The sequence below is a fragment of the Cryptomeria japonica genome, chromosome 7, assembly GCF_030272615.1.
Source record: "Cryptomeria japonica chromosome 7, Sugi_1.0, whole genome shotgun sequence".
In the NCBI taxonomy this organism is placed as follows: Eukaryota; Viridiplantae; Streptophyta; class Pinopsida; order Cupressales; family Cupressaceae; genus Cryptomeria; species Cryptomeria japonica.
In genome coordinates, this window is record NC_081411.1 from 455,334,376 (window position 1) to 455,406,464 (window position 72,089).

Consider the following 72,089-nt stretch of genomic DNA (forward strand, 5'->3'; position numbering starts at 1 on the left):
CAATATTTTCAATTTCATATTCATCTTGATCAACCATACTCTCATCATCATTAGAATAGAACACAATGGAAGAAAATGAAGGATGACCAAAATCATCATAATAAACTTGTAACATGATGATTAATTGATGAGTTGGATAGAGATGAAAGATGGAAAATGATGATAGACTAAAGCTAAGAATAGGATGAATGACAAGCTCGGACTAGGATAGGGACTGACTTTGAGAAAGTTGGAAAGAGGATGAAATTTGATGTTTGATTTTGTATGTTTGATGTTCGATCTCTAACTCAGGAAGAAGGCAATGATGACATGAATTAGGGAATGAGAGATGATGATGGATGATAGTGATGATGCAAGATTGAAAGGATGACCAAGATCTAATTAGTGACTGTGAGGATCAAATGCAATGAGATAAACCATGCACTAGATAGATGATAATAATGACATTAGATTTAAAATGATTACAACTAGGTTATGACTAGAAACTAAGATGATAAAAGTGACCATACAAGTCAAGACCTTGGGAATAAGGCAAGCCCACTAGACTATGAAGCAAAATCACTGGACAAATTTTGGTAGCATAACCAGATAATAAGGATCAAACTCATTTAAGGAAGAGGAAAACCCACCATAATAAGGATCAAACCTGCTATAGTATCCAAGATTAAAATGACAGGTGAGACTGACAGCGAACCCGTTGGATTAGGGTGCAAACCCGCTAGACCTAGGTATGAACCTGCTAGAGTACCAAATACTGAGAGAACTGGCAAAAGTGATAGTGAACCCGCCAGAGCAAAGAGTGAACTTGTGAGATATCAAAGGAAACCCATGAGAGTTTGAATGACAGTGACTATGCTAAGTATGCCAATCTAGCTCAAAACATAGGCATTCTCGCTATACCAGGAAGCAAACTCACTACAGGATAGCAACAACTAGGACTGAGTGAAATGCACTTTGTTTGATGACTTAGACTAATTTCAACATAACATTGTTGTGACATAAACATAGCAAGCACATGAATATGATAAAGCATTAACAATCATGTAATTCCTAGGATAGTCAAATTATAGTACTTATTGAATCCCCTAGCCTAGAATACCACATTAAACCGGATAGATAGGAGCTTGATAGTGCTGACTCCACCCTCAGCACACACGTCTTCTGTATGCCAAGCTTCAAATTTTTAAAGATCCTAAGATCTCAAGAATTTTTCTAACTCAAATTGAGGGGTACATGAGGGGTATCTTCGATAGGGGCATATCACAACACCTGAGTCAACAAGTAGAAGGTTTTTGGCAACTATGACCATTGGTTCATAGTAATTTTCCAACGGGTCCAGTCCACCGTACGTGTGCACAAGCATGCCAAAAATAGAAAACATGGTGTTCTTTGACTTGAAGAAATTGAAGTGTGCCTAAATTAATTAGAAGAAACAAATGTAAAAATGAAAAGCAATAAAGGAAATATGTTTTCGTGAAACCCCTCTTTAGTGGTCCTGCAATAAATTGTTAGTGTTTTAAAAGCATCGGGTCTTCAATTGCATGATTAGTTTCACAAACGTTAGTAAAAAATCAATCAAACAACCAAAATTAGTGAGTTAGCAATGATTTGATGAAATAAATATTTGGGAAAATGATTGTTGAAACATAGAGACCACAAACTCGCAGAAACATGATGCATCCCAACAGTTTTTAGTGCATTCTCGCAGCTTTTTATTGCATTCCCACAACTTTTTAGTGCATTCCCATGGTTTCTCAATGCATTCCTGCAACTTATTTACCAGTACAAACCCACAGGAGTTGACCACAAACCCAATAGAGTTGACCACGAACTCACTATTTCTCTTTTAAACTGCACAAAAAACACAAAAAAATCCGTTAGTAAAAATTTGGAGATTTACCTTCAGTATGGTAGTTTGAATGCATTCCCTCTATTTCAGGTAGCGTCCCCACTTCTTTTGAAAGTGAACTCGCTAACTGGTTTTAAAACCCAAAATTTTTTTAGAGAAATCTCAAGAGAAAAAGTGTTAAATTTTATCATCCATATGATTGCAAGAATGCAAACCCGCTATTTCAGGTAGCGAACCCGTTGCTTCTAAAAGAGAACCCATCATTTTTAAAAATGATGAAATCGATAAAATGACCTCCATCGAGGCGGAAATCTGTGTGTATTCCCACATTTTTGCCTACAAGTACTCAAAATCTCTAAAAAACACACTCAAACAACAATACAATGTGAGAAATGACTTGTGAAATGGGTCCCACTAGGCATGCCCAAAAATGTGTGATGAAATATGTGTGCAAAATAAAAAGGGACAAAAAGCTAGCTAATTAACCAAACATACACGAAAAATCATACACCTCAAGATTAGAATGATAAAATCAAAATGCAACTAAAATAACAATGCAATGCAAAATAGTATGCCCGCTTCGATTTGATTATTCCTCAATATTATGTGTGCTTGATGACATCTTTTGATCCTTGAAATTACTCCATGATTATTATTGAAAATGATAATGGATGATGATGAAATGGGAGTGAGTAATGATTCCTGTAGAGTAACAATATTTTTGGATGAAGGTGGATGAAATGAATAGGAAAAGAGGGGTTAAATAGGAGATGAGAGGAGGAATAGGGGGCGAGAGAGTGCAACACTTGTCCTTGAGGAGGACAAGTGGCACTCCAAAGGGAGCCATGTGGAAGAAGGTTCCACACTAGTCCTCAAAGAGGACAAGTAGCTCAAGGGGAAGAGACAAGTGTCCCAAAGGAGGGACACATGTCTTGGGAAGAGATGACATGTCCCCAAGGACACGTCTTTTTGGGGAATAAACACCCAAAAAAAGGATATTTTCTAATATTTAGAAAATATGGAGGAATGTGCACACATGGAGGTTAGGAGGGAGGGTTGGTTTGAAAGGATAGGTTTGGCTAGAACCCAAGGGTAAGGATAGGGGTTAGGTTAGATGGGGGTTAAGCTAGGTTGGGTTAGGTAGTTAAAAGTTAGGAGCCATGTGCCCTAAATAGGATATTTGAATTTAAATAATTCAAATGAGAAGGGAAGAGGAGGAAATTAATTAATTAAAGGGATTGGAAAGGGGTTAATTAATTAATTGAATTAATTAATAAAAGGGATTGAAAAGGGGAGATTAATTAATCGGCTAATGGGGCATGGCTTCATTAAATTAATTTAGCCTAAAAGGGCTACTTGATCCTGATTGATAACATAAATTATTCAACTAATAAAAGGGACTTAGGAGATTCAATCTGATTAAATTAATCTGCCAAATTAAGTGTCTACACTAATGTAAACAAGTGTTCTTGTCTAGTTGACAGGGATGGGAATCTGACAAACCCCACAAAAGTCAACTTGCAAGAACCTACCCAAGTTCAACATGAAGAAAGAAACACACTACCTTATATGATTATTCAAAATTTTCCCTTTTGTTTGATAATGAGATCTTGGAAAAAATTATTGAATGACTCTAGAGTGAGAAATAAATGGCCAGTTGAAAATAAGAAAATATCAGACCCTTCTTCTACATCTAAACCAATTGTTCATTGTGACATGCTAGAGGAGCATGATCATACAACACCTTCCAATGAGAAAGAAGTGGAGGAAGACGGGAACCTACAAGTGTGTCCCACTTCCCACTTCCTTATTTCTAACTTTAAGGGGCAAGAAGTGAAAGTTCCCATAGAAGCATCATGCACTAGTGGTGATAGTGACATGTAAACTTCTAAATTTTGAAACCATGTACAAAGAGAAATAGTACAAAATGATGATGTATAAAGCTACAATGTATATGTTTTAGAATACATTATAATGAAATAGTCTATTTTTTTCTAATATGTGAATTATCTCGTTAAATATTTTAATTTAAGTTTGATTTGGAAAACAAATTAAATATAGAGGCTAATTGTAGAATCGTAAATTGTACACCTTTAATTGGGGTGTCTAATTTCACACTCTCTTAGCAATCATTTTAGTGTGCCTCATTATAATATGCATTTCAATACCTTTCTATGCATTTAATTGATGATTAATTAAAGAATATGAGTCGTCTCTTAAATCAAGTCATATCACACTCTTATTCGGGTTCTTAATATTAGGTGTGCCATTTATATTTCATCATTTAAATTCAATATGAGTCCTACCCTATTTCAAATTTCTAAACAAATTTCCCCCCAACTTAAAATTTATAAATTTTTATATATGGTATAGTTCTAGAATTAGGATCCTATAATCGTGCAACCGTAAAAAGTTGGGCCTAAACTATTAGGATGATTTTGGTTAGGCCAACATTGTTTGATGTTTTTGGGCTAGAATTTTGGGAGATTAAAGAGTCGGACTTACCATTTCCAAAACTATTGTCAATGCAAAAAATGATAATCCTATGTTGGACTTATATCCATCCAAAGATAATTTCATATATAAGCAAGTCATTATCCTTATTTGTAATAAACATCAATCAAGAAAAGGTGTTATCCTTATGATGCAAAATTACTCTTATGCGAAGTTCCAAATATAAAAATTCAAAGATAAATAAAAATATATCAAGTATTCATTCAAATTCATTCACCATGATGGAAGCTTCAAGAGATGTTGGAGGATGATAGGGAATCACCGACTATTGATTGGCTTGTATCTCTCCCTAAAGGATTGGGTATGATTTCATGTTATTCTCTTATTTTTGCAATTAAGATTCAGATCTAAGCTTTATCATGTCAAGTTATTTGAATCATGCATTCTTGAACTACTTTACAATTTACATTTTATCATATCATTTAGGGTCTTTCTCTACAACATTTGAGTAAGAATCTAGTTTACGTTTATGCATTTTAGCTCATAGCAATCTTAGACACACTTAAGATTCAAGAGAACATACATTATTTCAATTTCAATATCGGCTATTCATGGAGGTAGCAAATCAACAAAATAGGGGGTTGGCTAAGGTAAACCCCTATATAACCATAACTACACCTTCCTTATATTTTGCAGACTTGGCTACATGTTACATGTAGAGACAAAATATTTAAAAGCACTCAAAATCTAGAGACAAGATACCCCTACAAAACTCATTAGAACACACTTGGAGAAGGGTGTTTGGGGCACCATTATCTTGGAAAAGGCTGTTCTAGGTGCCATTGTCCCCTCGAATTATTCTAAAATTTGACAGAGTGTTAGTGCAATGTATCAAAGGCCCAGATCCATATGAGTATTCATAAATTCATTAGAAGGATAAGGGCAATCTGGGCGAAACTGTCCATCTAGTTTTAATTTAGCTTTTAGACATAGGTGCACTTCTAAGTTCCCATTCCATTTTCATACATTTGTTTAAAATTTTGTTTTTGTATTAGATAGTTTTAGTAGTTCAATTGTTCATTTATGCATGTTTAGATCCTAGTTATTTTGTATTTCAAATCAATCAAATCATTTTTTAGAGAAGAAAAGGAATAAAAGCCCTAAGAGATTGATTAACTCTCTTAGATAAGATTTTAGTCAAGAAAATTTCTCCTTCAGTAGCTTTGTATTTCAATGTTTATCTGAAAGAGGGTTTTGCTCTTAGTCTTTCCCATTCCCTTTTTTCACTACTAAATTTTTTAATGAACTCAACATTCTTGGATTGCATTTTTTCTTTGTATGTTCATTTTATTTCAAAGTGATAAAAAAGAAAAAAACCATTCTTTTTCATGCATAGTTATACATTATATTGTGTGTATTTAGACTACATTTACATTTAGCTTGCTTTGTTACATTAGATTGTTTCATTTCATTGCAATAGTTAGATGAAGTATTTATTTACATAAATTAGAAAGAAAAAACAAAAACCAATCCCTCTCTTGGAGAAAGTGATTCAACTATGTCGGATATCTTTTTACAAGACTTTCATGCCTTCAATGAGTCATTTAGTAGTGATTACTTTGATATGTTGGATGAAGCCATTGATGACTTCATCTCTATTAACTCTTTCTCTACAAGTCCTAAAACATCCTTTACCCAAAAATTGCGTAACATGATTGGTGTAATTGGTTTTAACCATGAACTTGAGAAGCCTAAGATTGTTGTGCATCTTCATTCTAATATTTCTCAAACTCTTAAAAAACCAATTATTTTTGTTAAAAGTGGTAGTAGTCCTAAAGTTCCTTTGTATTTTTCAAAACAAATCACTCAAGAAAATTACAACGTAGTTGTTCACACATACAACACAAAAAATAATAGACAGCCCACTCCAGCGCCAATTGTTCCTTATTCTATTCCTATTTTTCAACATCTTCCTCTTGCACCTCATATTCCTCAACATCTTGGAAAGGAACATGACCATGTTGAAAAACTCCATGCTACTTTTGCCAAGATACCCCTTTGGGAACTAGTTAAAACTTCATCTACATACCATGGAATGCTAAAAGAATCTTTAAAGAAGATAGATTTCAACCTTCTATGAGAACTAATGATGTGAGTAATTTATTAGAATGTTGTGTGGGGGAAAAAGTGACACTAAGCAAACATGCCCTAATCTCACTTTCAATCACACACTTGTGGAATACGAAAGAGCTTAGAGGTATCACACAATTGGCTACTTCTTTCTGTGGAAGAGAGAGCCATGGGTTACCTATTAGGATTTCTATTCCTTTGTTGCAAATGATAGATAAAATGATGCAAGTTCAACTACTAGCCCTAGAGTGCAAGTATGAACTAGTAACAAGATTGCAAGATTGAGATTAAGTGATGAAAAGTTGTAAACACAAGGATAAAAGGAGAATGCAGATGTGTACCTAGGGTTAAAATCTAAGTGGAAATGTTCAGGACGGGGGCGCGGGCGCCACTGTCCTGATTCTGCACCTGAAACTATTGTTTTGCAACCTAGAAAACTGTCAAAAATGCTGAAAACTGCTGTCTGTCAGGAGGACCAGGGCGCCCAGTGCCCCTGTCCCAGGGACCAGGGTGCCCCACGCCCCTGTCCTGGTCTTTTGCTCTGAAATTTGGTGTGAAGTTCAGTCTCCGTCTGCTTCTGTCGGATCTGCAACTTGCGGCGTCATCTGAATCCCGAAATCTGCACTTATATCTGAAAAGGTGTTTTGGGCGGCTATATAGGGTTTTGCCTTAGTCAAACCCCCGCTTTGGTGATTTCCACCTCCACGAATAGCCAAGTTGTATTGTAAAAGTAGTGTGTGTGCAGACCTTGTGTGTGTGCAAGATCCTAAAATGCAAGTAAGCAATCTAGAGCAACCTAGAAAGTAAACCCTAATTGCTTGTAAATGATAATGTAAATGCTCCAAATCAAGATGTAAAGAGATCTAAATTATGAATACAAGTGATATAATGAGGCTTATGTAAAGACATGAAAACAACACGAAATCATACCCAACCCCAAGGGAGGGGTACAAGCCAATCTTCAGTCGGTGATCCCCTATTGCTCTTCAATGTCTTCAAAGCCTTAAATGGATGAATGAAATTGATGAATGCTTGATGGATGGATGTTGAATGTTGTTGAAGTCTTCAAAGATCTGCTCTTTCGCTACATAGCAAGCCCTTGAAACCAAAAATCTGGATCCTTTCAAATGAAGAAAGAGAGCTCTTATATATGAAACCCTAGGTCTTAATTTCAACTTTTGGCCGACCTAGAGATTGAATCTCCTACCAATTTCTTGGGGTTAAGATTTATTTTATGATTGGATCATGCTCCTAAAATTTTGAGAAAAATGTCCAGGACCATGTGCACTTCGGGCGACATGGTCCCGACAACTTTTCACCAAATTTTCAGGGCTGTCGGATATGATGATTTTAGAGAGAATCCCGAAGTTACAGCTGATTTCGAGATGTTTTGACCCCCGAAATCAAGCCCCCAAGTTCAAAATAGGACCTAATTAGGGTTTTTGATTAAATGATGTATTGGAGGAATAAAATGAAAGGGGCACACTTTAATGAAAGGGCCCAACTTTATAATGTGGAAGATGATAAAATAGATCCTTAGACCTAATTAATTTAATTAATTAAGTGCTAAAGGGGAAATGCAATGCAAAATGCAAAATGCACGAAGGCGGGTGCTAAACTAGGTGTGAAATTGTACCACCCTAGCAAGTGCGTACAATTTATGATGCTACATTTAGCCCCCACTTTAGCGGTCATATGAACACTGCGTGCATATGCAAGCTAAAGTACAGAAAAGTAAACATTATTTGAAAAAGGATATATCCATAAGTCTGTCGAACGAAGCCCCCAGCGGTATCTACAGTACATAGTTAGGAACCGCACCCTACAAAACACATGTTAGATCACAAAATCACCTAATTCTTACTAAGGAAGGTGATGAAAATTCAAGGGTAGATATATGCCCCCCCTGTTTCGGCTTGCTAATTTTAGTGAGTTGAAACAGGGTATCATGTTTACCACTTCGAATTGTTAAAGAATATTGATGACAAATGCTCACAAGAAGATTTGATATGAGATCAAAAACTAATGGAGAATCATTTGGTAAGAAAGAGGACTAAATCTCAATTCCAACACAACAAAGAGTGTGAGGATTTGAGAGTTCTCTAACACAAGATGAAGGATGTAAATGGAAACGAAATGCAAAGAGAAGAAAAGAAAGGAAAAGAGCATGAATACACACATTGGTGATCCATGAGAAGAATAGTGAGAGAGAAAACATGGACTTCTTGCCCCTAGATCTTGTCTAGGTGATCCATGGGAAAAAGGACATGGAAAACTAGCCCCTAGAGTCTGTCTAGGTGATCCATGTAAGGGAGAAGAGTGAGAAAGTCTAGCCTTATGCTGCTAGTTCCACTCAACCTCATACATGTGTGTGTAAGGGAGGTTAGGAGCACCTCATAGGAGTCTATGCCCGAGTATGCTACAACTTGTATATGTATAGTACAAAAGCGTGACATCTCGCTCTAAGAGTCTGTGCTCTGGTTCTGAGAATAATCACCTTGTATAAAAGAAAAATGGAGACATCTCGCTCTAAGAGTCTGTGCTCTGGTTCCGAGAATGACCCATTGCTCAAAAAGTGTAATGTTTATGTCATAAGCAGAATAGCACAAGGATACCTACCTTCATCACAAAAGAAGATACCCCAAAAATGCAACAATGCCGTAGATCCAAGCAAGAGAGTTTTGCACTCTTTAAGCAAGGATAAGATAATTGAAAAGGGATATCTTGTAGTATGTGTAAAGGAGATCCTTAGAGGAGAAGAGATCTTTATACAAAAGACACCTATCCTTGAGAGGAATTGTCTTAGACAAATATAACATCTTCTAGAATAAGACAAAGAAGAGAATAAGAATGCAATACTTCCTTCTTTTGCGAGGTGAAAGTGATTCTTAATGAAGGATGATGCTCTTTTTAACCCAATTGAGAGAGTGAATTCATTATGGATGTATTTTACCAAGTGCAAAAGAGGTTGTAGTCAAGGACTTACACCTCTTGTAAGAGAGAATCCTTGAACAAGCAACAACAAATGCATACAAGGAATAACATCAAGTAATAAAGTTCACACCATCCACGAAATAGGAAAAAGTGGATCCTTAGATAAAAATAAGGAAAGATCATTGCCTCCCAAGGATAAGGACAATGAGAAGGACTTACACAATCTTCTAGGGAGAGATTTAGACATAAGCAAAATGTACTACATACTCACATGAGTTCATGCAAGCAAGACATTAGTGTATGTAAAATTCTCCTCACAAGAAGTGGGAAGGATAAGAAAGGGAATACACATCTTCTCCCATATCTAGGAAAAGAGGATTCTAAAGCAAAGATGATCAATATTTCCAAACTATTACCCCATAGGAACAAGAGATAACATAGAAAAATTAGGCTATTATGTTGCTTCAAAAATATGATTGCACTTGAAATTGTACCATCATGAATGACAATGAGCCCCCAGTAAATGAGCTACCAATGTCACATAATGATGAGCAACATAATAGCCATTAATGTTATTTAAAGACATTATAGATTGAATGAGGTATTTGAATATGACATGCTAAATGCTCAACTATAAGTGAGATCAAAAACATGTATAAAATGATAAAAATTGAAGAAGGAAAGTTACGAGAAATCTTAGAAGAGAGATGAGTGTAATTTATTAGAGCCTTATCCCTAGAAGAAAGGACTTTATGATGAATAGGAGATAAAGATTCATAAGTGGATTTAGAAATTTGAGGGGATTCATAAAGAGATTTGTTCATCACCAATATTTCCTTATCAGGGGAATGAGAGTTGATAGAAGTAGAAGATGATTTAGTTGAAGTGAGATCATCATCACTACTAAATATAGCATTCACATTGAGAGATGGTCTTTTAGATACTTTGGTGGGCTTAGAAAGATTATATCCAAGTCCAAATGAATATTCATGCATGTTATGTTCTAAAGGAACTTTAATTCCTTGTTCATTTGCACCACAACCATTTCCACTATAGCCACTCTTAGCCAAAATATGGAAACCACGACCATAACGATTAGCCATTTCAGAAAGAAAAGGTGGTTTTTCATAAGACAAAGAATCAAATTCTTCAGAATTAGAGGTGTGAGGAGAAGAAGTTTGAGAAGAAGCCACAAAATTATTGCTCATAGGTTCAGGTAAGATTGATTGATCTCTAGTTTCTTCCTTCTTTTTAACTTTAAGCTCTCTAGGAGGAACCCTATACTCACCTACAAAGGTGGGATTAAAATCAAGAGATCCCCAATCGTCTTCTGCGAGAACATTCTCAAGATCAAAAGCCTTTTCATGTGTAGATTCAAGTTGAGAAGAATCTTCTTCAGGAACTTCAGACTCATCCAAATAATTTTGATTATCAGAGGGTGATGATTCATCCATAGGTATCTTGTTTAATGACTCATCACTAGAAGAGGAAGGCTTAGAAGAACTCCCTTTGGAAGTAGATGTTTGCAAACAAGCTTGAAAATTAGTATCACCTATCAAGGTATATGTCTTATTATTATGAATAAATTTAACTTGTCTATGCAATGTAGAGGGGACAGCTTGCATACTGTGAATCCAAGGTCTCCCTAATAACAAGTTGTATGTTAGATTTCCCGACATAACATGAATAGGAGTAGGCAAAGTAACAGGTCCCACTGTGATGGGTAAGGTGATAATACCTAATGAAGTCTTAGCCACATTATCAAAGCCTCGAATGGGATGAGAGTCAGGCTCAATAAGGGATGTATCCACATTCATCTTATGCAATAGATTAATGCTACACACATTAAGGCCAGAACCATTATCTACCAGTGTTCGTCTTATAGCAGTGTCATTTATGATAACCACAATCATCAAGGGATCATATTGATGTTGAATTTCACTAGTTGGCAATTCATCTTGAGTAAACACAATTTGAGCTTTAGGATTCATCACAGAGTTAACCAAAGACACTATATTACTAGATGTATTAGGTGGAGGAACATTCAAATCTTTCAAGGCATCTTGTAACATTCCATGATGAGCGGAAGAAGTTTGGATCAAATCCCAAAGGGATATCTTAGCAGGGGTAGCTTTAAGTTGTTCTATGAGATCATAGTCCTTACTAAGCATTTGTGAAATACGAGGAGCTTGAGGAAGAATAGGTTGGGAAGGAGGAAGTGAAGTTGGGATAACTGGAGGAGGATTAGGTTGCCTATTATTTCTTGTGTTATAGGTATGAGCAACCGCATGATAACTCTCTCTAGTTAGTTGCTTAGCATACTCATAAGGGCTCTTAGTAGAATAACCTCCTTGCACAGTAATAATAGGTTTCTTAGGGGTGCAAAAAGAATCATTAGCATAACCACCTTGAACCACTAAGATAGGCTTATTTAAAGGTTGAGAATTTTGAGAAGGACAAGCACCTTGGACAGTGAAGAGAGGTTTGTTAGGTGTTTCATTCACATGTATCAAATTGATTGAGGATGGCCTAGATGAATGAACAAAAGTGTTGGAAGAATTATTGATAGTCTTCTCTTGCACTAAAATCTTATCATGGATTAAATCAATTTTAGGAGAGAAACAAGGGGTAGGCATTGATGTTCTAGTAGGAAGAGTAATACTAGGAAAGGTCATATCATCCTCTATCATCAAAGGATCTACATGGGGAATAAACTCTCTAGGAGAAGGATCAACATTACTCTCTAAAGTCTCACTTTTGAGAGGGAGATCTTTGAAAGAGATGTTAACCATCTTGCTTTGAACTAGGGTTTCCTTATGAGTAGAACCAAGTTGAGGAGAGGGAGAATAATTGAGATTCAAGGAAGGTGAGAAACTATCAAGGGAGTTTTCAATCTTGATTTCATCCCCTTTGGCTAGGGTTCTCTCATGGGGTAGAGAATAATCTACACCTTCTTCTAATGGTTCATCCCAAATAGAGAAGTTGTTAAAAGGAATGTTTGAAGTATTGTCAATTTCGGGAGAGGGGATAACATTGTTTATTAATTCCTCATCCTTAGGAGGGAGAGCATCGATAGATGTGTTAAACTCATCTTCTTTCCTCAAAATATGTTCAATATGATCTTTAGGGGAGAGAGAATTAAGGAAATTGCTTATTATTTCATCTTCTTTCTCTAAGGGATGCTTATGGGTAAGACAAACTTTAGGAGAAGGGTAAGCATTTATCATTAATTCATCATCTCTAGTGGGAATTTTGTTGGAAAAGGAAATGCCATCACTAGGAAATGTAGGGATAATATCATCTTCTTGCACAAAAGGATCCTCATGAAGGGAGTATTTTTTAGGAGGAACATGAACATATTTCTCCAAAGATTCATGCTTAGGAAGGAGATCTTTGAAAGAAGTGTTCATAACCTCTTGTTGCACTAACATGCCCCCATTGGAAGGACCAACTTTAGGAGAAAATAAGTCAATGTCCATCAATACCTTTTCACTTAGAGAGGCATCATGTAGGGAAGGTGAAGTAACATTAAGAAAGGTGTTTATGATATCATTCTCTTCCTCTAGGATAGCTAAATAGGAAGGGCACATTTTAGGAGAATTGTCAAGATCACTCTTAAAGTCTTCATCCTTAGAGCATGGGAGAGTCTCAAAGGGATTGGTAACAACTCTTTTAGGCACTAAAATGTCATTATAGATGGGGGGAGGTTCTTTAGGAGAAGGAAAAATTGAAACAAGGGAAGCTAACCCATTATCACATCTATGAAATGAATGCATCATGACAAAAATTTTCCTCTTTCAAATGATAACACATGCAAAATAGAAGGAAATATTTAATTTTAACCAATGCAAGCACTTAGAATGTAGATTTAGAAAATGAAATTTATGATTCGAATGAGTTCCTAAATCAGATTTGAAATTATTGATCCCAATTAAGCTATCCACAAGTTCAACTTTGAATTGAAAAAAATTAGGGTTTTAGCAAAAATTTCCTCTTCACGTCGGGTTCACCAAAATGTGTGGGGGAAAAAGTGACACTAAGAAAACATGCCCTAATCTCACTTTCAATCACACACTTGTGGAATACGAAAGAGCCTAGAGGTATCACACAATTGGCTACTTCTTTCTGTGGAAGAGAGAGCCACGAGATACCTATTAGGATTTCTATTCCTTTGTTGCAAATGATAGATAAAATGATGCAAGTTCAACTACTAGCCCTAGAGTGCAAGTATGAACTAGTAACAAGATTGCAAGATTGAGATTAAGTGATGAAAAGCTATAAACACAAGGATAAAAGGAGAATGTAGATGTGTACCTGGGGTTAAAATCTGAGTGGAAATGTTCAGGACGGGGGCGTGGGCGCCACTGTCCTGATTCTGCACCTGAAACTGTTGTTTTGCAACCTAGAAAACTGTCAAAAATGTTGAAAACTGCTGTCTGTCAGGAGGACCAGGGCGCCCAGGACCCCTGCCCCAGGGACCAGGGTGCCCAGTGCCCCTGTCCCAGGGACCAGGGTGCCCAGCGCCCCTATCCTGGCAGGACCAAGGTGCCCCATGCCCCTGTCCTGGTCTTTTGCTCTGAAATTTGGTGTGAAGTTCAGTCTCTGTCTGCTTCCATTGGATCTGCAACTTGCGGCGTCATCTGAATCCCGAAATCTGCACTTATATCTGAAAAGGTGTTTTGGGCGGCTATATAGGGTTTTGCCTTAGTCAAACCCCCGCTTTGGTGATTTCCACCTCCACGACTAGCCAAGTTGTATTGTAAAAGTAGTGTGTGTGCAGACCTTGTGTGTGTGCAAGATCTTAAAATGCAAGTAAGCAATCTAGAGCAACCTAGAAAGTAAACCCTAATTGCTTGTAAATGATAATTTAAATGCTCCAAATCAAGATGTAAAGAGATCTAAAGCATGAATACAAGTGATATAATGAGGCTTATGCAAAGACATGAAAACAACATGAAATCATACCCAACCCCAAGGGAGGGGTACAAGCCAATCTTCAGTCGATGATCCCCTATTGCTCTTCAATGTCTTCAAAGCCCTAAATGGATGAATGAAATTGATGAATGCTTGATGGATGGATGTTGAATGTTGTTGAAGTCTTCAAAGATCTGCTCTTTTGCTGCATAGCAAGATCTTGAAACCAAAAATCTGGATCCTTTCAAATGAAGAAAGAGAGCTCTTATATATGAAACCCTAGGTCTTAATTTCAACTTTTGGCTGACCTAGAGATTGAATCTCCCGCCAATTTCTTGGGGTTAAGATTTATTTTATGATTGGATCGTGCTCCTAAAATTTTGGGAAAAATGTCCGGGACCATGTGCACTCCAGGTGCCATGGTCCCGACAACTTTTCACCAAATTTTTAGGGTCGTCGAATATGATGATTTTAGAGAGAATCCCGAAGTTACAGCTGATTTCGAGATGTTTTGACCCCCGAAATCAAGCCCCCAAGTTCAAAATAGGACCTAATTAGGGTTTTTGATTAAATGATGTATTGGAGGAATAAAATGAAAGGGGCACACTTTAATGAAAGGGCCCAACTTTATAATGTGGAAGATGATAAAATAGAACCTTAGACCTAATTAATTTAATTAATTAAATGCTAAAGGGGAAATGCAATGCAAAATGCAAAATGCGCCAAGGCGGGTGCTAAACTAGGTGTGAAATTGTACCACCCTAGCAAGTGCGTACAATTTACGACGCTACAAATGTATGCATGCAACTAAAATTGATATTGTGTTTTCTCAAAATGAGTTGCCTCTTATAGAAGTTCAAAATTAATATGATCCTATTATGATTATCATCCTCATTAATGGTAAATTTATAAGCCAAAATTTAGTGGACAATGGTTTGGTCTTAAATTTTGTAGCATTAACTTGTGTAAAAAAAAATGATATTTAACTTATTCAACTTGGTTCTCTCTCTATTCATGGATTTGACAATGTTTCTAGGGAATCGCTAGGTACTATAACCTTCCCTATTAAGTTGGTTCCGATTATTTTATCTATGCATATTCATGTCATTCTTGATACACTTACTTTAACCTACTTTTAGGAAAACCTTGGATTCAATCTATGCAAGTGGTCCCTTCAAACCTTCATCACAAAATTAAATTTATTTATGAAAATGAAATGTATACTTTGGAAGCCAACACAAAATTACAAATTCATTTGAAAATTGAACTTGGACCTCAATCCCCTCTAAATTCTTCAATTTAAATAAAAGACCAATCTCCTCCTAAATATACCCCTTCTCCCAAAGAGGTACTATTATAAAATGATTGGGGGTCATTAGATTTTACACCTTCCTTTATGGGAGAGTATAAAATCCCTTCAATAGAGCCTAAGTCCAAAGAGGATGCCATGATGGAACATACAAAAGATTCTAAGCTACCTAATACTAATTTTGTGGTTGCTTCAACCTATTGGCAATATGTGTTGTCATTGATGTTAACCTGATGTCTACCAACATGTGTTTTTTTTATTGTGTTGTCATTGATAATATGGTGATTGAGGTAGTGATGATGAAGCTATGTGTTCTCAGATTATGAGATTGTTGGCAACTAATTTTCACTTGTTATCATAAAGATAGGGAACAAATGGATATTGGTTGTAGATACTATGTGTTGTGTATGTCCATCTTCTTAGTGTCTAATGTCTACACTTAATATGATGTATTGATATAGATGATGGTGTTGATAATAATCTTGATGGAAAATATGGCATGATGATGATATTAAGATGAGGATTAGATGCAAAAAATAGATGTTATTGCATTTGTATATACTATGAAATATTTTTATATTTCTTGATTGATCCCAAATGATAAAATGATGTTTCTCAGACATTATAGTCCTTGGAAGATTGATGAAGTGAGTTGTTGCTAAAATATAGGTTGATTACAGTCTAGAAGAATGCTCCACATTCCTCTCCACTTGTTGATGTGGTCTTACAGACTTGAAATTTATGTTTATGCTTTGTGGAAATAGCAATCCTATCTTTTTAGTTCCTTAGTGTTGTAACTGACGTGGTTGGTGATTACAACTTTTGATGGTTGTTTGTCAAAATTGGTCTATAAAATGCTCCAAATTTCTCTATATTATTTCAAGGGTTGTAGCTTAGAGTGCATGTTCATAATATTTGTGACGTGTCTTACTTCAAGTTTCGGGTCCTGGTGTTGTCTACAAGAGTTGATAATGGTGTTGTATTTATGACTAATCTTCATGGCTCTTTCAAATGAAGTACTTTTTATTGAGAATTTTGTGACAAGGGAGAAAGAAGTATTTGGGAATATTATTAGATGTTCAAAGAATTGCCTTGAATTGTCCACATGATGCTAGAAAATTTTCTTGTTACTGCATCAGTTCTAATGTTTGTGTTTCAAGGGAGTTCCTTTGTTTTCTCCAACAACATTCATTCTTTTTCTTATGGTTGATCTGCAAGAACCATTGCTTTCATTAAAGGTTGTGTTATACTACAATTGGGTCCTTCTTTGGCATGTGGGGATCTGCATTAAGTTAATTCATTTAGAGGATATGTTTTTCGGCAAACTACTTGTGTGCTACATGGTTCATCTACACATTACCCTATTTTTTACTTTTTTAGATGTGTGATAGCAAGTGAATTTGTTGAGATAGTTTATAAAGAAGTGATATGATACCTTAAGGTTGTCTCTATCTCATGGAATGGACCACTTTCACCACAATTATGTTTTTGTGGATGACTTCATAGGACCTATTTTTTCCTTTTCTCTAGCTGACCTAATTGATGTTTGCAATGAAGAAGATAGTATATATTGAAGATAAAATTAGTGTTGATTGAGTGGATGAGTGTGTGGACCAAAATGTGTGTTGCACTTGCATGATTGTATTAGTTGCAAAGTCAATGATGGGAAGTTGAGGCAGAAAAAGTGTTTGGTAACTTCTTTGAAGTTGGTTTCTTGAGACAAAGGTTCAAGGATGGCTTCATACTTGGATATTTCTAAAGGCGATATTTCTAAAGGCCTATTCATCTTTATTCAAATATTCATGTACATTTCTCAGAGCTAGTCAATCTCCTCTACAAATTTTGCATCTTGCCTTAAAAGCAATGCATCTCAACCTATAAGTCCCTTGTATCTTGTGCTAGGGTAGTGCACCTCAGCCTACAAGTCCTTTAGGGAGTAGTGCAATTCCTTCCTAGTGAGCCTAAAACAATATTGAAAAATTATTCATATATTGTAAGTTGACACTCACAATGGTTTTTCCCTATTTGGGTTTTCCACATAAATCTAGTTTTCTCTTGTGCATGGTTTTTATTTTTGTATCTTTCATTACTGGTGATAAGATTAAGGTTAAGTTGGTGTTGACTTGTGCTATAAAGTTCAAGTGTTCAATCAAGACCAATTCACCTCTCCCTATCATTCTTGGGGTATATTCAACAATTTATATCAGATCCAAGTTTCTCTAGAAGAAGCTTAAAAAATTGCGGAAGGTATGGGATGGAACAAGATGGCCCTACAAGATTCTCAACTTTGATATTACAAACTGATCCTTCTGAAAAGTAAGGATAGGATCATATTTGATTTCTATGAGGTTGGTTTATGGAACTCTGTTGTAGATGGTTATACTTCCCCTTCTACTCCTCCAACTACTTCGGTTGAGATTAGAATATGTGCTATGCTCAAATTCATCATTGCTAAATAGGAAATAAGGAAAATCGTGAATTCCTTAACTATCTAAGCAATTCAAACATAAAACCAATGAAATAGATGCAAAATGGAATTAAATTAAACAATATGAAACTCCCTTTTGTGCATCATGGCTTCCATTGTTCTTCTCTTCTCTATGGTATGATGGCTTTTAGATATTGCGTTGGCAACCTGCAATTGACACAAAGATTTAAAGTTCATGATTGTTGAAAATGAAGATTGAATGCTCAATTTATAGATTTTTGGAGAAGATTGATTGAAAGGTGGAACAGATTGATCAAGAGGTGGAACTCAGGTGAGCTCACATGAAAATTGATCGCTGAACTGTTGAAGGTGAAACAGAATATATTGAAAAGATTAAAGGAGTTAACTGATTTAGAAATAGCTAACTGAAAGAAGAAAAAGAATGATTGGAGGAAATAAAGAGGATGACAAAGAAAGCTTTATTTAGAAAAAGCTAACTAGAAAATAGAAATACATATTGGAGAGATAATTGAATTAATTAATTAATTGACTGAATTAATTAATTTAGCATGTCCTTGCACTTGAACTTAGATTTTCAATTTAATCTTTGCTTGAGATTTTAATTCAAATAATTGAATTTATTCAATTCAATTTAGTATTTGAATATATTTAGAACTTGACTTTGATTTTCAATTTGGTTTTTGAAATCATGCACATGTATTTGAAATTAGAAGAATTTGGAAGAATTAATGAAATTAGATTAAATTAGAAGAATTAATAAAAATAAATGAAATTAGAATATGGGGATTTGAAATTTGAATTAGAAGAATAAATTAGTTAATTAAATAATTTAAAGAAACTATTTAATTATTTAGAAATGAACCTTAATTGAATAATAAAGATTATTAAATTAAAGGAATTAAAATCACAATTAATTAAATAATAAATATTTAATTAATATTTAGAAAAGGGTTAATGATTAAAATGACTAGAGATAGAAATTGAGAATAGAATTTATTTAAATAATAAAGATTATTTAAATTGAGGAATTAAAAAGAATTAATTAAATAATAAATATTTAATTAATATTTAGAAAATGGTTAAAATGATTAAATGATGAAAGAATGGGAAATAGAAATAATTGGTAAGATGATGAGGAAATATGAAATAAGAAGAATAAGATTAATTAAATAATTAAAAAATTATTTAATCAATTAGAGGAATAATTAGTACATGATCTATGAGACAATTTTGAAATGATATTGTTTCAAAGAAAATGAAAATTTTTGCCCTAGTCTGCCTTAGTACCACTGTATAGTGTAAATATGCCCCCTCAGAAAAGGTGGTCAAAAAGTTAAAAAATTGAGACCATGTTTTCGATACCAGTATAATAAGCAATCGTGTGAAGTTTCATGCGATTTCGAGATTGTTTGAGTAAGCTACAAGTTGTTTGAAGCTGGTGGGGACCACGGGCGTCGAGGTGTCAAAAAACCCTAATTTTGAGCTATAAATAGAGATTTTAGGTTTTCATTGCCTCATTTGGTATTTGGTAAGTTCTTTGTTTTCTCTGCAAATCTTGTGCTTTCTTGCGAGTATTTGATCTTCATGGCTAGTTATAGAGATCGATTGCACCTGTCTGACCGAGTATGTTCATATCAGAGACTTCCTGGGACTAGCGGCATGGTATTTATCTAATATTTTCTTGATTTTTTGCCTGTTTTTTGCTATTTTTCAAAAAAAATTCCAGTGTTCATTTTTCCTTTTCATCCCGCAATAGCTTGTCAGTTTTTACGCATTCATGCTTAATATTACACAAACGCTCATAATGTTACGCATTATTTCTAATCATACCACATTCGTTAATTTCTTTACGCAATAGTGTTTAATGTTACGCATGTGCTCATTTCATTACGCATTCGCTATAAACATCACGCATAAGCATAATTGTACCACATTAGTGGTAATTGTACTGCATTAGTAGTAAATGTCACGCATTCCTTGTATGTGATTTTTTTTGTCATGCATCTGATATTTTTTTATGTTCTCGTAATCTGATATCTAATATTTTGAACTTTTTCTCTTTGCAGGAGAACATTGGAGTGCTATACTATGAACAAAGCAGACCCAGTGGACTTGATCTTTGTGCTGATTTACTTGATGAGGAGATTGAGCATATCTGACAGCTTGGTTTGTACTATGTGCTACACTTTCCAGAGGTTACGGCCAACAGGGCCATGATTACAACTTTGATAGAGCGGTGGCACTCTGAGACATGTTCATTCCATCTACCTATTGGTGAGGCATTGTGGGGTTGTGTGCCCTTTTCGAGTGTAAGATTCAAGATTTACAGATTAGTGGTCGATATGACATCCCTTGGGCTCATCTTGATTATGATGACATGACTATTGTACTATGCAATATTGTTGGCGATTTCTTGATACCTGACAGATGAGGTCATAGATTTCTAGTGGGATGAGGCTGAGTGGTCCATGATATGATTGTTCATCGACGAGTATATGCTTGGGGTCCATGTCTTCTTGCCATGTTGTATTATCAGATGCATGGGATTGTATATCTTGGGTATCGGTCTATCAGTTGTGGTGTGACACTGCTCCAGACTTGGGCATGGGAGCACATTTCCATTTTGAGGCTTGTTATTCATATTGATTTGTATCCTAGTGAGCCTTATGATTTTAGGTACATGGCAGGTATCAGACACAGGGCTTCAGGTAACACCTTGTATTGGAGGAATCAGGTGGACATACTTCAGCATTTTATTTGGAGACCTTACTTAGATTGCCCCAGTTGGGTGGATGGCATAGTATACTTGCCTTTCTACCAACAATAGAGGTATCTGATCGGTAGGACTTTTTAGACGCAGTGGATTATGGATATGTATATCCCAAGTTGGTTATTGAGACAGTTTGGAGAGGTACAGGTGACACTAGTTGGTACTACTTACTTTGCTCATGTATCTCAGGAGGTATCTAATTGGGGCGTGTGCATACAGCTGCATGTTGCTTTTACTGAGTTTGATGCTCTTCAGTCATTCCTCTGGGGTTGGGGTAGAGGTGCACCAGATCTAGGGACTACATCGGAGTATGATGCATGGATTGCCAGACATAGGCCTATTCCTCTGACTGATCCTAATGTTCCTATTACAGCACAATAGATTTGCCATCCTAGGCTAAGATTGAGGCTAGAGTTGGGGGAAAGAGTCAGAGGAGGAGCTGAGGGTGGAGCTGAGGGAGGAGCTAAGGGAGATGATGAGGGAGGATATGAGGGAGGTGGAGGTGAGGATGTAGACATTGAAGGAGACATCGAGTCTATCAGCAGTGGGGATAGTGATGATTCATCAGAGTCATCAAGCAGTGATGATGGTGACGATGATAATGATATGTCGAAGCTGGAGGACATGCCTACTGTAGAGAGTGGGGGAGGACAGGTGGGCAATAGGGATGAGGATGATCCACAAATTCTTAGAGCATGGATTCAGAGTTTGGAGGAGGAAGTTGCTAGACGAGATGTCGATCGAGAGGCCTATTGTGCAGACTACGGTGCTTTAGAGGCTGAGAGAGATCGTCTCTAGAGGGAGAGAGATGAGGGAAGTCAAATGGTCGTAGATGATTTAGGTTGCATATGACCAACACTTTTTTCCGGGTACTGATGCATGGAGTCATTTTGATAGACTTTACTACATTGCACAGGAGGATTTTTACTACTAACATCTTTATCATGACATTGTTCCTAAGGGATAGAGAGCTCCTAGTTTTAGTGTTGTTAGAGGTCATTTCAGTTCTAGTAGGACTTCCACACGGAGGACCAACAATGGTGGTGTTATGGGACCACCTTGACATCCTGGGACAGAACCTAGTGGACATGATCCACCCACTGACAGAGGTAGTGTTGGTTGAGACATTTTGATCATGTTATCTAAGCCTTCGGGCCTGTTTATTGTATTCATACACATTATCATTTTTTATTTATCTATATATATATATGATATGCAGTTTTTGATAGTGATCTATTTATGCTTTGTTTTACATGTATACTTATATGATGCTATGAGTTATATGATGTATATCTATTTGATTCTATATGATTCATGAATGTAATGATTACTACAGGTATGCATGAATGATGTTTATGAATGCAATGGTATCTATAATGTTTGTGAATGCAATTTGTACATGTATGCATATTAAATTGATGTTTATGAATGCAATGGTATCTATATGAATGCATATATTTTTTTGTATGATAATGCCAGAATAAATTTTTAACTCAAATGTACCTTGAAGAAATGTTAGTAAGATGATAGAGAGAAGAGATTGATGCAAGAATTAATGTTAGAAAGAATATGCTTTAAAGAGAACATGGGAAATCAACAGAATATCAAGAAACATATGAGATGAGAATGAAATTGAAAGAATCATGAACCTATGTCACATATTTTATTGTGCAATATATATTCATCATTGATCCTTATTATTGAACAATGAATCTTAGCACATCAGGGTATAAGGAACCAAAATGTAAAGATATCTCATTGTAGAAACAAACACGTAGCAGACAAGGAGTGAACCCCTCTGGTGCAGGAGCACCTTCACAATTTTGGCTTGTTTGATCCTAATGGGATCAAGAATTGAATAAAGGACTATTTTAAGAGTCCAAGTGTGTTTTTTAGGTTTAATTATAGTTTAGGTTTATCTTAGAGTGGTTTAGATAATGTTACTCAAGTTTTCTTTCCAGTTTTGGCCCATAGTGCCTTGTAAGCCAAAAATGGCATTATAGTGAAAATGTGTTAAAAAACTTGTAACATGCTTAGAAAGGAATTGGAGTAGGTCTATTTAATGATTTGACACCATATCAAATGTTTAGGTGGAAGATATTTGTCTTGTAGGTTAAAAATGCACTAAGAGTCAAAAATTGTCAATGTTGTCAAACAACATTTTGACAAAAAGTGAGAAAAGTTGTAAAATCACTCTACAAGGTAGTTATGGATGCCATAAGGGTTGAAATGGTTTTAGTGTGACTATATAAGGACACTTAAAACATTTTAAATAGGTTCGCTTGGTATTAACAAGAAGAAGTTAATGAAATATGACTATTTTTCATGCTTTTTGAGCAAAAATTGTTCTAATAGCCCGTACAGAGCACTATTTCTGTATTTTTCTTTCATGGTAGTTTGTGTCATGGTTATATGAATGTTTTTCATTCTTTGTGTTGGGGTTTTTACTGTGTTTTGGTTTATCAAAAAAAATCTTTTAGTTTTTGCCTACTTGCTGCCCTGGCAAGGGTTTGAAGCTCTAAAATATCACCACTTGACTAATCCAGGTCTGGGAACCCACATAATGGATTTATTCAAGTTTTAAATCATGTATATACTATACATATTCTCTATTGTGTGCCAAAAGTGTGGTTGGAAGAAAAACTTGAGCGAATACTAGGCAAGCATTGGTTATTTGGCTAGTAGCATGAACAAAAACTCAAGATTTGCACCAAAAAGTAATTTGGAGTGAACAAATGAATGAGGCAGAGGTCTGGACATGTGACCAAGAGTGTGAATCATCATCTTTATGTGTTAAAATGGCTTGTTCCATTTAATCTTTCTCACTTTGTAAACAAAACAGTGAGTTCACTGTTTTTCTGAAATTTGTTGTAAATTTGCTTATGGAATACTTCAAAAGCATCATCCAAGCCTTGTAACTGAGAAGGCATTGTAATGGGAGATATATCTATGTTTGAAGACCTCATTGAGGTGTTTTTACAACTAAAAACTCTTCTTTTTGTAGGTCCCAAACTATAATGTTTGCTAACTGGTAAAGGGGCAGTGATTTGACTGTCATAGTGACAGTTTTACTTATTTTTGAATTGATTGCCAAGTGTTTGGTATAGTTCTGGTCCAACAAAGTCATGGGAAGCTCTAATTTTCTATGGAAGAGGTCTCCAAGAAGTATGGGATTATGAAACAATTTTTATGGAGAGAATCTATGGTGGAAGCACCCAAACCCTCATGAAACCCTATGTTTAAGCCTAAAATGGTGGACAGTCATTAAACCACTTTGAAGGAGTCCAAAACCAAACAAATATCTTTTATTAGACCTAATACACACTAACCAAATCATCCTCCATGGTCAATAATCCCATCATTGGGTAGGGTAGTAAAAAAAGTGTCAATTAGGCCTCCATGGGCTAGTAGCCCTGTTGGTTGCATAACACACAAATGGCAGTTTTTGAAAGAATGCTCCAACCCGGTTGTAAGGAGGAGTTGGGGGCTTGTGAAACCTTAGGAGAACAATCCTAAATAGTGTGATAAGAGTCAGTTGGAACCTTGGATAGTTCATAGCCTAAGTTGGAGGTTTTGTTCCTTTGGTGGTGCATTTGAGCAACCAAATGACTATGAGCCTAAAACCAAGTTTGACTTGCAACCCTTGAACAAAAATTTCCTGCCCCCACATGTTCATGTTGGATTTGCTATTATACATTGGAAACAGCAAGTTGGATGCCAAGAGCAAGGGTTGAGAATGAGTAGTTGGGTGGAGTGAGTGATTTGAGTTGTTTTAGCATGGGTGAGAGTCATCACCTAGAAGGAAGCTTATAGGCAAGTGAACCATGGAGTACTTGGCCTTATTACCACAAGACTAATTGTGTAAACATATACAGTAGAATCAACAAGTCTTTGGGTAATGAATTGAACCTTTTGAGCAAATCAGTCTCTTGAACTCTTTCCTAGTAATCTCCCTATCACCCTCCATTTTGGGAAATACACTAGGGGTCGAGGTATGTGTGGCATTCAATAGCTGAATGCTCCTATCACAGACACCCACTAGAGAAATTTCCCTAGAACTTCATCGGTTCACACCACAAACAACAAACAAAAAAAAAGATAATGCCCATCATGGCTCCTCTAGTCACTTGTGGACATCCTTGAGTAGCATAGGAACAATATCTTTCGCCAAATGATAAAAGATAAAGACTCACCCGGACAAAATTCAGCAGCTATACTGACCTTCTGCCTTCGTTCTTAGTTGCTTGATGTGATGGTTGATAATGTCTGATCTCATAAAGTTGTGGACCTCATTTTAAGACTGACATATTTGATTTCAAGTGTATCATCTTTTGTTTAAGACAAGATAATGATCACTTGATATGGATATGATATGATTGATAAGACAATTCAATCAGTTGATTGCAGATGTTTGACTGGATAGTCGTATCCTTTGTTAACTTTGTGTGAAACATTTGCTAGATATCTGCTAGGGTATTTGTTTCTCGCAAGACATTTTATTGCAAGTTTTTTCATTGATTGATTTTTTATTTTTAGTTCTTTTCCAAGGGCTTTTTCGATGTTTTTGAATTATGTGGATTGATATTTGAATGTTTTTGGATTTTTTCAAGACTTTTTATGATTTTTAGGATTTTTTCAGGACTTATGTGGATGTTTTTGGATTTTTCACTACTCTTTCCGAATGTTTTGAATTTTTTCAAGACTTTTTATGATTTTTAGGATTTTTTCAGTTATGCCCCTAGTGTGCAAACCTGTATGACATAATGATTTGCAAAATGCATGAGGAGACAATGAATTTTTGACATGACCTATGTTAATGCAAGATGCATGATGAAGATGTATTTCCTATTCGAACAAGGTTGATTGTGTTTGTTTATCCTTTTTGTAATACACCAATTGAATTGGAGGTGCAAAACATTTCATAGATAAGTGGTCAATCGATTCTTAAGGTCCCTTGGAACATCCAAAATAACACACTTAGTGACTAGGATTTACAAATGGAGACGTGGAAAACTTCCCCATTGATTCTTGAAACTTTGATCTTCTTTTTCCCATGTGTGTGTAGATGAGTTAATTCCTTCTCTTTTGTTCACTAAAGATCCTTAGCATCCTACATGACTAGCTACATGGATTATCCTAACTTCAAAAGCATCCCGAGTAGAGCCTCACTGCCAGCAAGCTTTTAGTGCTCCGACAAGGTTATAGACTGTGATTTCTCAAATATTGCTCCATTTCCAGTAGGCGTTCATAGCCCTGATGGAGTTACTCGCATGTTCCCATATTCAAGCTTTTTGTCGCACTTGCATGCATGATATTTCAGTTATATAACATTTCTCTTTTTCCTTGAGATGAATTTGGCATAGCTCTTTTTCTTTTTATTTTCTTGCCTTGACTTGTAAGTAATGAAACCTACTTGGGTGTGACAATTACAGTGGCGCTGAAGTAGAATTTTAGATTTTTCACTAGTCATATAATCAACCAGGTGTCTAGAATTAATTAGAGATCTTCTTAATATGCTTGAGATATAGCAATTGATAGATTTTGGGTTAACAAGTCTCAAATAGTGAAATCACTACCCAACCATAAGTAAAGCGTCGTCACAAGGTAATGTTGAAAATGAATGACCTTAGGATCTCAAAGACTTCATGTCCGAATATCTAAGAAAGGAGATGACCCTTATTTCTCTTAAATGCAAATAGATGATAAACTTGGACAGCTGCCTTGTTTTATTGGTGCTGCTATATGAAAAATGCAAAAACTTTACGAATGTGACTTTTGAATATGTTGTGCCTAGAAAGAAACTATATGCATTGCAGTGCTTTGAATAATATGATATGCAATGCGTAAAGTAAAACTTAAACTAACCCAGCCCTTAGGTATAATATCGTTTAAGGTGCATGTTGTTCATAGGGTCAAAGAATGGATCTCCCTCCATGGTAGCTAGATTGTATTCTCCATTGCCTATAACCCTTGTTATGATGAAAGGACCTAGCCAATTAGGTTCAAATTTCCCTGGATTTTCTCGTTCCACTAGATTATTTTGGTTCTCTTTGAGCACTAGATCTCCTACTTCAAAATTTCTTGGGCGAACTCGTTTATTATAACTCCATCTTGGTCTGTTGTGATAACCTTGCAGATGATTGAACGTTGTTTGTCTCTTTTCATCAAGTGTTTCTAGCTCTTGTAATATTGTCACCCGATAATCTTCCTCTGATATGACGTTTTATAAGGAGACTCTTAGAGACGGTAGTTCTATTTCAATAGGGAGTATTTCTTTTGTACTATAGACCACGGAATATGGTGTTGCTCCTATAGGGGTGCATACTCTTGTTCTGTAAGCCCAAAGAGCAAGATTTAATTGGAGATGCCAGTCCCGCATTGTGTCGGTGACAAATTTCTTAAGGATATTCAATATTGTCTTATTGGTTCCCTCTGCTTGTCCATTGCTTTGTGGATAATATGGCATTGCAAATCTCTATTATATCTGAAATTTGTCACATAATTCTTTCACTTCTTGATTTTTAAATGGATGCCCATTATCTGTTATGAAGCACATTGGAATCCCGTATCTACAGATAATGTAGTTGAGCATGAATTTTTCCAATTGCTTTCTAGTAGTGTATGTAAGAGGAATTGCCTCAACCCATTTGGTAAAGTACTCAATAGTTGTTAAGAATAACTTGTGCCCATTGGAAGAACTCGGGTTGATTTTACCTACTAGATCTAATCCCCATTGTGAAAATGGCCATGGTGATGTAATGGGTTGAAGATATTGTGGTGGTGCATGAATGAGATCTCCATGCATTTGGCATTTCTTGCAATTTTTCATATATTTATAAGCATCATTTTCCATAGTTGGCTAGTAATAACCTATTCTTAAAAATTTATTTGGAAATGGTGGACCACTTTAGTGCACCCCACAAATTTCATCATGGACTTCCTTTAGAGAAATTTGTGCTTCATTTTTATCAAGACATCGGAGAAGAGTTCCATCGAAGCCCTTTCTATACAATGTATCAACTATAATGGTGTGTCTAGATGTCTGACGAATAAGAGCCTTCTTTTGATTTCTAGATAGATCCAGTGACATGTACTGAGTGTGTAAATATGCATATATTTCATTGTACCATGGGGATTGTGGACCCACAATTGCATATACAGATTCTATTGAGGGAGTCTCATATGCTGGTATCATCAACTGTTCTATAATAAACTCAAACTGAGTTTCATTAGCAGACATATTTAGAACAGATCCTATGGTAGCCATGGCATTTGTTGCCTTGTTCTATATACTTGGAACCTGTTGGAAAGTGATTTTTCTAAAGTGCTCCTTGTTATCTTCTACCATTTTCTTAGAAGGCATGGGTTTGTCATCTTTCGTGTTGTAGTCATCATTGACCTGGTTTACAATCAATTATGAATCACCATATACCTGTAATTCTTTTATTCTCCACTGTATAGTTGTACAAAGCCCTATGATGAGAGCTTCATATTCAACTATATTGTTTGTGCATGGAAAATTTATCCTAAATGACAAGTATAGAATCCCCTCGAGGGGTGATGAAAATAATCCCTGCTCTAGATCCATGACTTATATATGACCCATCAAAATATAATTTCCACATTATAGATGTAGTCAATGTAAACACTGATTTGTTTGGAAAGACTATCAGCAATGGGTGATTGTCTTGTAAAGGAGCCTCTTCTAACTGATCTACTATAATTTGTCCTTTGATGACCTTTCTATCTATGTACTCTATATTAAACTCACTCAAGATAATGACCCACTTAGCCAATCTCCTGATCAATGTTGTTCTGCTCAATAGGTACCTGAGTGGATCAAAGTGTGCAATGAGTTGCACTTTATGACTTAGCATGTAATGTCTAAGCTTTTGAGATGCAAAGATTACTGCTAAGCATGCTCTCTCTATAGGAGTATAATTAAGCTCATAACCGATCAAAGTTCTACTTATATAATAAATGGCTCTTTCTTTTCCTTGTTCATCATGTTGTGCCAACAGAGCCTCTAGAGCTGAGTTTGTTGCTAATATATATAGTAACAGAGGTTTTCCTGGAGTAGGTGATACTAACACTGGTGTGTTTAGAAGATAATCTTTCAAAGCTTGGAATGTGTCTTGGCATTGTTTTGTCAATTTAAAAGTAACTCCTTTCTCGATTAAATGCTAGAACAAGTGACACTCATCTGCCAACTATGTTATGAATCTCCTTATGGATTGCAATCTTCCTTATAACCCTCTTAGTTGTTTACATGTTGATGGAGGTTTCATATCTATGATTGCCTTGACCTTGGTAGGGTCTACTTCAATTCCTCTATTGGACACAATAAACCCTAACAGTTTACCTATTGTTACACCGAACACACACTTCTTCGGGTTTAGTCTGACATTATACTACTCCAACCGATCAATATTTGTGCAAGGACCATAAGGTGACCTTCTCTTGTTTGTGATTTAGCCAATAATTCATCCACATAATCTTCCATTATGTTGTGGATCATGTCATGAAATAGTATTGTCATGGCTCTTTGGTATGTTGCTCCGGCTTTTTTGAGACCAAATGGCATCACATTCCAGCAGTATGTTCCCCATGGGCAGGTAAAGGTCATTTTATGTTGATCTGGTTGTATCCTAAAAAACCATCCATTAATGATAGCATTTCATTTCCAGCTATTAAATCAACTATCATATCAATATTGGGTATGGCAAATCATCCTTAGGACAAGCTTTATTTAAATCCTAAAAATCAGTACAGATTCTTATGCCTCCTATGGACTTAGTCATAGGTACCAGGTTGGATATCAATTCTGCATAGTTGATAGGTCAAATGAAACCTACATCCAGCAGCTTTTGGAGTTCTATTTTAACTAGTAATGCAATTTGTGGATGCATTTTTCTTAATTTTTGCTTGTAAGGTTTAGCTCCTGGTAGCAAAGGTAAATGATGTAACACCAACTTAGGATCTAAGCCTGGCATATCTGCATAGGACCAAGAAAATTTGATAGGTCGCTGCTTGAAAAAATGAATGAACCTTTCTTTTTCTTCTTTGTTTAATGATTTTGCCAGGTTTTTGTTATGTACAACCTCTCCTTCTGCTATGTTTACCTCTTTAGTTTCTTCTATAAGCAATGCTGAATTTTCTCTTTCAATGGGGAGGTTACCTAACTCTCTCTTTCCCTTATGGTTATTTTGATCTATATCTTCTATTGTAGAGGTACTTGCCTCTCCAAAGTATGTTTTCCTATCTAGGTCTACAACAAATCCTACTTTTTGGTCACCTTGTGGAAATCCCTCTCTGACTCTGAGGAATTCTGCAATGGATTCAACATTTTCAAACCAATCTAGAGTTGGTTTTCCTTCTTTCCCCCAATCAATCAAGTGTGAGTGTATAAGGGGTAAGTCATTACTCCCTTCTATACTAGATTCTGATAACATGAGGACTTGATTGTTTGATTGACTTGGTGTATTTGCATCTTGTATAGGCTTTATTTGATACCTTGGCATGACACTTGTTCGCGGGCTAGAATCATGGAGTGATAAGAACTCATAGTCGTGAGATTTTGTCTCAATTTCAATGTATGCTTCATCATCTGAGGTGTTATCACTTATATCCTCTTGTTCCTACCTCTGATTTTGTTGTAGATTGACTGGTCTTCTTTGGACAGTAGTTACCCTTCTTAAGCCTGGTATAAGCTATTGTAATCTTTCTTCATCTGATTCATTAGGTTGAGCTTGAGTAGTTTCCCATGGAAAGAGTATTGATAATAACCATGGATTTGTTTCATCTGCTGGTAGTGATCTTGTGTCTGTTGCAAAATTAGCTTGTACTATTGTGTCAACAACTGTATCATTTTGTGATTCAGTGCTAGGCTCTTGCAAGAGTTGTCTCATGTCTTCCCCATTTGATTTGGCGCTAGGCGATGTTGGTACTTGATTTCTTGTTTGAGATGAAGAGGGAAACACTAGTGTGGACAACTCCCTTTGAGATATGTAGTCTGATGGTATCCTTGGTTTGTTCAATACATCTAGTGTGTGTTGTCTTGCTTCTGTGATTTGTGGTACATGCTTATACCCTAAACCTTGATTCCCTAGATTGTCGTTAGGAACAATAGATTCTAATCTTCCTTGTTTCTATAACCCTAGGCCCATGGTACCATCATATCCATGTCTGTGGAGCATTTTGAATCCATTACCATACTAATCTAGGGGTATCCAAGGTATTATCATATGATCCTCTTCTCTATATATCCAATGGTTGATATCTTCATTCAGGGATTCTTCTTGTAAATCACCCCATCTAATGAAAGAGCAAGAGTTTGTGTATCTGATAATTTCTTTTCCTTTGTCTTGTTTTTGTACTGCATTTTTAGGCTTCCCAAAGGACTTAGGAGATAGAGACAATTGTTTTCCACTTGAAGTATTTGCAATAGAGTACTCTCCACAACCAAATCTTGTATCTGTAAAGAAGATGTTGTAGGCATATCCTTCTTTGTTTCTATGATTGTTAATGTATCTAGTTGTGTAGTGAGAGGTGTTTCTTGATTAATAGGTAACTAATTATCCATACTTTCTTTCAAGTTATTGCAGTGTTGGAAGGGATTTGGATCACCTTTTATAGTGATTTCAATTCTGTTATACGGGAATTTGACACACTGATGAAATGTCGATGGTACTGCTTGCATGGTGTGAATCCATGGGTGGCCCAATAACATGTTATATCCTAGTTCTATGTCCAAAAATTGAAAAGCGACCTCTATTGTTATGGGTCATATTTGTTGGCATTACATTAAGTTTGTTGATATTGAGAAGGTTGTTGGAGATTGATGATATAATTGATAAACGATGATTACTGTCTTAATAATATTATTTTGTCATTGATGTCAAGCAATTGATTTTCTGATTCAGTATGATGTTGCCATATCTTAAAGAGTATGTTTTGATGATAATGAAGATATCGATAAGTGACATAGAAAGAATGTGAAAATGAAGGGGAGTAATAAGTTATTCAATGGGCAACTATTACCGAATTAGACAGTGATGAGATTATGTTATTTTGATTGTTTTGATATCCTATATATGTGTATTCAAAGACTGAATATGAAGGAGAAAAGATTTCATGCATCAAAATGAGTAAAGGTTTGATATTGTTCTATTTTACCGAGCAAGGAGCTAGTCGGTAAACACCAAGGTTATATGTGTCAGTTAAAGAAGGAAGAAGTTACCAAGTAAAGTTTAGTATTTACCGAGTATCAATCGAGTAGTAATAGAATGCATTGGATGAATAAATACATTATTAAATGAAGGATGCCAATGAGCTAGAGATTTATAGAAGACTGGAATGTCATGCAAGAAGTTTGTTAAGGATCAAAGACAATGAAAATTTAAGAGTTGGATCTACAACACAAATTGAATGGTCATAACCGAGCACAAGTACCAAGGAAGGGATACAAGTTTCAAGGCAAGATAAAAACATTTTTCAATTCGAAGGATCAATGAACCTAGTCAAGTTTGAAGATCTGATGGCTAAGATTAATCATGGGAAATGTGATTAAGGAGACTAAGCGGTTTGGAATTGCTTATAAATAAGGAAAGGTTGATAAACACAGAATGCGGGCAAATAGAAGAATAGTGATGTTACTGAAGTGATTACCGAGTACAAAATATTGAAGTTCAGATTGAAGAACAGATTGAGAAGCCCAGCAAGGAGGAAGATAAGTCTTATGACAAGTTTATTTTGAGCACATAGAGTCTACTTTAACATTTCAGATGTGAAGTTGCAGATATATTTTATTACTGTTATTTATTTTTGTAAGTGACAGGAAATCTCTTGACCGAGTGCACCTAACAGTCTTATTTGTAAATCCTCTAGCAAGGTAACATTCTGAATGAGTGTTTGAAATCCTTTGACAAGGTCACTTCTAACAAAGTGCAAGATTCTGATAGATCTGAGGGAAATCCCTTGACCGGGTCACATCTAGCAATGTGTTCATGTAATCTTTAACAGGATTGGCTTTTAACCGAGCATACTCTAGAAGAGCATATTTTCTTAGTGGGTCCAAAATCCCACAGTGGTTTTCCCTATTTGGGTTTCCACGTTAAATCTGGTGTTATATGTGTTTTGTTGTTTCAATTTTATCAGTTTATGAGTTTGAATGATTTACAGTCATAGTTGCATATCAAGTAAGTTCTACCGAGGTTGAATCTGGATAGATCATTGTATTGTGAGTTTATCTGATTCACCCCCCCCCCCCTCCCTCTCATCTAACTAACAATTGGTATCAGAGCTATAACTCTAAAAGAAAAGTTTAAAGGAACTTGAGGCAAGATCTGAAGATGTATAAAAGGGATGCACCAAAGTTGAACAAGTCAAGTTTCTCCACATGGCAGAAAAGGATGAAGCTGCACTTATCAGGAATTGGAGAATGATTACACTGCACCTAGCACCTACCTAATGACAATGGAAGAGATAAAGGCAAAGAAATAACATATTCAAGCAATGATTGAAATAACATCAGCATTGATCGACTCAGAGTTTAATGATCTAGAAGGTTTTAATGATGCCAAAGCTATGTGGAATAAGCTTATATCTGTGTATGGTGGTGATGAACATGTTCAATGAAAAAAAGTAGACAGTCTAAGAGGAAAACTTGAATCCATGAGAATGAATGAAGGTGAGAACATAATCCAATATAGTACAAGGTTAAAGGAAACTATCAATCAAATCAAAGGAGCAGGAGGAACTATTGAAGAAAAGGATGTAACAAATAAGTTGTTGAGAACACTTCTACCTGCTTATGCCATTCGAGTCTCTACAATTAATGAATTAAGGTCTATACCAAACATGCCAATCTCATTGGATGATACTATCGGTAAGCTATGTGCTTTTGAGTTGAGTAATTTTGATAACAGTGGGTCTTCGGTAAACAAAGTTGAATTTGCATTCAGTTCTTTTCATCTTGATGAATCTAATGATTACAATGATGGAATGTATAAGTATGCTGAAGGAAATCATAGTGGAGCAAGTGAGAGATTTCACAAAACATGGAAGAAGTACATAAACTATATGAGGAAATCAGAAAGCAAGAAGAGTTTGAAGCATTATTGGCCAGAAGGTTACCGAGAGGCAAAGGTAAGTATAAAGGAAAGTTACCTTTGAAATGTTTTAACTGTGATAAAATTGAACATATGGCTTCAAACTGTCTTGACAAAGAATCTAGTGAAAAGAGAGAATATCGAGATGACAGACAAAAATACTACCAATACAGAGGGCACCGAGACTTCAGAAGGAGAGATAGAAAGACATGCCTAGTAGATGATGAGGAATCCAATGATGATAAATTTGATGGGACAAAGACAGAGGAAGTTGTATATGTGGCTATTAAAGATAGATCAGATGAAGAAAGGTATGAAGAAAAAGCCTTAACATCACACATAAATAATAATGATTCATGGATCATAGATAGTGGTTGCTCACATCACATGACAGGTGATAAACACAAGTTTGTTAAATTAGAAGATTATGATGGAGGTTATGTAAGATTTGGTAATTATGCACCATGTCCTATGAAAGGTAAAGGATCTATCACACTTCTTGACAATGCTAAATGTGATGATTTATATTGGGTTGCAGGTTTGAAATACAATTTGTTGAGTGTAGCACAGCTAAACAATACAGGATACCGAATAGAATTTTAGAAAGGAATTGTCAAAGTTCATGACAAACATGGAAAGTTGGCTACTACCGGGACTCAAACCAGAGGTAATACATTTCATCTTGACTCAAATCAAAACAATTGTCTGTATGCAAAAATACAAGATACCTGGTTATGGCATAAAAGGTTTTGTCATGTAAATTTTGATAACCTGATCAAAATAAGTAAGAAGCAACGAGTAAGAGGTCTACTGAGCTTGGAAAAACCTAAGAATGCAATATGTTGAGGATGTCAGATGGGTAAGATGACAAAATCAAGCTTTACAAGTAAGTCTTACACTTCTAAAGGAATTTTAGATCTTGTACACACTGATCTTTGTGGTCCTATGAAAGTTCAAAGCTATTATGGTGATAAATACTTCATATTATTTGTGGATGATTACTCCAGGATGATGTCAGTTATGTTTTTAAAAGAGAAATCAAAAGCCTTTCAAATGTTCAAATGGTATAAGGCAAGATTTGAAAATGAAACAGGAAGACAATTGAAATGTCTAAGATCTGATAGAGGAGGAGAGTTCATTTCAAATGAATTTAACTTATTTTGCAATGATCATGGTATAAAGAGACAAGTATCTACACCGAGAACACCACAAAAAAATGGGATCGTTGAAAGAAGAAACAGATCAATTGTATATTATGCCAGAACCTTGACGATAGAAAAGAGAGTACCTCAAATATTTTGGTAAGAAGCAATAAGCACTACAGTTTACACCTTGAACTGAGTACAACTAAAGAAAGGAACTATGAAGACACTGTATGAAATCTGGTATGACAAGAAACCAAATGTAAGTTATTTTAAAATATTTGGAAATAGATGTTATGTTCACAAAGATGACAGAAATGGAAAATTTGATCAGAAAAGTGAGGAAGGAACATTTCTTGGTTATTCCTTTAGGAGTAAAGCATCTAAATGTCTAATCAAATCATCTAACAAAATAGTGGAAAGTGCAAATGTGAAAACTAATGAATTTGTAGAAAGGAATGATGATGGAAACTCCAAAGAACCAGGAGATTATGAAGAGTTTGTATATGTACAACCGAGGAGTCTAACCGAGAAAGCCAATGAAGAAAATATTCAATTACCGAGTGATGAAGAAGATCATACAGAGCCTATGGAGCCTATATTAGCAAAATATGTCAGAAGAAATCATGAATCAAGTCAGATCATAGGAGATAAGGATGCTCCAGTGATGACAAGGAACAAACTGAGACAGAACACATGTCTAATATCCGAGTTTGAACCGAGGATAGTAAAAGAGGCATTAAGCAATGAAGATTGGGTGAATGCTATGATAGAAGAGATTAAAAAAATCAAGAAAAATGAAACATGGACACTGGTCCCAAGACCAAAAGAGAAAAATTTAATCGGTACAAAGTGGATTTTCAGAAATAAGCTAAATGAAAAAGGTGAGGTCATTCAGAATAAAGCAAGACTAGTTTGCAAAGGTTATGCTCAAGAAGAAGGAATAGACTATGGTGAGACTTTTGCACCTGTGGCAAGACTTGAAGGAGTGAGAATATTGTTGGCATATGTTGCTTACAAAAATTTCAAGGTATATCAAATGGATGTTAAATCTGCATTTTTGAATGGTATACTAGAAGAAGAAGTTTACATTGAACACCCTGAAGGATTTATTGAAGAGAAGAATAAAGATCAGGTGTGTAAGTTGAACAAAGCTTTATATGGCCTAAAGAAAGCACCCAAAGAATGGTATGAAAGGTTGCACTCTTACTTAATCAAGATTGGATTTATGAGGACTAGTGAAAATAGCAACATGTATATGAAGAATGATGAGATTAATGGAATAGTGATTTCAGCCATATTTGTTGATGATATTATTTTTTATGGAAATGATTCTTTATGCAAGAACTTTGGAAATGAAATGTGCAAAGAATTTGAGATGTCATTAATTGGTGAAATAAATTATTTTATAGGTTTACAGATACTGCAAATGAAAAATGGGATTTTCATTACTCAATCCAAGTATATAAAGGAAATCTTGAAGAAATTTGGAATGGAGGATTCTAAACCTGTAAGTACTCCTATGACTACTAATTGTAAACTATCAAAGAATAATGAATCTACATTTGTTGATGAGACACTTTACCGATCTATGATTGGAAAGTTGCAATATGTAGTTCACAACAGGCCTGATATAGCACATGTAGTAGGTATTGCTGCAAGATTTTCTGCAGATCCCAAAGAAACCCATATGACAGCAATCAAGAGAATTTTCAGATACTTGAGAGGCACTGAAGATTATGGTTTACTATATAAAAAGAGGAATTATTTTGACTTAAAAGTCTATACTGATGCTGATTGGGCAGGAAATATTGATGACAGGAAAAGCACAAGCGGTGGAGCTTTCTTTTTGGGAGAAAGACTAGTGAGTTGGCTTAGTAAGAAACAAGGATGCATTTCACAATCAACAGCTGAAGCTGAATATGTCACTGTAGCATTGAATTGTACCAATATAGCATGGATCAAACAATTGTTGGAAGGTATGAATGAGATAGTTACCGAGCCAGTAACTATATTTTGTGATAATACAAGTGTTATTAACATTTCAAAGAATCTGGTAATGCACTCTAAGACAAAGCATATCTCTATAAAGTATCATTATCTAAGAGAAGAAGTTCAAGAAAAGAAAGTTGTGCTAGAATATGTTAGCACAAAGGAACAAATAGCAGACATCTTCACAAAGCCACTGCCAAGGGATACTTTTGAGTATCTCATAAGTAAGTTAGGGGTCCTACCCCTATCTAGTACTCACTGACAGAGTTAGGTGAAAGCATCAATTCTATGACTCTACAGAATACTATTTCTGAGTTGATGTTGATTTACACACTTTAGAAGGTCATCTAAAGTTGTGCAGGAAACAATGAATGAAGACAAGATTCACTAACCGAGACTAATATGATACATTTGTATATGTTTTAATAGCAAGGAAATTACTTCACAGGGGAAATAATCATGAATTAGTTTTACTTTTGGCATTGTTGTCAAAGGGGGAGAAGACTAATGACAGGGGGAGAAGATTACAGGAGAAGTTTACAGCTCAAGGATAACAGGAGAAGGATAATAGAAGAAGAATAACAATTGTCCGAATCAATTGGAATAAATCAAGTTGGTATTGCCATCAATGCCAAAGGGGGAGATTGTTGGTATTACATTAAGTTTGTTGATATTGAGAAGGTTGTTGGAGATTGATGATATAATTGATAAACGATCATTACTGTCTTAATAATATTATTTTGTCATTGATGTCAAGCAATTGATTTTCCGATTTAGTATGATGTTGCCATATCTTAAAGAGTATGTTTTGATGAGTATAAAGATGTCGGTAAGTGACATAGAAAGAATGTGAAAATGAAGGGGAGCAATAAGTTATTCAATGGCCAACTATTACCGAGTTAGATAGTGATGAGATTATGTTATTTTTTATTGTTTTGATATCCTATATATGTGTATTTGAAGACTAAATATGAAGGAGAAAATATTTCATGCATCAGAATGAGTAAAGGTTTGATACTGTTCTATTTTACCGAGCAAGGAGCTAGTCAGTAAACACCAAGGTTATCAGTGTTGGTTAAAGAAGGAAGAAGTTATTGAGTAAAGTTCAGTATTTACCGAGTATCAATCGAGCAGTAATAGAATGCATTGGATGAATAAATGCATTATTAAATGAAGGATGCCAATGAGCTAGAGATTTATAGAAGATTGGAATGTCATGCAAGAAGTTTGTTAAGGATCAATGGCAATAAAAATTCAAGAGTTGGATCTACAGCACAGATTGAACGAGCATAACCGAGCACAAGTACCAAGGAAGGGATACAAGTTTCAAGGCAAGATAAAATGTTTTTCAGTTCGAAGGATTCAATGAACCTAGTCAATTTTGAAGATCTGATGGCTAAGATTAATCATGGGAAATGTGATTAAGGAGATTAAGTAGTTTGGAATTGCTTATAAATAAGGAAAAGTTGATGAACACATAATGCGGGCAATAGAAGAATAGTGATGCTGCTGAAGTGATTACCGAGTACAGAATATTGAACTTCCAATTGAAGAACAGATTGAGAAGCCCAGCAAGGAGGAAGATAAGTCTTATGACAAGATTATTTTGAGCACATAGAGTCTTCTTTAACATTTCAGATGTGAAGTTGCAGATATATTTTATTACTGTTATTTGTTTTTGTAAGTGACAGGAAATTTCTTAACCGAGTGGACCTAACAATCTTATTTGTAAATCCTCTAGCAAGGTAACATTCTGAATGAGTGTTTGAAATCCTTTGACAAGGTCACTTCTAACAAAGTGCAAGATTCTGATAGATCTGAGGGAAATCCCTTGACCGGGTCACTGTTGTCATATGCACACTCCAATGAGACATTATATGTGATTGAAGGTTTTGTCATTGATGGCAACCTTGCAATCCTATGGTACCAGCAAGACATCATACCAGCAAGTATTACACAGGCAAGATAGTGCACCGACATTAACAGATCATACTCTACACCGGCACTCAGGACACCGACACTGGCACAAAAGAAAATAAGTATATCGGCACAAAGGCCGACAGGATTTTTGTTATGTAATATTTTGTTTATTATTATAAGTCGACTTGGAAAATTGTAAAATGACTCTTATATATAAAGGAGATCATTGTAGGCATTCATAGAAGTGAAGTCGAAGCAAAAAGAAAAATATTAGGCAGACCTAATGTGCGAAATATAGGTCAAGGGTATATGTAAAGAACAGAGTAGGAACCGGTACTGAATCTGGCATTGAAGATGCTATTATAGAGCAGTACAAGTCATTGGATTAGTATAATCCTTATTGTAGGTCAGTGTGACTTCCCATTGAGCAGTGAGCTCTAGGCAGTTGGTCTTCCTGCATGTACAGGCCCCTATTATAAGTAATATTCTCTTATTGGCCAGTGAGTTAATATTGTGGGTCACAAATCCCACCAAGGTTTTTCCCGCACTGGGTTTCCTCGTTAAACATCTTGTGTTATGGTGTACTTTTCATGTGGATGTTCTTGATTATGTTTATTGCATTATTTCTTATAGACCGGTACACTGTTATATTATGCTCTGCATGTTTTAAGTTAAGAAAATCTTATCACTGGTCAGATACTGATTCACCCCCCTCTTAGTATTTGTGGGACCCCTAATAATTGGTATCAGAGCCTGGTCCTCTATTTTCAGAAGCCTAATAGCTTGAGGAAGATCTTGACACCTGTAAAGATGGAAAATCTGATGAAGCAGCTTGAAGGAGCTCTTACAGACTATGATGTAGAGAAATTGAAAAATATCAAATTAGAAGATGATTTAAGGGCAGCTCGGGATATCATTCAGGCACTTCAAGAAAATTTTACAGTTGCAAGAAATAAGAGAAGAGAACTTTGTGAAAAATTGCAAAATGAGAATGATGAAAAGGAATCACTTAATGATATGATAAGCAAGCTGAAACAAGAGATCATGACATCAAAAAATGAAATGTAGGATATGACTATGAGATTTTGCAAAGAGATTGAGGATAGGAAGAAGAATGAAGAAGGATTGACTAGAAGACTAAGTGATGTAGCAAATGAGAACACAAGACTTAGCTATGAAAATGACATATCGAAGACAGATCTGATGTATACTCAGAATGACTCAAATGAACTGATGAGACAAAAAGAAATCTTGGAAAGAGAACTGGAAACTGCAAATCAACACAAAGAAAAATTCAATAAAATCTCAGAGGAACTTGGTACCTTGTTGAAGAATCAAAAACCTAAAGGTGACACTTCTGGAATTGGCTTTGAAGTTGGTGAAAGCTTCGGTACTGCAAATACTTAGGATCACAGCAAACCAGTAAGACAACCTAATGCTTATAAATTCAATGGAAAATGCTTTAACTGTAATAAGTATGGTCATAGAGAAAATGAATGTAGATCCAGGAATTATCAGAACATCAACACACCCACCGGTCAATGTTCAAAACGCAACAAAATTGGACACAATTATGAAAACTACAGAATGAATGTGAGATGTTATGTTTGTGGAAGATTTGGACATTTATCAAATCAATCCAGAACTCAAACCGGCATAGGTTATGCGAAAGCTATTCAGAAGAATAATGTAACTTGTTATGCATGTAACAAGATTGGGCATATTGCTAAATTTTGTAGAATTAAAGGAACACCGATAGACAATAAAAGTGCTAGCTTGAAAGGTAAAGAAAAAGTTGAAGAGGTTAAGCAAGAATTCTCAAAACAATGGATTAGAAAAGCTGATCTAAATATTGGGAATACCTCTCCAGTGGTAGAACCAACCAATGCTTCACCGGTAGGAAAAACTGATGCTTCACTGGCAGGACGGAGCAGTGCTCCATCGGTAGGGAGTTCTTCATCTAATTGAAGAAAATTTCCTTGAGGGTTTGGCAATCAAATGACACATGTGCTAATTATTCCCTCGGTTAGAGATAAGAAGTTGAAAATTACTTTTCACCAACAGACAATGTTAAGTGAATACTTAACCGGCATGCAATAAATGTGGTAGATGGTGAAAAGACATTATAAAAATAAGGTTTTGGCTCCATTTCATTTCACCGTGATTTCAAATTTTTAGAGAGCGCGAAGATTTCGAGCTAAGGCATTTCGAGCAAGAAGTAAGCACACTCCAAGCAATCATCGATCCAAGGCAGTAAAAGGTATTTAATCATGGCATCCACCTCTACAATTGAATACATAGCAAACCCTACTGTTGTTGAGGTAATAAAAAGACCTAGGCCTGTATTTCAGTTAGTTCCCGAGATAGCAAAGAAGGATGATACCTTACGTGCTTTTTCTCAAATCCCTAAAGGAGTTGTATATGCTGAAGACCCCATAATGTACATCCACTGCAACATTGAAGAATTAGGAGATGAGGAAATCAAAACCATGTATAAAACCATGATATGTGATGATACCGGCAATGTTAAAGATGAACACAATATTATTGAAACCCTAGGATTCATAGGAATCCTTAGCATTCCTGAATTTCCTAAGGATGTGATTAGGATAGTTTTAAGCAGAGTTCATGGAAAATTTTTCTGGTTAGATGCAATCCATAAGATCACCAAGGAAGCTGTGAAAGTTGTCACAGGGTTACCGACCACCGATAAGAGACCAGATAAAGCCAAGAAGGTTCCCAATGACCTAGTTACAAAACTAACTGGTGCAACATTTGACAAGAGATCTCTAAGGGTTAATGATGTAAAAGATATCAATGTGAGATTCATCAGTATGATATTAGGTTATAAAGCTACTCATGCTAACAGACTTAACTCAGTTTCAAGTTTATGCATTAAGAGTGCTTATGATATGGTAACAGACAGTGCAAAAATTGACATATGTGAATGGTTAAAGGATGAACTAATTGACAATCTTGGAAAAATCAAGAAGGACAAGAAAGGAACTTTCAAATTTTAGTATGCCTATTGCTACACATAACAAAATAGGTTCCCGGTATAGGTTATAAAGAACTTGGATATGACATACCGATAGGAAAATAATTGACTAAACTATTCAATAACATGGGTGAGAACAAGGAGAACAATATTCATGACTTTTTCCAAGCATTAAAGACCAAAATGAAGAAAAGAATAAGATTATCTCAGAAAATAGCAGACAATTACAAAGATGATATATGTTTTGTCACTAAGAAAGAAGAAATCTGGATGGAAGCGGTCATCCCAAGGACAATTTGGGTAACAGAGATGGGCTATGAAACAGATGACCACATAGTTGAAACATATGCTAAAGCACTTCTGGAAGCCCCCAATGAACCTAAGGAAGAAGTATTTGGTAGTGTTGAGACTATAGAAAGCCAAATACAATCAAAGAAAAGAGTAAAGAAGGTTGAGGCATTTGTAAGAAAATGATCCAGACAAGCAAAAGGCATTAAGGAAGATGTATTAAAGAAAACCGGCATAATAGAGGATGAGTTGGCAGCTCCACAACCTGAAACTCACCTATCACCAGTAGGTACTTCTTCAGAAGGTGACTTGCCAGCAAATTTTAAAAGAGTTGTTAGAAAAAGAGATCCTTCACCAGCAACCACGCCTTCACCTAGAAGAACAAGGCAAAAGAAACAAGCAGTGAGATCTCCGGTTAGAAAGACCACACCAAAGAAGAAGCTGACACCTAAGAAGAAGAAAAGGACAAATAGAGACTTAGCCCCTCTTGATATACTGCTAAATGAAATCATAGAGGAAGGAAAACTGAAGAATATAGAGATAATTTATGACACTCTAACTACTGATGAGAAAGAGCAAGTTGAGAACAGTGTTATATTACATATGGACATGTACAAGAAATTTTTGATGGAGGTAATAAATGAAATTCCTGATGAATTGTTTCAAAGACTTAAGGCCAGAAGAAAAGCAGTAATAGAATTAGATAAGAAAATAAAAATAGAGAAGCTACTTGTTGTATATCTGGTAAACTCTCCAAAGGAAATTGATGATTTGATTGCTCAAGCAAACCGAATAGTATTCTCTACTGCACACCGGCATATTTCACTAATGGCAGGAAGAGTTAATGAGGTGATAGAGGAAATAGAAGATGGATGGGATATAGTCCTAGTTGAGAAAGAAAAGCAAGAAGAGTACAGGAACCCTAAACCTATAAAGGTATATCAGATAGATAGAGACAAGGAAAAAGGCAAAGTTGGTGGACCACCAAGCATCAAAGTTAAAGACAACCTACCCCCACCGGTGAAAACAACAACTACTGAAGATCAACCGGCAACAGAAAGTATGGATGTAGAGGATAACAATCCTAATTCTGAAGTCCTATATACTGTAAATGTTGATACTCAGAAGATCAACATAATAGTGGACAAAGATACAACTGACAAGTCAAACATGGCAAATGAGCCTCCAGTAGCAGGGGAAACAGAGAAACTGGCAGAAGATATAGAAAAAAAGGTAGAGACTAAGTCACAGACAGAGACAACACAACATACAGAGAAACCAACAGAGCTAAAGGCTCCAGAACAACATCAACCGGAATAGGTACATAAGGAAACAGTGCCACCGGTAACTAGTGAAGTAGGAAAACCAGTGCTTAAAGAAATGCAGACACAAACTAACCTACCAGAGGTCAATACAAGCATGGTTACTTCCACCAGTACTCAAATTGTTGGATCATCATCAACATTCAAGTCAACAAATGTGATTGAGGTATTACTTGATTCTATCAAGAAAATAACTGACTGCAGCTCACAGGCTTACAAAGCAATTGATGATTCTATACCAATTTTGAAGGTAATAGCTCCCAATTGTAATATAGATAATAAAGATTCTTTAGGACAATTGGATACATTGTGTAAATATATCTCAGAAAATATTGAGAAAATAAAGGAAGAATCAGTGAAGGATAAGGTAGAGATTGAAAAATAGAAATTCTTTGATGAGGAAATAAAGAAGTGTAATAGAGATTTTGACACACTTCTACCGGAACTATGTAGTTTGTTGCAAGAATACAAAAATATGTATAAAGATATATGTAAAACAAACTTTTTGACTGTAGATATTGACAAGAAAATAAGCAAGGCACAGGATGAGATAAATAAACTTGCAGACAACTTTGTCAACTCACCTGACTCACTATCAGTTTTTGAAGAGAAGATGGCAAATTTTGAGGAAGAACTACTCAAATTAGAAAGGGAGAAAGAAAGAATAATAAACAAGGAAAAACATTTGAGATCTAAACTAAGTCCAAGATTGGACTATTTAGCATCTCTGCAAAAGGAAATTTCTGAGGCATTAATACAGGGAAGCAAAACACTGGCAGAGCATTTGCAGCATCTCACCGGTATAGTGAAGAGAACTGAGACAGCAATAAAGCATAGTAAGAAGTTTATGGATAGTATAAACTTAATTTTGGGAGATCTTTTTTAGATAATAACTACCCAGCTACAAGGTTGAGGATATGAATAGATGAAACTACAAACTCTACTAACATCTTGACAACCTTTGTCATTGAGATACCAAAGGGGGAGTAGTGGGATGAGAAAGTTCAAAACATAGGAATCATATGCTTAGGGGGAGCTCTCACATTTTTGGTAACATTTTTGGACTACACATTTTTGGATACTTTTGAAATTTCTCATGAGTGTTGCCATCAATGCCAAAGGGGGAGATTGTTAGCATATGCACACTCCAATGAGACATTGTATGTGATTGAAGGTTTTGTTATTGATGGCAACCTTGCAATCCTATGGCACCGGCAAGACATCATACTGGCAAGTATTACACAGGAAAGATAGTGCACCAGCATTAGCAGATCATACTCTACACCGACACTCAAGACACCAGCACCGACACAAAAGAAAACAAGTATACCAACACAGAGGCCGACAGGATTTTTGTTATGTAATATTTTGTTTATTATTGTAAGCTGACCTGGCAAATTGTAAAATGACTCTTATATATAAAGGAGATCATTGTAGGCATTTGTAGAAGTGAAGTCGAAGCAAAAAGAAAAATATTAGGCAGACCTAATGTGTGAAATATAGGTCAAGGGTATATGTAAAGAACAGAGCAGGAACCGGTACTGAATCTGGCATTGAAGATGCTATTGTAAAGTAGTACAAGTCATTGGATTAGTATAATCCTTATTGTAAGTCAGTGTGACTTCCCATTGAGCAATGAGCTCTAGGCAGTTGGCCTTCCTGCATGTGTAGGCCCCTATTGTAAGTAATATTCTCTTATTGGCCAGTGAGTGAATATTATGGGTCACAAATCCCACCGAGGTTTTTCCCACACCGGGTTTCCTCGTTAAACATCTTGTGTTATGGTGTACTTTTCATGTGGATGTTCTTGATTCTGTTTATTGCATTATTTCTTACATACCGGTACACTGTTATATTATGCTCTGCATGTTTTAAGTTAAGAAAATCTTATCACCGGTCAGATACTGATTCACCCCCCCCTCTCAGTATCTGTGGGACCCCTAATAGTCACATCTAGCAATGTGTTCATGTAATCTTTAACAGGATTGGCTTTTAACCGAGCATACTCTAAAAGAGTATATTTTCTTAGTGGGTCTGAAATCCCACATTGGTTTTTCCCTATTTGAGTTTCCACGTTAAATCTGGTGTTATATGTGTTTTGTTGTTTCAAGTTTATCAGTTTATGAGTTTGAATGATTTACAGTCATAGTTGCATATCAAGTAAGTTCTACCGAGGTTGAATCTGGATAGATCATTGTATTGTAAGTTTATCTGATTCACACCCCCCCCCTCTCATCTAACTAGCACTATTTGCATAGGTAGCATTACTATACCTTTTGAGGGACATTCTTCATCATCATATGCTTTAATATTTATTCTCTTTGATGAATCAATATGAAGCTCAAAATATCCCAATGCCTTAACCAGCTTTAAAGTACAAACTTTAAGACCGGCTCCTTCGTCTATGAGTACTCTTTTGATTCTTCTCTTATGTGTGTATGCTTCATGGTGTAGCGGGTCATTATGGAGTAGTCTGTTAGTAGGAATGTCCTATTCTGTGAATGCAATGTGAATGCCCTATGCCAAATTCCCTGCCATGGATTGGAAGGAATTTTCATCTATATCTTTGTCCACTACTGAATCTTGAAGCACTTTGTCCAAAGTAGTTTTATGTGTGGGTGAAATTTGTAGTAATTCAAATAGTGATATCTTTGTCAGGGTTTTCTTTAGTTGGTCAAAAACATTGTAAGTCCCTATTGTTGGTGGGTAATTTTGTGGTACTCCTTGTAAAGTTACCTTTGGTCTGTGAGTAACTACTACACAGTCTTTGTCTCTGGGAGTTATTGTGATTGTAGCCACTATATCATCTATTTTGTAGGTATTGTTGGTATCATATGTTGTGCTGTCAGGGTTTATGTTAAATCCCTCTTCATAGTTTTCATGTGCATGTTTGACCTCCATGATTTGTTTGATAAGTTCATCTTCAAACCATCCTGAATGAAATGGTTTGTCATGCCCCCAGTCTTTGAGACAAAGATTTCTATCATCGTCGTATTCTGGTGTCTCTGATGGCATGCAAATTTGGTTATCATATGTGTGAGTTCCTAGATATTGCTCATCTTGATCAAGTGTTTCTTGTGAATCATTTTTTACTACATCTCCTGAGCTAATGACATGAATAGTATAATCGTATGAGACTTTTGTGTATTTAGTTGTATTATCTTGTGTTCCTAAAATAGTAGCCTTCCCTTTGTCATGTTTGACAAATGGATCCTTAAAGATTGTGTGATTCATGTTTGTTGGAGTTTTTTATCTGTATCGATCGTGATGTCACCTTGGTCTATCATATCTTAGACCAAGTTTTTCAACTTATAGAAACTTTTCATTTTGTGACCTTTAGTACAATGATAATCACAAAAATCATTATCATTCCACCATGTAGGTTTGAAAGGACCTGGTTCATATATTCTTATTTCTGGCAACGTGATCATGTTTGTCTGTATTAACTTTTTTAGCATTGATTCAATAGGTTCCCCTAGAGGTGTGTAATTCCTTCTTGGAGCACTTACTCTGGGGTATTTTGTGTTCATTTTTTGCGTAGCATTTACGTTTGTTGAGGCAGTGTTATTCTTTGTATGTGGTTTTGATGATTGACTTGTGCCTAGAGATAAAACTAGTTGAGTTCTATTTACTGTTTGGGTGTCTACAACACCATCGTTGGTCACATTTTTGTTTTTTGATCAAAATTTGGATTTATCATTGTTTTTGTTGTTTCCATACTTAATAAGACCTTGTTCCACTAGTCCTTTCTCACATTTTAGAGATTTTTCATTGATTTGTTTAAATGTGGTCAAACATTGCATTTGTATTGGGTACTTGATCTTAGGGATTAATTTTTTTGTGAACATATCCACTTGCTCTGTTTCTGGAATAATAGTCTTGCACCTCCTATAGAGAGCTCTCCATCTTTGTATGAAGGATGCAAATGTTTCTTTCTCATATTGTTTCACGGCACACAATTCCATTAAAGTGACTAGGGTTTCAATGTTATGTGAAAAAATTGCAATAAAGTGTTCAACTAATTCTCCCCATGATTTGATAGTTGGTGGCAAATGTGAAAACCACTCTAAGGCTGAGCCTCCCAGACTTTTAGGAAACAGTCTCATTAAGTAAGTGTCCTTTGTTGCAACCTCTATGCATGCCATAAAAAACTCTCTGATTTGGTCTCTAGGATCGCCTTTCGCTCAGTATCTATCAAATTTTGGTGTTTCAAAATATGGTGGGAAAGGCGACGTGTACAATGTGCGATCAAAAGGATAAGGACGTAAGTCCTGTAGTGTGTAGCTCTTTTTATCGTTACCGGTTTGCATAGTGGTCACCTGTTGTTGCAAATTTTGTAATTGTTGTGTCAGCATATCCATTTGCGTCAAATGTACACCTTGTGTCTGTGTATGTCCCACAAAGGGATTCATGGTAGCATAACTAGGAGGTTGTTGGAAGCTACCATGATTGTAATTCCTTGTGTTGTACGTTCCACTAGGTATTGTGAAATAGTTGATATATGAACCCCTGTTAGGCTGAGTTGTACTTGTCATATTTGCAAGACCTAGATTTGCATTTTGGTGACTATATGTCAATCCTATAGAATAGGAAACCGGAGGTTGGGTCGCACTCATTGTATGAGGAATCTATATTGAAAAAGGCACTGAGACACTTGATATTATAGGTATGCTCTGTGTTGGTATGCTAATATTTATCATTGAAGATGATGCACTTGATTGAGAGTTTGCATTTGTACTGACATTTGTTTGCGTAGGTGCATTCTAAGGAAAACTGGAGGTCATTGCTTGTATTTGTGTTATATGTGGTAATTGACTGCTATTTGGACCTAAAGTCTTTCCTGGTGGTAAGATCTTTGTGACATCAAAATCCTCAGGTAATTTTGCCCCATTCTGTAATAACAATGAGAGATACTTGTCCCTATCACTATGTATAAGTGCATCTAAGATCATAAGGACATGTGGATCTTGTTGAGCTGACTCAATTTCTTCTCATGTTAAATGTTGTTGTAGTTCATGTAGTGTAGACATTGGCTGGGTACTTGATTGTTTATTAGTAGATATGTCCATATTCCAAGTTGGATTTACTGACAAGTCATTGTTTGGGTCCATCCTACCTTTTTCCTTTTGTGAACTTGTGACGGGCATTTAAGACTTCTATATGATGGTGGTTTTAGAACTTTATGCAAGACGACCACTAATGCTAGACTCTAGACGTAGGTATGAGGTATGCAAAACTATATTGGACTCTCTATTAGGGATTTTGACGAGAGACTTGTTGACTATTTTGGGATTTTTGGAGTGCAAGTTTTTCCATGTCTTCTCTTAGATGTTCTACAAAAATTTCTCTGTCAATCCTACGAGAAATTTTATACTCGATATTTATCTCATATTCGACTTCTATATACGGTGGTGCGTTTCTCCTTGATTCCCAAGCTAAGTTAGCTAGACCTTCAATAATTTATTGCTGACCACCATTTGGCACTAGATTAGGTTGCTTGAATGGGAGCAAACCATCACCTAGGAGACCCACTAAGACGCATGTTATGAATTTATAGGATGATTATGCAAATGATGACGGACTAAGACAGACGTATATGAGATCTAGACAAGGACGTATATGAGGATGATAATGAGGAATTTTCAAGGACTTAGGATGATAGTAAGGACGTAAATGAGGACTATGCAAGGACTTAGGATGATAATAAGGACATAAATGAGGACTGTGCAAGGACTTGGGATGATAGTAAGGATGTAAATGAGGACTATGCAAGGACTTACGATGATAGTAAGGATGTAAATGAGGACTATGCAAGGACTTAGGATGATAATATGGATGTAAATGAGGACTATGCAAGGACTTAGGACGATAGTAAGGACATAAATGAGGACTATGCAAGGACTTAGGACGATAGTAAGGACGTAAATGAGGATTATGAAAGGACTTAGGATGATAGTAAGGATGTAAATGAGGACTATGCAAGGACTTAGGATGATAGTAAGAACATAAATGAGGACTATGCAAGGACTTAGGATGATACTAAGGATGTAAATGAGGACTATGCAAGGACTTAGGATGATAGTAAGGACATAAATGAGGACTATGCAAGGACTTAGGATGATACTAAGGATGTAAATGAGGACTATGCAAGGACTTCCTATGGTCACAAGTGTATAAATATTTTAGTTGTGAGCTCTAAAAATGGACTTGGTTTTCAGTAATTCTGTGTATAGGACAAATTTCATGGTTTTTTCAAGTCTGAGAACAATTGTTTTGAGGTAAATATAGCTGACTGAACTGGTTAAACAATCTCAGAGAATTCATTGATACATAGGATAGGGCCTGAAATAGCCCAAATGACTGACCCAATACTAGTCTGATACAACGATACATATAAAGACACAAAAGACAAGCTTAGGCTAGAAATTGGAAACCATTCAAATCAGGCCCTTACAAAATACCGAAACAAAATGAACAGATAGAGAGTCTGGCAGCACTGGCTCCACTCCACGACACACACTTCTTGGGCATGCTAGTCTCTCTTACCTCGAAGATCCAAAGATCTTATAACCGAGGGATTTCTATATCATAATGCAAGGTACATGAAGGGAATCTATGGGGTACGATCCACACTCCCAAAATCATTGAATGTAGGGTTTTGGGCTACTAAGTTGGTTCTTATTGTAAAATTTTGAGGGATCCCGATCCAATGATGGATTCTCAGAGCAAGCCACTTAAGACTCTAGTTGAACTTATCGGTGCAGGGAAGGCCCCCACATACATCGAATTCACTCAACACTATAGTCGTCTGGCCAGTATGTTTATATAGCGGGTCAAAAAACCCACTCGAGAGTATACTGAGAGAGATGATATCCCCAATGCATCCCAATTCGAAGTACCTCTGTGGGGTGATGAAATCCCCAGTCAAAGATACCCCTCACTACGTGGAATAAAATAAAATTGAGTATCATTTTCACCTCCTTCCTTTCTCCCAAGACCCCGAAGGTAGGTGGAAAGTTAGTTAATGCAACAATAGGTCCACCCCAAACACGATAAAAGTTCTTTCCCTTAAGAAAATCAAATATGATTTAATCTATATGCAGCCCGATTGATGTTCATTTTAAAGCCCAAATTGAGGTGTTTAATACACATGTGCATGTCCATTTTAAACACCAAATTGAAATGTGAAGGCATGCATGTCAATTTTAACCATTGTTGATTTTAAGCCCAAATTGACGTGTTATACATGCATGTCAATTTTAACCAATGTTAATTTTAAGCACCAAAATATGAAGTGTGAGATTATGTATGCATGTCCATTTTAACCATTGTGGATTTTAAGCACCAAAAGATGAAGTGTGAGATTATGAATGCAATTGATCTAATACTAATCCGATCCTTTCTATAAATTCACCACAGGCTACAAACAGATGATTAGCAGTAAAATCAAATCAACAGAAAACAAAGAATCAAAAATTGACAGAAGTGAATGTGTGATGATACCTACCCAATTGCATGACTCTGGATAAGCAATTGTGTAATTCTGTCAGGTCGAATGCGTGATCCTAACAGGGCTATTGTGTGACCTTAACAGGTTGATTGCATAATGATGACAGGATGATTGCGTGACACACAAGCAGATAACACAAAAAATAAAAATTGAAACTAAACTTGATCAAAAACCTACAAAACAGATTGTGAGGCCCTAACTAGATCTTTCATCATCCATTCAATGTTAATTAAATCATATTTAACCCAATATGAGAGAACCAAGTTGTTGTATCTGTTAATCACGGGTTGGTCTTCCCAAACTTGTATTTGCTTTTCTACTTTGAGAATCCTTTGATAGTGTTTGGTCTGTCTTCTTTGTTCCTTTGTCCTTCTGGCACCTAAAATCTTGAATTGTACCTTATGTGCCATAAACTGTTAAAATAAAAACATGTAATACAAATAATCCATTTCCAGATTTACTCAATTTCATGCAGAACTAAATAGATCAGAGAACAGAAAAGGTATGAGAATAAAAACAACAGAACAACAATTTTCCCTGCGAATGCGTGATACTAACAGAGCAATTGCAGGACCCTGACAAATCGATTGCGTGATACTATAAGGGCGATTGTGTGATGGGTTTCGCATGAATGCGTAACCCTGTCTGGTCGATTGCATAGCCCTGTCTATGCGATTGTGTGATGAGGTAAGGGTGATTGTGTGATGGAAAGATCCATTCTTGAAATCCATGCAACCTGCAAAAAAAAAACAATAAATTTGTACGATTTGCAAAAATCACACAGAAAAATAGAGAGGTTAATTAGTTGTTGTTCATGTCGGGTTCACCAAAATGTGCTATGCTCAAATTCATCATTGCTAAATAGGAAATAAGGAAAATCATGAATTCCTTAACTATCTAAGTAATTCAAACATAAAACCAATGAAATAGATGCAAAATGGAATTAAATTAAACAATATGAAACTCTCTTTTGTGCATCATGGCTTCCATTGTTCTTCTCTTCTTTGTGGTATGATGGCTCTCAGATATTGTGTTGGCAACCTGCAATTGACACAAAGATTCAAAGTTTGTGATTGTTGAAAATGAAGATTGAATGCTCAATTTATAGATTTTTGGAGAAGATTGATTGAAAGGTGGAACAGATTGATCAAGAGGTGGAACTCAGGTGAGCTCACATGAAAATTGATAGTTGAACTGCTGATTTAGAGGTGAAATGGAATAGATTGAATAGATTAAAGGAGTTAATTGATTGAACAAAAGCTAACTGAAAGAAGAAAAAGAATGATTGGAGGAAATAAAGAGGATGACAAAGACAACTTTATTTAGAAAAACCTAACTAGAAGATAGAAATACAGATTGGAGAGATAATTGAATTAATTAATTAATTTAGCATGTGCTTGCACTTTGACATAGATTTTCAATTTAATCTTTGCATGAGATTTTAATTCAAATAATTGAATTTATTCAATTCAATTTAGTTTTTTGAATATATTTAGAACTTGATTTTGGTTTTCAATTTGGTTTTTGAAATCATGCACATGTATTTGAAATTAGAAGAATTTGGAAGAATTAATGAAATTAGATGAAATTAGATGAAATTAGAAGAATTAATGAAATTAAATGAAATTAGAATTTGGGGATTTTGAATTTGAATTAGAAGAATAAATTAGTTAATTAAATAATTTAAAGAAACTATTTAATTATTTAGAAATGGACTTTAATTAAATAATAAAGATTATTAAATTAAAGGAATTAAAATCTCAATTAATTAAATAATTAATATTTAGAAAAGGGTTAATGATTAAAATGATTAGAGATAGAAATTGAGAATAGAATTTATTTAAATAATAAAGATTATTTAAATTGGGGAATTAAAAAGAATTAATCAAATAATAAATATTTAATTAATATTTAGAAAATGGTTAAAATGATTAAATGATGAAAGAATATGAAATAGAAATAATTAGTAAGATGATGAGGAAATATGAAATTAGAACAATAAGATTAATTAAATTAATTAAATAATTAAAGAATTATTTAATCACTTAGAGGAATAATTAGTACATGATCAATGAGACATTTTTAGGTGTCTATAGAATGCATCGAAACAATGAAAATGAAAGGAATGCAATCATAAGTGTTTTGTCTAGTACAAAACTCTTGAAGGTGATGAACTGCAAGTCTGTCAAAGATGTTTGTGAGAAACTTAGTAGCATATATGAAGGATATAAGAAGATAAAGCAAATCAAGTTGCAAAACCTTAAAAAAGTATGAAAATCTAAGGCTTTTGGAAGAGGATGGTATTGATAGCTACATACATGGGGAAACTGAAGTGGTAAGTGGAATTAGATGCATTGGTGGTAACTTGGATGAAGATGAAGTGGTGAAGAAGGTGTTGTAACTATGGTTATGTTGTCATTGATGTCAAATATATTTGGTATTATCATTTATGTCATAAGTGAAGATGAGTTTGTGTTGTCTATGATTGTGTGTAGTGGTGACAAAGGAGAAGAAGTTGTAGTTTTTCAATGGTTTAGTTGTAGTGTGTGATTCAAAAATGAGTATTTAGATGTTGTTATGTTGTCTAGAGGTGATGTTAAGTGAGTATGAGGTGTTTCTAAAAGGTGACAATATTATGAAGTTAAAATATGCAGGAAAGAGTATTTAAAGTCCTTATGGAAGTATGCTTTGCATTCCTCCAATTTTTCAAGATGATGGCTTGAAGTTCTAGAATTAATGTATATTATCAATGGATATTGCACTATCATGTTTCCAAGTCCTCAATTGCTCAGAGGTTAAATTTGGTTATTGTTGTTAGTTGACAATGAGCCTGTCTATCAAGATTGGTCCAAAGAATGCCCTGCATTGCTCTGCAGTGTTGGTTATTCGGTTGTATCTTGGTGGGCATGTTCATATAGTTTATGAATTGTTCTAGTTCATATTTCATGTGTTCAATTTCTTGGCAAGTGAAGTTATGTTGTTGTTTGGTGTGATTAGTTGTGTTGGACTCTAGCCAATTCAGTTGATTTATCTTATATGGATGATGCTATTTTTATTTAGATATACATTGGAGGTTGAGTAAGAATGTTGTTATGCTTCCTACCATGGCATGTGAAGATCCACATTGAGTAATTTGCACTAGGTGATATTTCTAGGCCAACTTGTTAACATGCTTTATTGATTATCTACACATTACATTTGATTCCAACTTTGGACGATGTGCTAGAGTGTGCAGTTAGTTAGAATCAACTTTGGAAGACTTTTTGTGATGTACTTAGGTCCCCTTTATCTCATAGGGTGGACTACATTTGGCATAGTTGTTCTTGGTGGCCAACCTTATTTAATTTATGTATATTTTGTTTGTGGTTGACCTAGTTGAGGGTTTTAATGAATAAGATAGTATATAAAGATGTGTTGATGTGTGAATTATGACATGGATTGGTGTACATTGATTGTAAATGATATGAAAGCATATTTGGAGAAGCACAAGTTTGAATTTCATCTTATGAAGAGCTTTGATGATCATATCCTTCAGTGTGACAAATCTCTGAGATAGTGAATGTGTGAGTTGTGTTTGCCATGATATTGTTCCCTTGACATAGTGGTTCAAGGATAGTTTCATGATTGGGAGATCTTGTTCAATTACATCATATCCTTGTGTTTGTTGGAAGATAGTGTATCCCCTTGGTAGCTTGTACAAATTTGTATCGTGTCCTAGAGCAGTGAGCTTCACTAATACAAGTCCATTATAACTTTTCTTCAAATTGTGAATCTCAATAATACCCAGAGGTTGTGTGCCTTAGTCTTTCAAGTCCAAATTAGGAGCAATGAGCTTCCTTGGCCTTGAGCCTAAAACAATTTAATCAAGTATTCATATTGTGATTGTGATTCTCACCATTATTTTTCCTTGCTTAGGATTTTCCACATAAATTTGGTGTTCCCTTAAGTATTGTGTTTTATAGTTTCATTATTCTAGAAATCAGATAATTATGGTTTAATGTTTAAGGGATTAAAGATAAATTGGTTTAGGGTCCACATTGATTCACCCCCCACCCTCTCTAAGTCATGTGGTGTTTTTAGTATTTGGTATCAGAGCGAGGGTCCTCTAAATATAAGCTTAACCACTTGAGGAAGGTCTAAGATGATGCAAAAGATTAATTTCAAAGGACCAAAGTTTGATGACACAAATTATTCTACTTGGAAGGCATAGATGAAATATCATGTTTGAATTCTTTACTGCTTGGAATATGGGATATTATTAAAGAATAGTAATATTGCTCTAGCTAGTGGTCCTTCTACTTTGTATAAGGTCAACAATCATAGATATGATGCCAAGGAAAGAAAATTATTGTCAGTAGTTTTAGTGGCTCAAGAATTACCATAGGCCATGGGATGAAAAACTACACAACAAGTTTCAAATAAGTTGAGAAACATTTATGAAGGAGACCATAAGACCAAGAAAGTCAAGATGCCAAATCTAAAGCATATATTTGAGACACTAAGGATGTCTCACATTGAAGGTTACCTACACCAAATGAATGAGATAGAAAATGCAATTAGAGGAATTTGTGGAGAATTGAAAGAAAATGGAGTTGTGAGTAAAGTAATGAGGACACTACCTAGATCTTATAAACCTGTGTTGTATGCTATTGAAGAAAGTCATACCATGGATACATATACCTTGGATCAGCTATATGGATTTCTAGATGCCTTTGATGTATCAAAGCATGAGGAGCTACGCAATGTCAAGAAAGAAGATGCATTCAAAGCCACTCAGAAGATTAAAGATGTACATAAAACAAGAAATGATCCAAATGATATTGAAGTGAACTTTGTGAGGAGACTAAAGAAAGGATCCCAAAAACACAAAGGTAAGTTGTGTTTCAAATTTTTTAAGTGTGGGGTAATTGGTCATTATGCTTATAGATGTACTTTAAGGGAAGATAACTGTAAGAGATTAGATGTTGATAACAAGAGAAAGGATAATTATAGGGGAGATGACAAAAACAAAAGAATATATGATAGGGATAAGCCTAAAAAGAGTTTTTATTCAATGGAGACCTATTACTCTGAAGAAGAAGATTGTGATGACTCAAATGCTGAGTCGTTATTTTTTACCATAGAAGAAAAGGATAGTGAAAGGTATAGTACTCCACATGATGAGAAGAATAGTGAAATATCAATGACTGTTAAGACTACATTGCATGCATAAGTGGAACTTAAAGATTGGATACTCAAATTATATGATGTGTGACAAAATGAAGTTCATAGACTTTAAAAACTATGATGGTGAGTCAGTGAAATTTGTTGGTGAGGAGGTTGCACCTATCTATGGTAAAGAAACCATATCAATTGATGGTAAGCATAAGACACATGATGTTTATTATGTTAAATGTTTGAGACATAATCTTTTGAGTGTGAGTCAAATTTACAATAAAGGCTACAAGATTATATTTCATGGGTTTGGATATGAGATTAGAAAAGGAGGTTTTGGAAGGTTAGTTGCACAAGGTATTAAAAAAATGGTAATTCCTATTGTCTAAAAGAAAATAAATGAAGTAGTTATCTATTGGCACAAAGTAATGAATGTTGGTTGTGGAATAAAAGAATGGGGCATATTAAGTTTGAAAACATGGTGAAGATCAGTTCTACTCATGCTATGAGAGATTTGCCAAAGATTTTTAAACTTGCCAATGCAATATGTAAGAAATGTCAAATGGGAAAATAAAAAGGGAATATATTAAAGGACAAGGAGTATTATACCACAAGACCTTTGGTGTTGATTAATACTGACTTATGTAGGCCTACAAGTCCAAGAGGACTAAATGGTGAAAGGTATTTTATGTTGCTCATTGATGATTATTCTAGAATGGCATGGGTTACTTTCTTAAAAGAAAAATCAGAAGCACTAGATATATTTAAGCTATTTATATCTATGGTTACAAATAAAATGGAAGCTAAGATAAAAATTTTAAGGTTTCATAGAGGAAAATTTACATCAAATGAATTTTATAAATTTTGTGAAGAGCATGGTATTAGGAGGCAATTATCTACAACTACGACTCGACAAAAAAAATGGAGAGGTTGAAAGAAAGAATAGGATAGTTGTTGAATGTTTAGAACTATGTTGAAAGATGCTAACTTGAATAATGTGTATTGGAAACAAGCTATGTATATAGTAAGAATGAAACAAACAAATATAACATGAACTATGGCATGGAAGATCACCTACGGTCAAATATTTAAGAATCTTTGGAAGAACCTGCTACATCAAAAGAGATGAAGAGTATTTGGGAAAGTTTGATGCAAACCAAATGAAAGAATATTTCAAGGATACTCTACAAGAGAAAGGCAAATTGGTGTAACAACAAAAGGATGAAGAAGATTGTGGAGGGTATAAATTTCAAAGTAAGTGAATAATCGAATCCAGTTGCACCTGAACCTAACATCTAGATAGAAGATACCCCCATTATTGCAAAAGAGAAGGATGTTCTGGATGATTAGGAAGAGTCAAATGCAGAAGAGGAAAATTGGGAAGAACCTAAGTGACTTGCAAAGTATGTACAAAAGTATCATTCAGAAGATTAGATCATTAGAGACAAAAATAAAGGAGTTCATACTAGAAGAAGAATTTTTGAGACCGATGAATAAGAAAATTTCTATTTCTTATCTAAGTTGAAGCCAGTGACTTTTATAGATTCTAGCAAAGATTATCGATGAATGAATGCAATGGAAGAAGAGATAAATCAAATAGAAAATAATCAGGCATGGGAACCAGTATATAGAACAATGAACAAGAATGTGATAGCAATAAAGTGGGAATTCAGAACAAGTTGAATGAAGATGGAGAATTCACAAGAAACAAGGCAATAATGGTTTACAAAGGCTATTCACAAGTTGAAGGTATAGATTTTGAGGAGACTTTTTCTCTGGTGTAGGGGATGGAAGCTATACTGATATTTCTTGCATTTTTTTCTTACAAGAACTTTAAGGTATATCAAATGGATGTCAAGTTAGAATTATTGAATGGAGAACTTGAAGAAGAAGTGTATAGTGAACAACCAAATGGGTTTTAGTTGTCAAAAGATCTAGATATGTTCTACAGATTAGAAAATTCACTTTATGGACTCAAGAAAGCTCCCAAAGTTTGGTATGCAAGGTTGGATAGATGTTCATTACAACAGAACTTCAGAAAGGTATAAGAGATAATAATCTCTATTTAAAAGTTGAGAATGGGAAACTATTGATAGTGGTTGTATATGTTGATGATATTATTTTTGGTTGAGATGAAGATATTTGCAATAAGTTTGCAAAAGAGACACAAAAATTATCAATGATTGGAGAGTTGTCATTTTTCCTTGCTCTTTAAGTAACATAGTCATATGATGTTATTTTCACTTCTTAGACCAAGTATATCAAGGAGATGTTGAAGAAATTTGGCATAGAAAATTGTAAGATAGTTGGAATATTTATATAACAACTTAGAAATTCCTACTAGATTCCAACTAGTAGAAGACCAACTTATAATTCTACAAGTTAGATATCCCTTTGGGGATTAGAAATTGGATCCTCCGCAATGAAACCCCAATTCTTTAACCATTTGATCTCAACCCCTAGGAAATAAAGGTGAAATTTAAAAAAGTGAGGTAGTAATATCATGATGGTTTTGTTGTTTGAGGTGGGACTAGAAGAATATTCATACTCTACAATTAAACAAATCTAAAAGCTCTATTTCCACTTGTCTAAGGGTTTCAAAAATAAGTATGTGAATAGTAATTTCATATTTGGAACCTTCTAGAAATAAAGTAAACCAAAGAATTGATGCTTTAAAAATAGGGGATAAATTGGTGAATTTAATTTACATAGGGAATGGCATCTTACATTTTTAAAGATTTTTAAAAAAATTATTTCCAAGGGTAATATCTTTGCATTCCCATAGAATAAATTACTTAACTTCAATGTGAATGTTTTCTTCCTTCTTGTAGATTCATGCTTCAAGTTTATCCATCAATCTATTCATGTCTCTTGTCATTGTTATAGCTAATTTATGTCAATTTTGAGCTCCAATAGAATTATATTCACTACTCCCACGCATAACCTACAAGTACTCTTCTTCTACCTTTTAGCACTATTTTTTTTGCAAGAAAACACCTAATCTATAAATGAATGTAGAGATTCCACTTCTTTGTTCTTCAACTATATATTCCAATTATACCAACTCAAACAAATACTTCAAAAAGCTAAAAGAAAGCTTAGATGATTAAGGAATTGGTTTAGTTTGAGATATTACAATAAAAAAGCATGTAAGACTGTTGAATTTATGATTGAACATGAGGAAAGATAGTTTGACAAGGGATTAACTAAATAAAATATTTGGAAAAAATCTAGTAAAAGTGAATGAACTCCACATGTTACTCACTATATTTTGTAGTCTTACAAGTATGAAGAATGACACAAAGACCACTTAGAACTCATGGCTAACATGGAAAAACCCAATTACAATCTCATAACATCCTTGGAAATCCATGAAAAACTTACTATTTATCATGTTATGACCTTTTTAACAAATATACAAGACTTAAATAAACCTTTGCATCAGGCTATACAAGTCTTTATATAATTTGTTGAATAAAAAAAATCAAAAAATGACAACTTTCTATGGTTTATGATTTTATTGCTATTCAGGCAATTACAAAACTATTAGGGTGATTGTAAAATCACATCCCTTTATCGCATTAGATTTCCACAATCCATTATGTTGATGATTTTCTATTTCTCCTAATGCACTCCTTCATCTCGATGATAGATCACAGAGTGTGATATGAAACATTGATGTAAAAACTCACACAATCAAATCCAAAAATAGGAAATCATCACCACATCCCTACTTAAACTTATAATTCCATTTCAAATAAAAAATACTTCATTTCTTTTAACATTCTCTTAAATTTTTCATTTCATTAAGATATCACAAATCGACTCAAAGTTATCCTCAATAGTGTAGAGTGGTTATGGGAGAGGATCCAACCATTGATATAAATTGAATTTTGTGAGTAGCTTTAATATTTAGTTTGGGAGAGAAATTCATATCCTATGTGATTAAAACCAAAGAATAAAATAGTATTGCCAAAAATGAAACATACAATATCTACATTTTTTCACTTGGAGGCGATCAGAGCTACAAAGGATCTTTCTCCATATCTCACATAATGGATGAAAGAATCCTTCAACAACCAAATTTTTCTTTTGTTGGACCAGATCATGTGTCATTGGTGAAGGAAAACAATATTAATAAAAATTATGACATTATAAATTTTCCTAAAGAGAAGGTCTTGAGCAATAATTAACTTTCAAATTTTCATCTAAATATTTTCTACATCGTCAAATAATCATACATCTTCTTAGTAAAATAATAATAATAAATTATTTCTAATAACACTTCCAAATATGATCTACATAACATATGCATCCAACTTCAAGATTAAACAATTTCAAATTCCACAAAATATATAATATTTCTACAATTTATAAGAAAAAATATTTTCCTCATCTTAACAATGTATATGGATTTATATGCCTTCTTCTCCAACCATTGTAAAATTAAATTTGTCACTTTTTAATTTTCACTGTTAAGGAGCTAAAAGAAATAATTGAGAAATTATATGAAACTTTGCTGACATTTTTAATCTATAAGGATGGTCCAGATTATGGACCTCAAATGAAGGTATCCTTTACTTTCTCCAATATGACATTCCACAGTCCCCATACAACGTGAACTCCCAAAGAAATGAAGAATACAGTTGCCTATGTGGCTTTTCTTTTCTTAACAAATAGTTAGGATTTATTAATGGATGCTTTCAGATGTTTTACATTTCATCTTCTGGATGTTGTCTTTTTGTATATTCATATTTAATCTCACCATTAAATTTTGCGTATAGGACTTCTCTAGTGAAAGACATTCAAATTTTCTTAAAGAAGAAAAGGAAGAAGAACTATTACTATCACCTGGAAGGTTACCCTTGATAGGAAGGAAAAAAAAAGAGACAACACAAGTACCACAAGCTAATTTTCATTTTCCCATGTAAATTGGGATCAAGAAAAGTTGTGTGGATTTAAGGTTTGTTATTGCCCTCACTACAAACATTGTGGCTTGAGTGTATATTTAGGGTTTTTTATTGCCCTCATTGCATATGTTGTGGCTTGAGTATAATTTAGGGTTTTTTATTGTCCTTACTACCAATGTTGTGGCTTGAGTGTAGATTCAAGGTTTGTTATTTCCCTCATCGTAGAGGTTGTGACTTGATTGTAGATTTAGTGTTCGTTATTTCCCTCACCACAGACGTTGTGGCTTGAGTGTAGATTTAGTGTCTATTATTACCCTCATCGTAGATGTTGTGTCTTGAGATTAGATTTAGTGTTTTGTATTTCCCTCACCACAAATGTTGTGGCTTGAGTGTAGATTTAGTGTTTGTTATTACCCTCACCACAAACATTGTGGCTTGAGTGTAGATCTAGTGTTTGTTATTTCCCTCACTATAGATGTTGTGGATTGATTAAAAAAATTATTTGTAGATTTTTCTAGTCACAAAGAACTAACCACTTGGAGGAGATTAAAGGTTGGTCTCAAAAAAATAGATAGGATTGTAAATTCTACAAACTTGCAACATGATACACAAGAAGGAGCTTAAAGAAAGAATTGAGAAATTTTATGGAACTTCACTGACGTTTTTAATCTATAAGGATGGTTTGGATTATGGACCTCAAAAGAAGGCATTTATTACTTTTCCAATATGATATTCTACAGTCCCCATATGACATCAAATCCTAAGGAAGCAAAGAATATAGCTACCTATGTGGCTTTGCAATTTCTTAACAAATGATTAAGGTTTGTCAATGGGTGGTTTCAAATATTTTACATTTCATCTTTTGGATGTTTCCTTTTTTCATTTTTCTTTTTGTTGGTGTAAATAAATATTCATTATGGATATTATTACACTTTACTTAAGTTAACTTAGGATAATGCATCTCTTCATAGTTTGGATTTGAGACACTTAGGGAAGTGTGCACATAGGGATAGAGCTTGTAGGAGAAATTCCACCTTTTGTGGTCTTATTTTGCTGTTACACTCCACATTCGGTGGGTCATCCACCTCTTGTGAAATATTATATTATTTCTCCTACCTACCCCTAGTATTTCTTACCTACCCTTGTTTCTCATTGAGCCACATGTCATGATTGTCTGCTCGTAAATCCATATGGCCTTGCCTATATTCATTGTACTGGTTAATCCAGTTGATCATTTTCATATTGATGAGAATATAGTTTGTTCTTGTCATACTTTTGTCTCTATTTTATACTTTTAATTGTGCCCTTGATCTTGGCAAAATCTCACATGGTATCAGAGCCATTGGGGCTTCATTGATTGGTTTTTGGAGACATTTTGGAAGGCTTCTATTTTCGGATCTAAGGAACAAGCATTTTTTGGAGGCATCTTGGAGCGTTTTCGACCTCACCATTGTGTCCGGGAGGTTGTTTCCATAAAAATCAAGTATAAACTCGACCATTTTTTACGAAAATCAACTTTTGGGGGTGGAGGAATCTTTTGCCCAATTTGGACGGCACGGTACACAATTTTTGGATTTATACAAAAAAAAAAAAAAAAAATTTGAAAATTTTTTCCAGTCTTTGAAAAATAAAATAAAATAAAAAAATTGGAATAGTTTTTTCAAAAAAGAATTTTGGTTTTTGGGGGTCCGAAGACCCCCCTGCCCACCATACCTTTCTTGCAGGCTTCGGCAGTTTCACTAGCAGCACCACCCAGTGACCACTAGCCACTGACAGCACCGCCAAGCCCTCTGCACAGACCACAGCCCGCAGAAGACCAGGCGTCGCCGCAGTTCAGGTCGTTGCCCGCGGAAGCTCCGCTGCAACCCGCAGTACATCACCCGCCTCCCGCTACTCCAAATCCACCACCGTCGGTCCCTCCGGACCCCACCGCAACCACCGCTTTCGGTGCCTTCCACCACGCCAACCGCCAATGCCGGTGCCTCCGGCCCTCCGGCGGACCTCCGGCCACCACCAACTGCTTTTCGGCCGCCATTGACAGTCTCTTCCGGTCGTCGTCAAAATTTTCCAGTCGCCGACTATTTGATTTTCGATGACCGCCAACAAAAGCCAGTCTACCTGCCACATCAACGCCCAGTCAGTGCCCAATTAGTTTTTTTTTGGAAATTCATAGACCCCTCCCCGTTGAGTTGTTTAGTTTTTTGGGCCAACTTTGGAGGCTCATAACTTGCTCAATTTTGCTCCTTTTTGGGTACAATTTTTTTTATTTGGGCTAAGTTTTCATGCTCTTTGCAATGGTGTGGTTATTTTATGATTTTGGTGCATAGGGTTTTTTGGAATTTTCAGATTCTCTCAGTTGTACCTATCCAATCCTCAATTCTGCAACTTCAAAGGCCTCGTTTGAGCTCATACGACCTCCTTTTCAGGTGCCATTTTTTTTGAAAGTGCATGTTTTTTCATCTACTTTCATAATCTATGATCAGATTTTAGAGATTTTGAGTAGAAATTGTACTTTCAGATATTGGTCTTATTTTGCCTATTTGGTACTTGTAAATTGCTTGGATCTTAGTTTAGATCTCTTGCAATACTAGTTTGAGTCTTTTTTGGCCTTATTGAGGCATTTGTAAAATTGAAATCAAAAGTCCACTTTGCCAATTTTTTGCAAGTGGCCCATTGTATACGCACTAAGTATAAAGTGCCAAATCATCACTTTTGGGGGGTTCTTTGATTGAGTGAATCTGGGGGGGTGTCTTGTGTGATTGTGCCTCTCTCTCCTTGTGCTCTTTCATTTTTGTTGCAATGAGTCTTCATAAATTTCCACCTTTAACTCCACATAATTATGCATCATGGAAAATTAAAGTATGGAGCAAATTAATGGAAAAAAGGTCTCACGCATTACATAGATGGAACAATAGTAGCACCACCTAATCCTAAGGCTAATCCTAATGCTCAGTTAGAATGGTTCACTAGGAATTGCATGGCTCTTGGAACTTTGCGCAAGTATTTATCAGATGACCTCATTTTTTACATTGAGAAGTGTACATTAATCAAAGAGGCTTGGGATATGTTTCAGAAATTGTATGGTCAAGTTGATGAAATCAGAGGTTACAATATTGACAATGAGCTCACCAAATTGGATCCCAAGAGTTTTGATACAATCCAAGATTATGTCACCAAAGCAAATGAGCTAAGAGCAAATTTTAAGGATTGTGGAATTGACAAAAAGGATGCTCAATTGATATTAAACTTGTTGGACAAGCTTGCACTAGAATATGCAACATTTATGTCTAGCTTCCAAACTCATTGTTTGATAGTGGGGAGTTCCTATGTTATGCCTTCATTTGATGCTTTCATAGAAATGTTGATATTGGAAAAATCTAAGTTGTTGAACATGGGCTTCTCAAGTCTTCAAAGTCCAAGGCTTTGGTGGCTAATTAAGGGAATCAAGGAAGTCAAGGCAAAGATTCCAACAAGAAGAAGAAGCACTCTAAGTCAAAGCCATGGCAGGAAAAAGGACAATCATCCTCTCCATCACAAGGCAATTTTTCATCCTCTTCCAAGAAGGGGACACCATCTAAGAGGGATAAACCAACTTGTGCATATTGCAAGAAGTATGGTCATGATGAGCATCGATGCCACACCAAGCAAGTTGATGAGTTAACCAATCTTCTTAAGAAAAACAACATCAACTTGTCATCCACCTACACAAAGAAGGATTCAACTCCTTCCTCTTCCTCACATTCTAAGGGAAAAGGGCAAGCATTTGTGGCTACAACAGGTTCTTCACAACAGTGGATACTTGACTCAGGTGCCTCATATCACATGGGTTCTACAAAGGAGCAGTTTTCTTCATTGGAGCCATCTAAGGTACCTCACATTTACATAGGTGATGATACACAAGTAGAGGTTGAAGGGAAAGGTTCAGTTGACATGGATGATGGAACATTTGAGAATGTTCTTTATGTTCCTAACTTGTCTACCAACCTTCTCTCTATCTACCAAATCACTCACTATGGAAATGGGAAAAAAGTTGAGTTTACACCAGATTCAGTTGTGGTAAAGGAACTTGATGATGATGCCTTGGTAGTAGTGGGACAAGTCAATGACAACTCAAGGCTTTATTCATTCTCCCACTTTGTGCTAAGTTCACCTTCTAGGGTCGTGCTTACTCATTCAAATTTTGAAAGTAAGCTATGGCATGAGTGGTTTGGTCACCTCAACTACTGCTATCTTCAGCAGCTTAGCACTAAAGACATGGTCATAGGTCTACCTTGAATCAGTTTTTCAGAGGGTGTATGTTTAGGTTGTTCCATGGGCAAGCATCCTGAGGAGAAGTTTGATAAGGGGAAAGATTGGAGAGCTTTGGAAGTTCTTCAACTTGTTCACAGCAATGTAGCAGGTCTATTTCCAGCACCTTCATTTAGCAAGGCCCGCTATGTCTTCACCTTCATTGATGACTACTCCCGCTTCACTTGGGTCTACTTTCTCATTCATAAGAGTGAAGTATTTGATAGATTTCAAGACTTCAATACTCATGTGGAGAAGCAATTTGGGAAAGTGGTCAGGATTATTCGTACAAATGATGGAATGGAATATGTGAACAAGAGACTAGAGGATTTTTGTACATTTGAGGGGATTGAGCTTCAACATTATGTTGCATACACTCCACAGCAGAACGGAGTTCCAAAACGCAAGAATAGAACTCTCAAAGAAATGGCTATTTGTATGATACATGCACGTTCTCTTGATCCTGCCTTTTCGATAGAGGCCATCAGTTGTGCCACACACATCCAGAATCAGGTTCCTCACAAACCTTTGCAAGGTGTTACTCCTTTTGAAGCTTGGGTTGGTAGGAAACTGATTGTTAGACATTTCAAAGTCTTTGGGTGTCCAGCATGGGTTCGCATACCTTTGCAGAATTGCAAGGCATTGGAACCTCAGATTCATCCTTGCATATTTGTTGGATATCCTGAGGGTGTTAAGGCATATAGATTGATGGATCCTGAGACACATGAGGTGTTTATTGAGAGGAGTGTTCACTTTGAGGAAAGCTCTCCTAGCTTAGCCTCTCTACCTCCTCCACCTTTCTCCATTGTGGATAGCGATGCTAGTGATTATGATGATGAGACTCCTTCAACTCCGACTCGCAGGGTTACACCTCCGCAGGGTACACTTGTAGTTGAGGAGCCTCATCCTCCACCTCCACCTAGACCTTGTTGGGATCAACAGACACTTGAGTCCACAGGTTCTCTTGTTGGAGATCCTTCAAATACATGGACAACTCGATCATAGCATCAAGATCTTCCACATGCATTCCTTTCTATCGCTTCCGATCCACAGACATTTCGGGAAGCATCAGAGGTTCCTGAGTGGGACCAAGCTATGGAGGAAGAGTATAGTTCCTTGATGAGGAACAACACATGGGATTTAGTCCATCTCCCTAAGGGGAGAAAGATGGTTCGATGTAAGTGGATCTATCAGACCAAGTATGCAGTAGATGGTAGTGTGGATAAGTATAAGGCTCAGCTTGTTGTGAAAGGTTTCTCACAGGTTGCAGGTGTTGACTATAATGGGACCTTTGCGACCGTAGCCAAGATGAACTACTTTCATTTGAGACTTGCTATTGCTATAGCTCATGGTTGGGTTGTACATCAGATGGATGTAAAGATTTCCTTTCTTCATGGTGATCTTGATGAGGAGATTTATATGGAGCAGCCATAGGGTTTCATCCAGGATACCTCCTCGGTTTGCAGACTAAGGAAATCTATCTATGGCATTAAGCAGGTTCCCAGGGCTTGGTACGCCAAGATGGATTCCTTTCTTCTCATAGCAGGGTTCACCAGATGTCATTTTGATTTGAATGTCTACATTTTGTGACGGGATGACTCTCACTTGATACTTGTGCTCTATGTTGATGATTTGATCATTATAGGGAACACCGCATCCATCATCAGCAGGGTCAAATCTGCTTTGCATGATAGATTTGCTATGACTGACTTGGGTCTTTTGCACTACTTTCTCAGGATAGAGATTTCACAGTCACCTTCCAGGATTACACTATCGCAGCCCAAGTATGCTCTTGATTACTTGCATGCTTTCATATGGCTGATTGTAAGCCTGCACTGACTCCCTTTCTTTTAGGAGTCCAGCTTGAGGCTCAGTGTTCTTCTCCACCAGTTGATGCCACTTTGTATTGTCAACTTGTGGGTAGTATCATCTACTTGACTCATACATGCCCTGGCATTGCATTTGCAGTTGGCATGGTTTCCCACTTCATGCAGGAACCACATGAGCTTCATTGGAAAGCCGCCAAATGCATTCTCTATTACATCCAGGGTACACATCACTATGGGATTCACTATGCAACATGCACAGGACTACGCTTGGTTGGTTACACAGACTCTAATTGGGCTGGCGATCTTGATGATAGTAAGTCTACTTCCGGTTATAGTTTTCACCTTGGTTCATGTCCCATTTGTTGGTAGAGAAAGAAGCAGCATGCTATTTCTCTTTCTTTGACTGAGGCTGAGTATTGAGGAGTTGTTAATGCAGCGACTGAGACCATTTGGCTTTAGTAGATTCTCACTGAGTTTGGGTTCACCACTCCATGACCGACAGTTCTACATTGTGACAAACAGAGTGCTATTGCAATCTCAAAGAATTCGGTCCAGCACTAGCAGACCAAACACATCAAGATTCATATGCACTATATTTGAGAGTTGATTCAGGAGCAGGTCATTGATTTGCAGTATTGTCCTATAGCGGAACAGGTTGCTGACATATTCACCAAACCTTTCACTGAGAGTAAGTTCCAGCAGTTGTGAGCTCTCTTGGGGGTGTGAGATGTGTCATTAGGGGGGGTCAGCTGACTTCTCCTTCCTCTCTTATGGGGAGGAATTTTTCCTCTTTGAGGTTTTGTCCTTATTCTTTGAGCGTCTTTTGTACATTCATCTCTCTTTTGGGGGGGAGTTTTTTCCCATTGGGTTTTCTCCCTTTCTCCGTTTGTGAGAGATTGCATTGCGTTGTTTTGCTTACATTTGCATATTGTACATGGGTACCTATCATGGCCTAGAAGTCGGGACCCATCTTGCATTGTTGACTTGAGTCTTCATTCCCCTAAGTTGCACTTAAGGGGGGGTGTTGGTGTAAATAAATATTCATTATGGATATTATTACACTTTACTTAAGTTAACTTAGGATAATGCATCTCTTCATAGTTTGGATTGGAGACACTTAGGGAAGTGTGCACATAGGGATAGAGCCTGTAGGAGAAATCCCACCTTTTGTGGTCTTATTTTGCTGTTACACTCCACATTCGGTGGGTCATCCACCTCTTGTGGAATATTATATTATTTCTCCTACCTACCCCTACTATTTCTTACCTACCCTTGTTTCTCATTGAGCCACATGTCATGATTGTCTGCTCGTACATCCATATGGCCTTGCCTATATAAGCAAGGCCTACATTCATTGTATTGGTTAATCCAGTTGATAATTTTCATATTGATGAGAATACAGTTTGTTCTTGTCATACTTTTGTCTCTATTTTATACTTTTCATTGTGCCCTTGATCTTGGCAAAATCTCACAGTTTTTAATCTCACCATTAAATTTTTCTTATAGTCTCTAGTGAAATTCATTCAAATTCACTTTAGCAAAGGAATGAGAACTAGTACTATCACCTAGAATGGTGTGATTTACAAATATCACAAGCTAAGTTCTTTTCATTTTCCCACACAAACTGGGATCAAGGAAAAGTTGTGTAGATTTAAGGTTTGTTATTGCCCTTAATACAAATGTTGTGTCTTGAGTATAGATTAAGGGTTAGTTATTAACATCACCATAGATGTTGTGGCTTGAGTGTAGATTTAGGGTTTATTATTTTCCTTACCATCGACATTGTGCCTTGAGTGTAGATTTAGGGTTTGTTATTGCCCTCACTATAGAGGTTGTGGGTCGAGTGTAGATTTAGTGTTTGTTATTTTCCTCATTGCAAACATTGTCACTTGAGAGTAGATTTAGTATGTTATCTGCCTCACCACAAACTCTATGGCTGGAGAGTAGATTAAGTGTTTGTTAATTCCCTCATTGCAGACATTGTGTCTTGAGTGTAGAATTAGTGTTTGTTATTTCCCTCACCGCAGATGATGTGGCTTGAGTGTAGATTTAGTGTTTGTTATTACCCTCACTATAGACATTGTGGCTTGATAGAATTTTTTGTTCTCAACCTTTTTCCAATTCTAGGTTTGAAGTCAATAAAATAGAGAAGATTATGAATTATACAAACTTGCATCATTATACCCAAGAAGGAGCTCGAAGAAAGAATTGAGAAATTATATGGAACTTTACTCACGCTTTTAATCTATAAGGATGGTCTTGATTATGGACCTCAAATGAAGGCATCTGTTACTTTCTCTAATATGGCATTACACAGTCCCCATATGATGTGGACTCCCAAGGAAGTGGAGAATGCAGATGCCTATGTGACTTTTCTTTTCTTAACAAATGATTAGGATTTATCAATTGGTGGTTTCAAATGTTTTACATTTCATCTTCTAGATGTTGTCTTTTTGCATTTTTGTTTTCAATCTCACCATTAAATTATGCTTATAGTCTCTAGTGAAAAAAATTGAAATTTTCTCAAGAAAGCAAAGGAAGAATAACTACTACTATCACTTAGAAGTTTTTCCCTTTATAGGCGAATAGAAAGAAGAGACAACAAAAGTACCACAAGATGGAAATGTCGGTTTAGTTTCGAGCAAGGGCAATTTTGCGAATGAAAAAAACAAAGAATAAGAATTTGCAAGTATATTGGGAAAGATGCAGTGGACTAAAGGCTTGCAACAACCAGCATTCAGTCTAGGTATGTGCATTGAAAATAAATTCTAGATTTTATCTTCAATACAAATATATTAGTTTTTTTCAATTTTTATATATATATAAAAAATAAAAAATTGAATATTTTTTGTATTTTATTTTAATCTTTCTAATTCAAAGGTTGCATACTATGTCCATGACCATGGAGTTCTATGGCATTATCTATATGCTCTATGGGTATGCAGGCTATCATAGACCTCATGTGATCTTAGTTCTCCATCTTTCTCACACATAGGTGATCTTAGTAGACTACGGGTAGCTCAAGTTGTTATTGTATTGGCCCTCAATTCATTTTGTGAAAGAGAATCTACATTGGTAAAATATTTATACAGCTTAATTTTATGTATTTTTTATGGAATGTCATTTTCTCCTTTCTAAAAGTGTTTATTTTAACAATATGAATCGCCTATCTCCAAAATTCTATTGGAGATAAAATCCTCTCATGAAAAAATTCCTTTACCAGTGCAACTATGGTTTCATGGTGTTACTTCTTTCAGAATATATGAGGATAAAACAAGAATATGGTAATGTTACACATATGTGTGTCTTTATTGTCATTGATGTTAAACCTATAGTGGTTCAGATGTTGGTGTTATTGGTCTAAATATATTATGATGAACTTGATAAACCTACAAGGCACTGAGAGGGGGTGAATCAATGCAAGCAAAAACAACAATACAAATCTGATCACCACTTTTATCAATTTGAAACTTAACAAGCATGCAAGGAAAATAACCACATAAGCTAACACCCAATAAAGCATGCAACTCATAACACAACGCTTTTCACGTGGAAACCCAAATGGGAAAAACCATAGTGGGAATTAGTACCCACAAGATCAATTATCTGCAGAATAGGGATTTGATCGGTTAAGGTCTTACAATTGCTCTGTTAGGAGAACACCTGGTTAGGAGTCTCTCAGCCCAGTTAGGAGCTATTACAATAAGACCTTCTAGGACCAACCCTATTAGGAGCTACCCAACAATGAGATTTAAACAACACAAGTTAATGTGTGACCCTGTTAATGGATTTAAACCTTCGGACCTATGAGGATCCTGCCACACCTTGTTAGGAGTGACCTTGTTAGAGGATTTTATCTTGCTACAACTGTTAGGGAGAAACAAGTGACTGATCTATTGTTAGAACCTATGTGCCTAATTAGATTCAATTCAGATCTTCTTCTAACACCGACTAAACATCAATACAAAGCTTCACCTTTCATCGCATAATCAAATTCGCACTATAGATCTCATATCTAATACATCATCACACAAATATACTCCTTTTTATAAACAACTCTGACAAGTCAGCTAAGAACCCTTGGAACAATTTCCTAGGTTCAATGTATCTAGATAATCTTGCACATTATTCTTTACTCATGTCGGCCACAAACAACTTAAAAAATAAAACATTAAGTCTATCGGTTTACCAATCTATTTAACTCTGCACTACTGGTTCTGTGTTCTTCATGACTGACTGCTCAATACATTATTACTTGCTCTAAAATTTGAATCTGTAGATACGGTACCAGTCATAGACTCTTGCTAATGTCATGAACATACATTTCAAACTGCAACACTTAACTCTTCACCAATCTTTTGTACAGTTCGTTTGAACATAGTTATGTCACTATTTAACTGCTTCCCCTATCGGTTAGGCTTTACCGGTTGGACTAAATGACTTAGATGACTAAAAAAACATGGTTGCCATCAATGACAAGACAATACAAGTCATCAATCAACCTATTACAACAAAATCATCATCAAGCCAACAGAACTATGATTTTAGTAAAGAATGTATTGTTGGGTTGGTGTTATTAGTTAGAAGTGGTGTATAGTGGAAGTGTATGGTTAAGTATGCTTATTCTAGATTATGTTTCTAATGTTTATTTGTATCTTATTGTTAGTTTAGATGCCTAACTAAATGCTACAGAGTTATTGGTAGATTAATATTGTCTCTTCTGGATGAATTAGGATGATGATATGAGGTGTTTCCAGAAATTCAATGTTCTTTGTTTGGTCCGAAAGAGATACTTTTATCTCTGATAACTGTTTTGGTG